Source organism: Dasypus novemcinctus, chromosome 4, assembly GCF_030445035.2.
Source record: "Dasypus novemcinctus isolate mDasNov1 chromosome 4, mDasNov1.1.hap2, whole genome shotgun sequence".
NCBI lineage: Eukaryota > Metazoa > Chordata > Mammalia > Cingulata > Dasypodidae > Dasypus > Dasypus novemcinctus.
Genome location: NC_080676.1, coordinates 118,146,089 through 118,218,177, shown reverse-complemented (window position 1 = coordinate 118,218,177; position 72,089 = coordinate 118,146,089). Strand labels below are relative to the sequence as shown.

Here is a 72,089-nt window from a genome sequence, read left to right as displayed (position 1 = left end):
TTAAGGATGGTGAGGTTTAAGGGGTTACATTGACCATGTGGGCAGTTAGCTGGGGCCATACCCTTGGTGAAGATGGCTGTTTATTTAGTTGTGTCTGTCTTCCAGGTGGCCCAGGTGACACAGGACCAGTAGGGGCAGCAGTATGCACCAATGTATTTGCACCAAAAGCCACCCCCCTACCCCCCACCCCCACTCCCCGCCTTGGGCTGCACTTTTCATTTCTGGAACACACATATATTTATTGTTATGAGTATATTTTTGCTCCTAGTTGAGCCCTCCACAATTGGTGTTCCATGGTATCCTGGAGTCTATAACTTGACATGCATCAAATAGGAGGGACACTTGTTGGTTCCGGCTAGTGACTGGGGTAGAGTTAACTAGCTCACCATTTTGATTTAAGCACTCATATTTCCCATTTACAGGAGACTGTTGGGAGTTTGGAGTCATAGCAGGTTATTTGGCTAGGTATGTTACAGACATTATAAGAGATACCCTGTAATTGACAGGTGGTTATATGGCCCTTGCAGGGATAATGGCTATGCTACATTAATGTGGTATTGACATGGGCTCCCATTCACACCTTTTGTATACATGGCTCACATTCTGTGGTGCCAACCTGGGACCAGGGGAGAGTCAGGGCTAGGAGTAGGGAAAATAACTGAAGGGGCATTATAACTGTGATTAAACTGGATTCCTATTCTTCAGCTGTGCATAGACCAGTCAGTTTCTGGGGTGTGACTGGAGTTTTGTTCTTTCACAAGATGAGTTTGGTTGAGTTGTGGGTATCTGAAATACAGGTCCAGGATTCTGGGGCAGCTTACTTGACCCAGCTATGGTGTATCCACGGGGTGATTTCAGCTACTTTAACTGCACTGGGGGTGGATAAAATGATAAGATAGGGTCCTCACTATTGAGTGGTTAGTGGAACTGACTTCCATTCTTTGACCCATCCTGCATCTCCCGGCTCATATGGGTGTATGGAGCTGCTTAAGCTAATGGGGTCCTTTCTTGGACCCAGTGATGCAGGTTTTGTAGGGTTTTCCCTAAGCTGATCATTTGCTGAGCTATTGATAAGTTTCCTCTTTCTCTGAGATCCCCTTCTATATTTCAGATTGGGGGGGGGGTCTCCCACAGAGGATTTCATAAGGGCTAGACTTAGCTTTTAGTTTGGGTTGGCCCAAACTTGGAGGAGAGCACTCAGAAGTATTTGCACCCATGTTAGCCCAGTTTCTTGGCAAATCCTGGCAATAAAAGTCTTTATTGTACAGTTCATTCTCTCTACTTGCCCTGAGCTTTGAGGGACGGCAAGTGGTGTGCAGTTTCCATTGGATGCACAGTGCTTTGGCAATCTTTTGCGTGATTTTGGAGATGAAGATGGGTTCATTGTGAGAGCCAATTGAGAGGGGTAGCCTATATCAAGGAATGATTTCCCCTAGGAGAACATTGGCTATTTCTTCAGCTTTTTCTGTTTGAGTAGGAAAGGCTTCCACCCAGTCAGAAAAGGTGCAGATAAGGACTAGGAGATATTTGTAGCCTCTGGATTATGGCATTTCAGGGAAATCAACTACTAGAGCTCTGAGAGGCATCCTGCCAAGTTTTTGGACTCCTGGAGCACATATGTTGTTTTTTGCACATGTCATGCACTACTGGTATATGGCATGGGTGATAGCAGCTAGACTTGGGATGTAGAAGAATCTTTCTAACAATTTTTTAAGATGGGTTTTTCCCAAGTGTGTATTCTCATGGTAGTTTTGAACTACAATTGTGGCTAATATTTGTGGCACAACTATTCTGTGATTGGGCAATGTCCACCACCCGTTTGCTCCTTGCATCCCACTCTCAGAGAGAATCCACTCTCTCTTGGCTTGAGTATGTGATTCAGATGTTGTGGGACAAGAGCAGGCAGTGTATATTGGAGTTTCTGATAATTAAGAAGTTGAGGAATGAGGGCAGTGGCCAGGTTTTTCAGATAGGGATCCTTCCCATGACACCCTTTTTGCTTTAGCATCTGCCCTCTGATTTCCTTGAGCAATGGGACTGTGGCTCGTCTGGTGTCCCTTGCAGTGCATTACAGCCACTTTGATAGGCTCCCAAACTGCTTCTAGTATTTCCAGAATCTGTTTGCCATATTTAATGTTCTTTCCTCCTGAGTTAATGAGCCCTTTTTTCTTTTTTTTTGTATAAAGCTCCATGCATGTGCAGGATAAGGAAGGTATATTTGGAGTCTGTGTAGATGTTAACCTTGGCTCCAGTCACAAGTTGTAGGGCTCAGGTGAGGTTAATGAGTTCAGCTTTCTGTGCTGATGTGTTATCCATGAGGCGCTGGGCCACTACTGGGGTCTTGGATGTTACTACAGCATATCCCGCTCACTGATTGCTGTTCTGCATAAAGCTATTCCCATCCGTGAATCCGTGAAGATCCATGTCAAAATCTGGCAGTGGCTGGCTTGGAGTTCTGGCCTGCTGGAATATACTTCTTGCAATATTTCCAGGCAGTTATGTGCCGGCACCCCTGGCTCCACGGGTAACAATGTGGCAAGATTTAGGGTTTTTATAAGTTCCAGTTGGATGGATGGATTTTCACATAATGTTTGATATTTAACCAGGTGGCTATTAGTTAGCCAGTGTGTTCCTTTGGCTTCTAAGATTGTGATTACTGCATGTGGGACCTGGACAATTATAGGCTGCCCAAGAGTTAATTTTATTGCTTCCAGTGTTAGCATTGCTGCAGTTGCTATAGCTTGCAGGCATGAGGGCCATCCCTGGGCTACAGTGTCCAGTTGTTTAGAGAGATAAGCTACAGGTTTTTGCCAGGAACCAAGGTATTGAGTGAGTACCCCTACTGTGATGCTTTGATGGTTATGAACATAGAGGTAGAATGGTTTACTGAGATCTGGAAGCCCGAGGCTTGGTGCTTCCATTAGAGTTTGTTTGAGAGCAGTGAAAGCATTTTCCTGTGGGCTTTCCCAGAGCAGGGCATCATGATCTCCTCCCCTTTGTGGCTTCATATAAAGGACCCCAAAATTGGGGACCCAATTGTGGCAGAATCCAGCTGCTCTGAGAAATTCTCACAGCTTCTGGCAGGTGTTGGGGTCAGGGAGACTACAGATTGCATTCTTTCTTTCAAATCCCAATTCACGCTGCCCCTGCACTATTTTATAACCTAGATATTTGACCTGAGATAGGCAGATTTGGACTTTTTTCTTAGACACTGGGTAGCATTTTTGCTGTAGATGCTTTAAAAGGGCATGGGTTCTGTCAGCACAGTCTTGGTAGGTGGGACTTCCAAGGATGAGGTGATCTACAAATTGGAGGAGGAAACAGTTATGGCTTTCTGGTTTAAAGGATTTGAGATCACTGGCCAGGGCCTGTCCAAAAAATAGTGGGCATGTTTTTAAATCTCTGAGGCAATCACTTCCACATTAGCTGCTGCTTTTTTCCTGTGTTTGGATTGTCCCACATAAAGGTGAAAAGTGGTTGGCTCCGGGGCACTACCTGAATGCAGAAAAAAGCATCCTTAAGATCTAAGCATGAAAAGTAGATTGCTGGTGAGTGTATCAAGCTGAGGAAAGTGTGGGGATTAGAAACTGCAAAATGGAGAGTTATTACTGTTGAATTAACTGCTCATAAATCCTGGACCAGGCAGTAATCCCCATCAGCCTTTTTAGCTGGGAAAAGCAGGGTATTCTCTGGTGACTGGCATGGCCTTAATATACCTTCATTCAGCAATCTCTGAATATGTAGCTGGACTTTCCTTGTGCTTCACGTGGAAATGGATATTGCTTTATGCTTGCTGGACTGGCCGTGGACTTTATTTCAATAATAATTGGAGGAATGTCATGTGCCATCCCCATTGGGTTGCCCTCTACCCATACTTTGGACACATATTCAAAGGGGAGCTGTGTGGCCATGGATTGGCCAGTTTCACTGAGGCAAAACAGTCTCCATTCCTCCTACTGAGGAAGGGTTAATGCTATTTTCAGAGGATTTTATGGTTCCAGTGTTAATGTGGATTGCCCCATAGCATTAAAGGTAATTTGAGCCTACAGTTTAGGCAGCAGGTCTGACCCAGGAGGGGCACTGGGCACTCTGAAAGAGAAAGGAATTCAAGAGTGACCTGCTTACCCCCAATGTTACAGGTCCTGGCTTGGAGGAAAGACCATTGGGTACTTTTGCCAGTTGCCCCTATGATAGTGGCTTGTCTTTTTGATAGAAACCCAACTGGCTTGGTCATTACAGAATATTGAGCCCCAGTGTTGACCAACATATGTATGGTGTGGCCTCCAGTTTGGACTCTGACCATAGGCTCCCTGAGGCTGAGAGAATAGGAGCGGGGTCTGTCCTAACAATCCCTATCAGAGTCGTCTATTCCTGCCAGTCCATTGACCTGTTTGCAGGTTATTTTCCTGAATTTTTACAAACCCAAGGTTTGGTTTGTGAACTCCATTACCTTTTCTGGCTAATGTTTTGGCTACAGTGATGGGATCGCATGGCCAGCTGGGACACTCTCGCTTCCAATGCCCGTCCTCCTTGCAGTACACACACTGATTTTGCCCTAGGGGTGGGCCCTTCCCCCTGGAAAACAGAGGTTTCCTAGTTTACTCTCCTTGACACAGGATTGGATTTTTCAACTATTGTCACTGCCAGAAGATCTGCCTTATTTTTCATCTTTTGATTTTCTTCCCTCCTTGTCTCTACATCATGGTTGACATAAAACTTAGTGGTTATTTTCATGAACTAAGAGATATTCATACCAGCAAAGCCATCCAACTTCTGTAGCTTTCTTCAGATGTCAGCCTGTGATTGGGCAATGAACACTGCATTCACCATTGTTTGACTCTTGGGAGCATCTGGGTTAAAAGGCATGTATACTTGGAACGCTTCACACAGTTTCATAGAATTGAGTCAGACTCTCATTAAGAGCATGCAGAAGCAGCAGACTTGGCCCAGTGGTTAGGGTGTCCATCTACCACATGGGAGGTCCGTGGTCCAAACCCCGGGCCTCCTTGACCCGTGTGGAGCTGGCCCATGGGCAGTGCTGATGCGCACAAGGAGTGCCATGGCAAGTAGGGGTGTCCCCACTTAGGGGAGCCCCACGCACAAGGAGTGCACCCCATAAGGAGAGTTGCCCAGCATGAAAGAAAGTACAGCCTGCCCAGGAATGGTGCCACACACATGGAGAACTGACACAACAAAGTGATGCAACAAAAAGAAATATAGATTCCTGTGCCGCTGACAACAACAGAAGTGGACAAAGAAGATGCAGCAAATAGACACAGAGAACAGACAACCGGGGTAGGGGGGAAAGGGGAGAGAAATAAATAATAAATAAATAAATCTTTAAAAAAAAAAGAGCATGTAGAATTTGGGTGGTTTTTGCCATGTTTACTGCTTTCTACCTCCCCACCCTGAATCTTTCAACTAAGGTCCTATGGAGCATTTCTAGTTGGTTGAGCCTATTTGCATTATTGGGGTCCCACTGGGGATCCTCATCTGGGAACTGTGGGCAGGCATATTGGTCACTGTCCAGAGTTCCCTGAGGTGGGTGCTCTCTAAGCCAGGTTAGAGTCCCTGCATAACATGCTTTCTTTCTTCAAAGTTTAGTAAATTCATTATAAGTTGCTTACAATCAGCCCAGTAGGTTTGTGGGTCTGTATGATGGAGGAAAAGGTCTGTCATGGCTTGAGGCATCTCTGAGAATGGTGGGGTGTGGCTTTTCCAGTTAAAGAGGTCCATTATAGTAAAGGGCTGGTAGATAAATATCCAGTTCTCCCCCTGAATCTGACCATCTACCTCATAATAAATTGGGACCCAAGCTTCACGGAGAGGTAATTGTAAGACTACCTTTCTCTCTGCTCTCTCTGCCTCCAGGTCTCCCCATGATCTGAGTTGTTTTTCAGGGGCTCCTTCATGACTGATAGTCAGTGCTGCATTGCCAGGGGCAACTGGCTGTGGAGGTGACTGGGTTGCATTTTTTGGTGCAAAAGGCGACAAAGTCAACTGCAGGGATGGTGCAGGTGCCCTCTCTGATGTGGATGACAATAAAAACATCTGCAGGAATAGTATAGGTACCCTCTCCCTCTCTGATGCAGATGGCCATAAAGGCAACTGTGGGGATTGTGTGGGCATCGCACATCCCAGCCCAGATGATTAGGGAGTGCTGCTTAGGGAAATTTGCTCATTCTCATTCCTCAGCACTGCTGCAGTAGGAGCAATCACAAGGCAGTGGGAGGTCATTTTCATTTGGTTCTTCTAAAATGGGTGGGTAGGCACTCGATTTGGATCACTTTCTCTGGACTCTGTGAACAGTGTTTGCTTGGTCTGGTCCCTGGGATGGCACGCCTCAGTTTTTGTAGTAGGCAAATCCTGGCTTCCTTATTCTTGCACTTCCCTAACTAGGGTGGACTTTAACTCACAGTGTTTTGCCAGACATCAATGTAGGGGAACTGGTCTGGGTGCCCTGCTTTCCCAGTTACTACATCATGGACTTTATAGATGATCCAGGGATATAAAGTGCCCACCTGGGGCCAGGCCACACTGAAAGTCGGCCATTCTAGTTCACAGGACATATTAAGCTTTCCTGTCTGGAACTCTATGCCATATACTTCTCCATGGAATGCACGGGGGAAGTTTTTCAGCATACAACCTAATGGGGTCCTACTTTGTGTGTTTTCCATGTGTCTACATTGTGTCAATGCTGCACAACACTCACTCAAGCCTTATGCTTTGTCCATCTCCACCCATGTTGCTCATGGGAGCTTACAGTGCCTCTTAGCCATAGCAGGTCAGTACAAACCCCCAATTTGGAAGAGGGTCCCTTTGCAGGGAGACCCCCCAGACTGCCCTTGATCATATGAGGTCACCATGGAACCATGGATTGGGAATCTGCACTCGCCCCACAGAAGTGATTTTCCACATCTCACTTAGTCTCCACAATCACACAGAAACAACCACCCCCTTTTCCTTTTCTCGGACTTAGAGAGAAGGCAGCTTTCTCCCATATTTTCAGGAGTTCTGGGGCCTCCTCCTTCAAGAGCTGATCAGGCTCCCCTCTTAATTTTAGAATTAGACTTTTCCTGTGCTCTACCCCCTGGGGGTCTTACCCATCTGGTGTGCGATGATCCTTGCTTCATTTTCAGGGTCTCTTAAACCTCCCAGTGCCCCCAGTTCCTCCAAGAGGGCTCTGGCAAAGTCCACAGACTCCTTCCGGACTAAAAGGGGAGTCCAGTTGTGTACAGGGCTGGGTTTCACCAGGACCCTCCCAGCCTCCTTGAAGACATCTGGAAGGGGCAAACAACTGTTGCCACCTCTGACCTTCTCAGCATAATCCCAGACAAGCCCCCAGAAAGGTAGTAGGAAATAGAAGTTGGGTGTGCATGGTATTGAAGGCCAGGATGTGAGAATTCTGAGAAGGAAGTTTTATTTTGACTGGCCAGACTCAGGCCGACTCTTGTCCTGATAAAAACCAAGCCCTGAATAGAATTTTTGGGTCCCTTTTATACAGAGAATATAAGAGTGGGGAGTCAAATGGTGCTTGTATGCAAAAGGACCTTTTGTTAGTTTCTTCAAGTGTTTTATCTGAGTTTCTGCAAGTGTTTTATCTGATTATTAGGTAGGTTATCTCTTCCAAGTAAGCTTGAATTAACACATACCTGCCACATTCCAGGTAAGCTTGACACATTTGGCTTGCATCCTCCCTGAATTTCCAAAGCTTATAGAGTTTATTCTTCTCAATTGGCTTTCTAGGCATATTTGGATATAAAATTAGTTTGAATTTATGCACAGACTATAATAATACCACATCATTTCCTTTCTTAAGATTGTTTTCCACACTCACATTTCCAGAAGATACTCTTTGGGAATAAGAAGCCCCTGCATATATTCATCAAGAGCTTTTTCTGATAAAATGTTTCTAAGGTTTGAGAGACCTATTCTCTAGTTAATTTGGGGCCATCTGTTCTCATTCAATGAGCAAAGTTAATAGGGTTCTGTCTAATAATATAGCGGTTAAGCTCTTATTAGGATACTTTACTATATAAGGGGATAAAAAGTTGAGAATACACAATAAGTAAGCTTTTTTTTTAAATTTATTCAAAAAAATTACTCTTCAAATAGTCTAATTTTTATATTTGTACTGGCAATCTAGTTTTTCAAAATCAGAAAAAAAAATCAATAAAATTACAGCAATGAACCAGGACATTTTGATCTCCTAGTACAAAATCAGTAATTTGGGATCCAATGATTAATGAGAGACCCTCTTGGATCAGAAAAAAGTATGAGTTTGTGAGGTCTGAAGGGAGGGGAAAAATGGGATATGAAGGATCATGTAATTGCTTTTCCCACTCTCACTCAAAGTTTTCATTCTCATTAATATGATGATGCACTCATACAAACATCCAAGTATCATGTGACTACAATTTCCCTATGTAGAGAAGCTATGGTTTCACAGAACAATCCTTCATAAAATACAGGATTCCTTTTACTACCCCACCATCACCATATTACATTGGTATGGAACATTTGTTACAATTGATGATAGCACATTCTTAAAATTGTACTAACTAAAGTCCATTTTTTAACATAGCACTCACTGTTTGTGTAGTGTATTTCCATGGAATTTTAATTTTTTTAAAAAATTATGTTACTATACACAATTTCACATTTCCTCTTTTAATCATATTCAGATATGTATTTCAGTGCTGTTAACTCATTCACAGTGTTGTGCTACCACAACCACCATCCATATCCAACATTTCCATCATTCTAAATAGGAACCCTGCACATTATAAGTCTTAACTTCCCATACCTTCTCCCCTTGTATCCTATATTCTAGATTCTGACTCTATGACTGCTTATTCTAATTGTTATATATCAGTGAGATCATACAAAATTTGTCCTTTTCTGTCTGGCTTATTTCACTCAAAATCAAATGTTCATCCATATTGTCACATGTATCAGAACTACATTCCTTTCAATGACTGAATAATATTCCATTGTATGTATATACTACACTTTATTAATCTATTCATCAGTTAATGGACATTTGGGTTTATTCCACCTTTTGGCAAATGTGAATAATGCTACTTCTGCATAATGAAGAATTACCTATACTTTATTATATATTTTTCATATTGCAAATATCTTTTTTATCTTTTCCTATATTTGTGATTTTTTAGTTACTATAATAAAAAATATCTATATTATTTATCCTGAAATATGTTCTTTATGTGTCTCACACTAAGATATTTAAAGGAACTTATTAAAGGGTGAATCTGAGAACAGTTTCCCAAATGTTGAATCATATCTTACACTTAAATTATATTGTATATATTAAAATTGGACATAGAATTGAATATACCCCCAATAATTAAGAAATACATGTTTTATTTAACACAGCTCAATCAGTTATCTATTACTGTGTAACAATTACTTTGAAATTTAATGACTAGAAATATGCAAAAATTATTTATTAATTCTCATGAGCCTACAGGTTGACTGGACAGTTCCATTAATCTGTGATAGCCTCTTTGATTTCAGCTGGACCTGAAAGCATATTTGTCAGCTACCTGGCAGGATGAGTCTAGCTGCCTAAAAATGATCTTGGGTAGAGGCTGCTCACAACCCCATCATGTAATTTTAAAGAATTCAGCTTCTTCAAAATGCAAGATGTCTTTTAACAAAATTATATCCCTTAATATTGAAAGAGCAGTAAAATGATATGTCTAAGAATTTGGGGGGAAATCCTTTGCTTAATTATTATTGCAAATTAATTATTATTGCAAATTAAATATAAAAGCCAATCATTATTTGCATTCCACACACACACACATTACAGGAATATTGTGTGATAGAACATGAAGTATCTCATGACCTCATACTTGGAACCTTGGGATCAAGAACCTAGTAGCCCTCAATTTTGCTTTAATGATGTATAAATGAATTAAACATCTAGATTATCTTTACTTAGGTAGTGTGCACAAAAGTTTTTGTTTAGCTAAATTAAGGAAGCAATCTTTCCAATATTTCAATTGGATTTCATCTTGTGTAGGTGAGCCAACAGTTTTATAAAGCTGATATAATTTATTTGTTTCAATAAACTTCATGAGCATTAACTTTTGAACTAGATGGATTTCCAAATTACTTAATTTGTTATCATCTTTAAGAACTTACATCACTAGATACGTATCCAGCAACAAATAATTTCTGAAAAAGTATGAAAAATTAATGGAAGGATAAATTCATATAGTATACAAAAGAAAGTAATCAATAAATAATATGCCAAAAAGTTTTAATTTATTTTAAAATAGTTTTCTAATTAGGAAAATAGCACATATTTTATATTTTAGAGATGGGGAAATGTAGAAAAATATAATTAATATAAAAAGCATTTGTAATTTTATTATGCAGAAATGAACTAAATTAACCATGGTAGGATAGCGTGTATATAGAGATAGGGAGAGTTGAAGGCTTTTTACTTAATTAATATAATGTAATGAAAATAACCTCTTTACATAATTTTAAGGCACCTAATTATTTATTTATTTATATTGGAGAAGTTGCAGTGTAGTTTTGCATAAAATAGAAAGAGACCAAAAGCAGTCATATGATATATGTTCCGTATCAGCTTTAATTTTTAGTTAAGCTGATGAACGATATTATAGTTTTAACTATGCAATCCTGTTCTCCTAACTCATAATAATGTAGTTGTGCATTTGTTACCTATTACTGAGAAACTCTTTAGTCACAAAGTAAATGACTGTTTTCCATTTTCTTAACTGATTCTACTAAATACCTCTTTTCCACTCCTTCCTGGCAAGATAGAGGAATTTACAAACAGAATGGAGACAAATAATCATGGTCACTAAATTATTAACTTTTGAAAGTAACTAGAGACTAATATCTGAAACTTATTTATTTCATTCTAAATGCTATGTTTTATTTTTATAACTGTGTAAACTTTAACTCAAAACTAACGACATTCATGTTCCCTTATCTTAACATGCATGGATTTTTGTCAAGCTTTAACAATCCCTTGACAGCTCGCTTTGTTTAACTTACTCATGTTAATTAAGTGATTTACAACTTTATGTATTATCCCAGTCAAATTTTGTTTAGTTTAACATTATCTTATGTAGACTGAACTACTTACAACTTTATGTGTTACCTATCCAGACTTTGTAAATTCCTGATGGATGTTAATTAAGCAATTTACAACCCAGTTTGTAACCTATAATCCTATGTTTACCCCAGCTAGCCTCTGGAACCTACACTTACATGCTTCCAATTAAACAAATCAATCAATCCCTTAACATTCCAACATTCCTCTCCCCACCTCCCTTTGTCTGAAAACAATAAAAACCTTATCCTTCTTTGTTCAGGGAAGCAAATTTGAGACTTTGTCTGTCTCTTAACCTCCACCAGTTTAATGCACTCTTTCTTTTGTGTTTGATCAAAACTTGGTGGGGATTCCAATACTCTGCCCTGGGCAAAAAAGCCCAGGGAGCTCACATGGGTCTCCTTCAAACTCATCCACCAAGTAGAGGGTTTCCATAGCCCTCCCCACACACACTCACACAATTCTTTCCTATTATTAACTTTCCATTAGTGTGGTAATTTTACTATTAACTATGATCCATAGTACATGTTAGAGTTCACTGTTGTATAATTCTATGTGTTTTTTTCTAAATTGTTCTAGTAGCATGTATACAATCTTAAAATGTCCCCCTTTAACCACATTTAAATTATATAAGTTAATGGAGTTAATTACATTCGCAATGCAGTGCTACAATAAAAAACCACCATCTATTACCACCCCATCCGTCTATCGCCCACTGCTCCCCACCCCTACCCCCAACTCCATCTAGGGAAGTCACAGACATCTGTTAAATATCTCAGACTTCACCTACCCCCACCTCTGTCTCTGAGAATGTCACAAACCTATGCTAATCATTAGCAGCTATCTTATGACTGGCCTTCTACTCCCCCACCTCCGTTTCTATTGTGTGCCACTCCACATCCTGGAGAAGAAATTAAAACGTACTGGTCCTCCTGAGGGCTACAGAGACACACAGATTCTATGGTCATGGCAGATGGCTCTGGGGTTCAGTGCCTTGTCAGTGGACCCTACTTTGGAATTCATGCTCCTGAATGTGATAGAGTTGAACTCAGATGTGACCTTTCTATACATGCCTCTTCTGTCACTTTCACTGATCCTATGATTGGCACTGGGGTTGGTGTATACTGAAGAGATTTGAATCTGTGAGCTGTCCATGTGCTAGCTGGGTCCGGAGCCTCAGCAGAGTTGCAACACTTACTCTCCGGTTATTGGACTTACCCAGGTCAGTTAACAGGGAGGTGAAGATGGTCAATCACCACACCAGGGAACCAAGAGTGCTTACAACTGCAAGAGAATTGCAACCATTAACCATGTGGGATCTAAGCCCCCTCTCAATTTAGAGGTGGAGTGGACATCATTATCCCAGGGTCCACAGAATGAAGGAATAAAATACAGATTAGAGTGGACTTACTGGTTTTCTACTATAGAACTATTGTGATTCTAGCAATGGAAGAAATTGTATCATTGATGGAGACAGTGGCCACAGTAGTTGCTGAGGGCAGGAAGAGGGAAGAAGAGATGTAATATGGGGACATTTTCGGGACTTGGAGTTGTCCTAAATGATTTTGCAGGGTCAGATGCTGTCCATTATATATCTTGCCATAAGCCACTGAATGGACTGGGAGAGAGTATAAACTACAATGTAAACTATAATCCATGCAGGGCAGTAGTGCTCCAAAATGTATTCACCAAATGCAATGAATGTGCCACAATGATGAAAGAGGTTATTGATGTGGGAGGAGTGGGGGGAGGGTAAAGGAGTGGCGGATATATGGAAACCTCTTATATTTTTTAATGTAACATTTTTATGATCTATGTATCTTTTAAAAATGACAATTAAGAAATAATGTTAAAGTAACTGTAATGAAAAGGCACAAGAAACCTTTAAATTGGGAATAAGCAGCCTTAGATGCTTATCGAAACAGGGATTCTGAGTCACAGGGGCCCCTCCCCTGAAATAGATTAAAAAACACATTCAGTATACATTTGTCTCTCTACTCTGGAGCAAAATGGGGTGTATGGATCCTATCTAGCCAGACCTGGAGCAATGGTTGGCCACCCCAGGATACTTGAAATCCATTAGGGAGGATCTTAAGACAATGGACCGATATTGATAGGACCAGGGAAAAAGGCTAAAAGAAAATGATTAAATATTACTGCTGTATCTGGACCAAAGAAAGTATTTTTCCCCCTGAAGTATTCTGGCCAAATTATGGGACAGATGAGGATTGGCTTTGTGCCAACCTTGTACTATATATTAATGGGAAAACACCCTTCTCCAAAGAAGAGTCTGACTATGTTGTGTGCTGGCTAAAGGGAAAGGGGGCCACTCTCTATCCTATGAAAGCTGAAAATCTAGACCCAAAGACTAAGCTTGCAGAAACTAAGGCTACAGAAACAAAAGCTGCAGAAGCTAAACCCTGGGACTGCCTATTGAATCTCCCTCCTCCTTATGTTCCCACTCTCCTCCTGGGAGAAGGGCCATTAGACTTGGAGGACCCAATAGAATCCATTCTAAACCCTGGGGAACCAGAGAATTAGGCAGGGCCAACAGCCTCACTAGTTACAGCGCACCAACAGTTGAGGAAAGAACTGGGACAGTGTAAGAAAGATATACAAAATTTTCCATTCCCCAGAGAACTTGAGGAGAAGAAAGTGAAAGAGGAAAACTCATCTGAGCCTTTGTATCCACTGAGAGAAGCATCAATGGAGCCAGGGGAGAATGACCATGTAAATGTCCCATTGACAAATGCTGAAGTAAGGAACTTCAAAAAGGAGATGAAATCACTAATGGAGGATCCAGTGGGGCTGGTTAAGCAATTAGATCAATTCCTAGGTCCTAGTTTATATATCTGGTCTGAACTTATGTCCATACTGAACTTTTGTCCATACTGAATATCCTCTTTACAGGAGAAGAAAGAGGAATGATGCAGAGGACAACTATGAAAGAGTGGGAAAGGGAGCTTGCACCTGAATGGGGGGGGGGGGAGGAGTAAGGGCAGCAGAACAGAAGTTTCCAAACACAGTCCCTAATTGGAATAATAACGACCTGGGGGACAGAGCACTAATGAAAGATCTTAGAGACATCTATACAGGGGATCAAATTGGCCATACCCAAATCTCCAAACTTAAATAAGGCCTTTGAGTAACTCAGGAGAAGGATGAGACTTCCTCTGCTTATCTGCAACTGTTGTAGAATTTGAGAGAGGTTCAATTATTTGAGTATAGATAGGCCAGGACTCAGGAATGATTTTGAGAGGGAAAAATGATTTATTGATGGCTGGCTGGACTTGGGAGCTTTCTGTTTCAATCCCGAGCCTGGAACAAGATTTTTGAGTCCCTTTTATACAGAGAGGAAAAGCCAAATGGTCCTTTGGTTTCAGTTCTCAAAAGGCTTGAATTAGCATATATATCTTCCACATCTTAGGTAAGCTTTTAGCATGGACCTTAGGTATTCTAGGTAAGCTTTTAGCATATTTTGTTTGCATTTCCCCTGAATACTTAAAGTTTATAGACCTTGCATTGTTAAACTGTTTCCTGGGACTGGAATCCTTGCCATGGGACTGCAGCCTTTTATCATCCCACACCTACAAGTCACAGATAGTTTAGGTTATCTCTGAAGAGACAAAGAGCCTCCCACCCATAGCCCACATCACAACAAGTGAGGGACCAAGTGAGGAAATATTCAAGGATGAACACTGATGATCTGTGGCTCAGGGAATGTTAAAAGTCATCTATGTGAAGGGATCTTGACCTAACATTCAGAAGAAGATTAAAAAAAATAGAAGGATGGATGGATAAGCCATTGGAAGATTTACTGAGAGTCCCAAAAAGTGTTTGTAAGGAGACAGGAGGAAAATCAGAAACAGAAAGCAAAAGTTAGGATAAGCACAGTTAACCAAATGGTTAAGAAAAGATTGGAGATGAGTCTGGGAGAGAACAAGCAGAGGAGAGATAAAGATGCAAAATGGGCTTATTTAGATAAAGGGGCAAGGAGAATGCAAGGCTCTGCAGGGTACTATCACTGTGGGAGACCTGGTCATTACAAAAGGGAATGCCTGAGTTTAAAGAAAGAGAGTCGAGTAATCTCTCTCATGAATTTTGAGGACTAGGGGGGTCTGAGGCTCCTCACCTGTAAAGCCCACCAGGAGCCTTCAGTAAATCTAAGGGTGGGCCCATATCAGGGAGAAATTACATTTTTAGTGGATACTGGGGCAGCCCAATCCTCTGTGATTTATCTTCCCAAAGCGACCAAACTCTTCAGCAGTTCCCTTACAGTCTCAGGGATAAAAGGAGAAAGAGTTGAGATCCACATTCTTTCTCCCACTGATATTTGTTGGGAGGACAATCAAATTGTAGGCCCTTTGTTGTACATCCCAGAAGCCAGGAGTAATTTGTTGGGGAGGGACTTAATAGTATTCATGGGTCTGGATTTGTAAGTAAGGGATGGGCAGTTAGAAGAAGTCTTAGCCATGCTCACTGAAGAAGATGAAAAAGATATCAGAGAAGTGTGGGCGAGAGAAGGGAATAGAGGGGGTTTGCAGGTACCCCCTATTAAAATCAAGTTGAAGAAGGAAGGGGAAATTATTTGTCAAAGACAATATCCCATTCCCCTTAAGGGAAGGCAGGGACTTCAACCTATCATCGATGGTCTCCTTCAGGATGAACTCTTGGAACCTTGCATATCTCCCTTCAATTCTTCTATCTTGCCCATTCAGAAATAGGACAGTAGTTGGAGGATGGTACAAGATCTAAGGGTTCAGATTCAACACCCAGTAGTGCCAAACCCATATACTCTCCTTAGTAAGATCCCCTGCCATCCTAAATGGTTTAGTGTAATAGATCTAAAGGATGTCTTTTGGGCCTGTCCTCTTGATCCAGAGAGTAGAGACCTGTTTTCTTTTGAGTGGGAGGATCCCTCCACAGGAAGAAAATAGCAATACAGGTGGACTGTTTTACCCTAAGGCTTCACAGAATCCCCCAACCTCTTTGGGCAGGAACTGGAAAAAGTATTGGAGAAATTTGCAGGCCTATCTGAAATTTCTCTTTTATAATATGTAGATGATATGCTAATATCAGATGAAGAAAGGCAGATAGTGGCCCAAACTACAAAAAGCTTATTGAATTTCCTGAGAGATCAAAGGTTAAGAGTGTCAGAAAGTAAAGTACAATTTGTAGAAAAGGAAATCAAATACCTGAGTCATCTCATCAGTGAAGAAAGGAGGAAGATAAATCCAGAAAGAATTCAGGCCATTACTGAATTACTTCTTCCCTAGACAAAAAAAGAACTAAGAAGATTTTTGGGATTGGTGGGAATTATAGATTATGGATAGATTCTTATGCATCCCAAACCAAAGGGTTATACCAAAAACTGTTGGAGGAGGGGCCTAAAAAATTAGAGTGGAAATAGGGGGAAGCAAAGACCTTAGAGGGGCTCAAATGGGCGTTGGTGCAAGTCCCTCTTCTAGCTCTTTCCTCCCTTGAAAAACCTTTCCATCTTTTTATTAAAATAGATAAGGGGACAGCCTTAGGAGTCCTAACCTAGATCTGGGGAGGCCAAAGGAAGCCCGTGGCCTTTCTTTCCAGAATCCTGAAACCTGTCTCCGGGGATGGTCAGGGTGTGTTCAGGCCGTGGCAGCAACTGCTCTCTTAGTAGAAGAAAGCAGGAAACTGACCTTTGGAGCGGCCTTAGTTGTTTTCACCCCTCATCAGATCAAGACTGTTTTGTCTCAAAATGCAGGAAGGTGGTTAATGAATTCCCAAATTCTGAAATATGAGGTGATTCTAATGGAAAAAGATGATTTAATACTAACAATTAATCATAGTCTGAACCCAGCCTCTTTCCTTTGGAAAAACTCCAATCAGGTAGAAACTCCTGAACATGATTGTTTAGACTTAATTGAATATCAAACCCGAGTCCAGCCTGACCTAGGGGACCTTCCCTTACATTCAGGGGGAAATTGCTCATACATGGGTCTTCTAGGGTCCTGGAAGGAAAAAGGCACAATGGCTATGGTGTTGTTGATGGGCTAACTTGTGAGGTGAAAGAAGCTGGCCGATTGCCCAATGATTGGTCAGCTCAAACTTGTGAACTGTATGCATTAAATCAAGCCCTTAAATTGTTAGAGGAAAAAGATGGCACAGTCTACATAAATTCTAAATATGCCTTTGATGTGATCCACATCTTTGGGAAAATTTTGGGAAGAAAGGGGATTGATCAATAGCAGAGGGAAGGAATTAGTCCATGTGGAATTGGTAAAACAAGTGTTAACCAGTCCGCTCTTACCATGAGAAATATCCATGGTACATATAAATGGGCATCAGAAATGTCATACTTTTGAAGCAAAAGGCAACAGATTGGCTGGTGAAAAGGCCAAAGAGGCTTCCCTCTGTTCCCTTCTGCAACTGATGGTCTTCATATCCTTCACTCCCAGAGAAACTGAAATCCCTGTATTCTCTGAAAAAGAAGTAAAAGAACTTAACAGTTGGGGATGACCTTAGATAGCCAAGGGAAGTGGCTCCTCCCAGATGGCCAGCAGATGTTGAATAAGCAAATAATGAGGGAAGTACTAGCAGTTTTGCACCAAGGGAGTCATTGATTAGTACAGGCCATGTGTGACCTGGTCCTCAAACATTTTGGGTGTGTGGACCTTTATAATATAGCCAATACCTGGGGTTGTATCTACCTTATCTGTCTCTTAGACTCTGTTCAGTTGTACATAGGGGTATTACTTCTGATAACCTCCAGACTCTTTTTTAGAGACTCACAGCCTTATAAATCTCATTTCTCTTTTCCATTTCCCCCTTACATTAGGTCAAACAGCTTCCCGAAGTCATGTTATTATATGTAGACTGGTATATTCTGCTGTTCCTGGAGGCGTTTTCGGGACATGGAGTTGTCCTGGATAGTGCTTCACGGACAATTACAGGACATTGTAGATCCCCCCAGGGCCCACTGGATGGAACGTGAGAGAGTCTGGGCTATGATGTGGACCATTGACTAAGGGGTGCAGTGATGCTCAGAGATGAACTTACCAGGTGCAAATGGATGTGTCATGATGATGGGAGAGAGTGTTGCTGTGGGGGGAGTGGGGGGCGGGGGCAGTGGGGTTGAATGGGACCTCATATTTTTTTTAATGTAATTAAAAATAATAATAATAAATAAATAATTAAAAAAAATATATATATATATAGCCAAACAAATAAGTGAACAATGCATAATCTGTCTGAGAGTTAATAAGAAAGTTTTAAGAAAGCAAATGCTAGGGGGGAGGGGGTCTGGCTTCAGACCATTCCAGAGCATTCAGGTTGATTATACTGAAATGTCACTTGTAGGTCAGCTAAAGAATGCTCTGGTCATTGCGGACGACCTGGCAGGGTGGGTAGAAGCATATCCTCTTCCTTCAACTACAGCATCAGGGACTTCAAAAATTATTCTTGAACAAATCGTTTCCTGATATGGGTTAATAGAAAATATAGATTCAAACAATGGTAGTCACTTTATGAGGGCACACGGCGGACAGCGGGCGGTGTCAAGGGCGGACGCACAGCGGTGCGAAGAATGCTGCGGAGACAGAGAGTGGTGGCAACGTGTCTGCTTTATTGAGGAAGACAAGCATTTATATAGGCTAGGGCGCTGGCAGTAGCAAGGCTAAGCCAAATAAGGCAATGTATGTGAGAGGAGGCCTCTAATTGGCTGGGGGACGGTTGGGGGTGAGGTACGAGGGTAAGGGGCGACGTGTGGGGTGCGGATTGGCTTAAGCTGAAGGCGACCTCCGATTGGTTGTTGGAGGCTGTTGCTAGGTAAAGGGGCAGAGGTGAGGTTATCATTCTGGCGGGGGGTATATGGGGGCTGGGGCAGAAGATAAGGGGAAGTTGTGGGTTGGGTTCTGGTGAGGGGTGGGAGAGGCAGGCCGATTACCCCAGGGCGGCCCCTATGGAGACCGGATGCTGGGTGGAGATAGAGGAGGCAGCCGTTATGGGCAAGAGTAGCAGGGGGGCGACAATCTACCTGCGCCAAGCACTCACCCAGCAGGAGACGAGGCCTCACCTCAACGTGCTGGGCCTGCCCAACGATGGTAGCATGCTTGTTACCTCAACTTTACACCAGAGTGTTGCAAAATATTATGCAGGTATAGGTGTCACATGGAATTTCCATACACCCTGGCACTTGTCATCCTCAGGGAAAGTAGAAAGATGAACCAAACCTTAAAAAAAAATCTCTAAATTGGTCTTGGAAACCAAATTACTATGGCTTAAATGTTTACCTATAGCTCTGTTAAGAATCTGAACTGCCTCTAGGATGGAACTGGGAATTTCTCCTTATGAAATGGTTTTTGGTCTGCCCTTCCCTGGGAAGCCTGGAAAACTCCCCTCCTTTGAGTCAAAGGATCTCTTTCTTCAAAATTATATACTGGCCCTGTCTTCTACTTTGTCATCCCTCAGACATCAGGGTTTGCTGGCTCAGACTCTACCTCTTGAATTTGCAGTCCACCAACACTGACCTGGCAGCTGGGTCTTAATCAAGTCATGGAGAGAGTCCAAACTCCAACTGACCTGGGAAGGACCTTATCAAGTCTTGCTGGCAACTGAAACAGCAGTCCAAATAACAGAAAAAGCCTGGACTCACTACACTAGAGTAAAAGTACCAGTATTTGAACTGAACAATAAGTAACCAAAAACTTCGTCCGAGTCTTGGAAAATAATTTCAGCCCCAGATCCCTTAAAGATGACACTGAGAAACAATAATGGGGGGAGGGGGGCAGGAGGGGATAGAGCTGTGTCTCATCCTAGTCAACAATGGTCCTAGTTCTACTGGAATACCAAAGGAGGAATTCAGACCTTAAGTTACAGGTGAAAATAATCTTACTAGCCATGATGTTTCAAATCAAAAAAGCAACTAGCCCCATAAAATCAGTTATAAATGTAACTGAAGATCTGGAGTCCCAGACTGTGCAGTTTGATGACTACCAAGTAATAGACTGTGGGGATTTAGAGTACCAGCAATGGCTGAGTGGGGAAAAGAAATACCTATGCCCAGAGCCATTGTGGAATGGTTATAGTCAAGCCACCCCCTTGCCTCTCCTAGGTATGGTAGACTACCCAGTATAAGGGATGGACCATGAATATGGGATGGGTTTCACCAAATTTGAGGCCATTAAAGGGTAAGATAAACTTTTATAAAGGTAATACCCTCCCAGGCTGCAAAAGTCTTCAGTGCAATCCAGTAGTAATAACTATTAAGAAGGCAGACAAATTAGAAACTAGGAGCAGCACCAGAGACCAAATAGTCAATAGATGTATATGGAATGAGAGCAGACATTATAGGTAAAGAGCCTCTGGGGAGGTTCCGTATCCAAGTCCTTCCTCCCCCTGTAGATATGACATCGACAATGCCCTCTCCAGCTAATACCACAGGAAAGCCAACCAAAAGCCAGTGGCCCAATTCAAAATTATCCCAAAGCAGTCAGGATACTTAAGGTGGAAGATGTAAAGCAAATGACAGAAATGGAGACAGGATATGGGGACAAAAATGCCTGGATAAAATGGATCAAATATACAGTCCAGAGTCTGAACAAAAGTAAATTTTACACTTGTGCAACAGGCCAACCCTCAGCTCATATTGTACCCTTTCCACTAGGTATGGAAAAGAATGAAAAGTAGTTTAAGTGCATGATACTCCTCTTTCAGAATGCTACTCCTGGTGAAAATTGTAGTATTTTGTCCTTTCTGTTCCCACAAGTCAAAACAGAAACATCAAGGCCATACCCACCTTCTGTCTAGGCCTAGGGAATCACTCTGCTTGTCTCTCTAGACAGGGGGAAAGACTCTGGAAACTGGGAACCATGGTCTCGTGTACATGAGTATGGAACGTGAGCAGTGATAGCACTGAAAGTTTTTCCAGTTTGGTCATACCTCGAGCAGACCTGTGGTGGCACTCTGGAAAGGGTGTTCTCTGACCAATACTGCCTGAGAAGTGGGGCAGAATATGTGCTCTGGTCCAATTGGCTATCCCATTCACCTTGGCATTTGAAAAAGTGAAAATAACATCCCAGGGAGGGAGAGAGAAAAGAAGTTTACTAGGTTCTTTTAACGAGCGGATCTATCTAGATAATATAGGAGTTTCCTGAGGAGTCCTAGATTAATTTAAGGCTAGAAATCAGGTAGCAGCTGGGTTTGAGTCATTCTTGTTCTGGTGGGTCACCATTAATAAAAATGTAGATTGGATTAATTACATTTATTATAATCAACAGAGATTTATTAATTACACCAGGAATGCAGTTAAGGGAATTGGATAACAATTAGATGCTACTAGCAGAACGGGATGGGAAAATAGAATGGCCTTAGATAGGATGCTAGCTGAGAAAGGGGGAGTCTGTGTTATGATTGGAGGTAGTTGCTGTACATTCATCCCCAATAACACTGCCCCTGACGGAACTATCACTAAAGCTTTACAAGGCCTAATAGCTCTATCTGAGGAATTAGCAGAGAATTCTGGCATTAGCAATTCACTCACAGGATGGCTTGAAAATTGGTTTGGAAAATGGAAAGGGGTTGCACTGTCCATCTTAACTTCCCTCATTATCTCAGCTGGGGTGCTTACCACAGTTGGAACTTGTGTAATTCCATGTACCTGAGGGCTAGTTCAGGGACTCATTGAAACTGCCCTTACCAGACAATTAAATGTCCATGCAGTATAGGCAAAACCATCTGTACCCCCTTAAAGAAGGAGATCTCTATGAAGAAAAGTGTGAGACAGCTCTTAGTAAATTTGAAGAACAGAAATGTGAAAACTGAAAAACATTTAAAAGAAAGAGGGACAATTGAAAGAAATGGAGATTAGTTTAGTTTTCACATATAGGAAGAAAATATTAATGTAACCTGGCAGCCTACTGCCTCAATCTCCCACTCCCAGGTTAAACAGGAACAAAAGAAACCAGCTTAAGCCAGTCCTATAGCCAGTAAAAAGTATGCACAAGAAAGAGCTAAGTCAATACCAATTCAGCACTAAATTCCATTCCTTATTTGGCAAAGGGAACGTGATGGGGGAAGCAATTAATCAAAAACTGGAAAACTTGCTCAGGAAAGTTAGACTTCTCAGATAGACTGTAACCGCTGAAGGATCCACATTATGGAGAAACAGAGGAAGGGTTTGCATGGTAATCTTAGGGGTATAAATTGTGTCATTTTGTTGTTGTTGTTCAGGGCTCCAGCCACGTTTTCTGATCATGCACCCCTTCTTGCAAGATTGAAAATATATTCTTTTCTTCTCCACAATCAGGTGAGCCTTATTTTCTTCCAGAAGATTTCTTTCTTACACTTCCCTATGACAAATCTCTAGAAGTAGAATGAATTGAATTCTATGCACATTTAAGACTTTTAGGAAACCAAATTGCTCTCCAAATAGTGTCAATAAACATATATTCCAATTAGTAATCCATCCTGGTGTGTTTTTCTTATCCCTCTATAAAACAGTGTCTTCTTTGTCTCTCTCTTCCTCTCTCTCCCTCTCTGGTGGTCCATCACTTTTTCCTCTCTTTCTCTCCTTCTACATTTTGATTTCTAAGAGAATCTTTGCTAATTTGAGAAACAAAGTAGAGTGTTGAATTATTTTCATTTACATTTCATGGATTAGTCGTGAGACTATTTTTTCCCCATATTTATTTGACATTTCTATTTCTTTGTGGCAAATTGTGTGCTTACAGATGTTATCATTTTTATGTTGGGTTTTCAAGTTTTGATTGCAAGAAATTTTTCTATAATAAAAAAATAGCAATCTATCTAAAACTGACTTATCCTATTTATCTTCTGATATCTTATTTTTTGAATTTTTAGCCTAAAAGATGAAAGTGTCTGCTTGCCCAGAGTTCAGAGAAGTAACTGCAACTTTGCTTCCTTTTGGACAGAGATAGTTTAAAAATGAGGTGCATGAAAATACTAAGTAATTTTTATTGACATTTGTCATGAAATCAAGGGAATAGCAAAGTCTATAGAGTTGAAATATTAAATAAAGGGTGAAATGATTAAAAGGGAAGCTTCAAATTAAGACATTAGTGGGTCACTGAACATAAGGATTCAGCCTGTCTATTCTGGCATCTTTAATCTTCTTGCTGATTAACTATCATATGTAGCAACTTTGTAGACAGCCATTATCATAAAACTTTCAGAAACAGACTCAAGGAGAAAGTGTATCATAACTATTTCTTCTCTCCAAAATCCGTTTGAAACCAATAGCTACTCTTCAACTTTCCTCATCTCTCTAAACACCCCACATATCGTGCAAGTCATAGAGTATCTTAAATTGGTAAACTATCTCATTTTATTTTATATTTCCACAGAGATGACCTAAACCCAGAGTTTCTTTATGAAAAACTATGCTTGAATAAGTTCTGCCAGAATGCAGAATCAGGAAGAAAATAGATGTGGGGGATCACATTTATATCAAAGTCAAACTCATTAGAAATAAAACGTAACTTGCTATTTACACAGCGGAAAAAGTCCCTCCTATATAATCTCTTAAATAGCAAATTTTTTGTGTGAGAAGGTTAGTTTATTTCTCACATTCTTTGTATGAACTTAAAGAGAAAAGGGAAATATTTATATGCAGAAATTTTAGTTTCCCCATATAATAATGAGGCAAATTTTCAGTTTCATAATTAATATGATCATAGGTTGTTCATGTTTTGCAATATACTGGAGAACAAAATAAAAGGGAAACGTGTGGAAGATAATCTTTAATTGTTGATTTTTTCATATCTCACCAAAAATACACTATTTAAATAACTAGAAAGAGGGGTATTATTAACACTTGAGAAAAATAAGAATAATCATAAATTAAAGTCAAATCATAAATGATTTTTGAAATTTCTTTATTTTCTCCTTCCACACTGATGAAGAAATGTAGATTCTCTTCTATGTAGAATAAAACAGAAATCCTTTCATTTTATAATGTTCACATTTCCAAAAAATTGATATTGATGTCTTTTATTCAAAGTAGAATGAATTAAGCATTGCTGCACTTATTTACATTTTTACAGTCAAATTCACACACAGAAATTACAAATTGCATAGGGCTTTTCAATAAACAATGACTATTCATTTGTAAATAATAATTTTAATTGTTATTTTCTGCAAGATTATGGGGAATCAGCAAGATCCAAAGTTATTTTAAGCAAGAATGAATATACTATAATTTCAATAAGATGTTGAATAATGATAAAAGAACAAAGCTCACTGAGTTATTTGGCTTGAAAGTCAATCATGCAGACACAGGAACAATTTATAGACTTGAGTGTGCACACACCAAATGCCCAAGACAAAATGCAATTTTTTGACTCATTGTGAAATTTTCAACAAAAAAAATATTGTTTTTAATGGAGGAAAAGTGCAAAATGAAAAGAGGAAATATAATCCCAAACAAATAAACTTGAAATGGAAATATATATATATATATCCATAATAAATAGAGCCTGTTAAGCTGATTTCCAGTCTGACTAAGGCTGATAATTAATATAAATGTAATGGTAACGTAAAGCTTTTAAAACTGTTTGGGGTATGTGATAGAATGTTCTTCCTGGGACTATAAAGGGTGTACATTAGACAGGATCATTGTGGAAAATGTCTCAATAGTGTGCTCTTATTCCCAAAGTTGGTCATACCTCATTACTACCAATTCTAAAATCTAGAATAGCAGAGACAAATTTCTTGTGGTATTGGGAGTGAGACAGTAGTGTGCAACTGTGGGTCACAATTTGGGATTTTGCAAAAGTCTGAGTTTCAGTTACCTTATTGTAAAATAACAGGCTAATGTAATTTTCATTTAAGTATTGTTTAGAAAATGTGAACAAATTTGTGGAAACATTTTTTAAAATAGTAATGTTTCATCCTACATCTGATAATAAAAGTTTACTGTTTGAACTCCACCTCTTATTGGAAAATTATATAAGAGAGATCTGTTTGCAAGAGGCTTTTATTAAATCTGTGGAAACAAGGAAAAATGATTAGAAGGGCCACATAATTTAGGGTCCAAACCAGGACACTATTGAGAATTAAAAGTGTATTAAAATTACATATATTTAAAATAATTATATATTGATGGATAAATTAATTTTATTAAGCTGATGGAATCACAAAATAGCTCGTTAAAGCTTACTTTCAAATACAGTATCATTAAATACTTAGTCTTCTCCATCTCTAGTATAAATTCATGATATATTTTAGATTAATAAAATTTTTAAACAATTTTATTTAGATACAGTTTATATTTCATAAATTCATTTAAGTGTATAGTTCATTGAATTATCGTATAGTTACAAAATTGCACAACTATCCCCAGAGTCTAACTTTAGAACACTTAAAAAAATCTCATACCTATTTTCAGTAACTATCCATTTATATCTAGATAACCATCAATTAATTTCTATCTCTATAGGTTTGTCTTTTCTGGACATTTCATATATATGGAAAAATATAATGTGGTTTTTTGTCTCTGGCTTCTCTCATCAAGCATAATGCCTCTGAGTCCCATTCATGTATAATATGTATTAGTGTGAAGAGCAAATTTTAATGACATTTTCAAACATTTTTCAGAAAACACCAGCAATATTCTTAAAAGTTGCATTTTAAAGTTAATAAGTTAATAAATTTGCATCTTGATAAATTCAATGGGCTTTTCTCTGCAGCCCATAATACTTTTAATTGAAGCTCTCAGACAAATACTGATACGAGAAAAAAATTGATCGTATCACACATTGTCTATGAGCTTTAAAAATTTTTCCCAGATTTTGATGCTAGGAGAGCAAAGGCCATCAAATTTTCATTTCGTTCTGCTACGTAAGACAAATTTTCCCAAATAAAAATGGGAACCCCAAAACATTTTTTTCCAGAAGTGAAGATTTTATGAAAAGTAATTATAGAATTCCAAAATTAATATTTTACACTTTTAAGTTTCCTTTGTTTATTTTTCACCTCCTCCGTTACTTCTTAGGGATAAATTTCAAAGTATACTTGTTTTCAAATTGTATTTCAACAATTGTGACTTTCTAAAGCTTTAAAAGCTAATTACTGGGGGTTCCTTCATTAATATAATAATTTATTTCCAATTAACTTAAAATAAAGTGAAACTTTTTTAAAAATTATGACACTTTATTGTCATAAAAGTTGGATTTCTGAAGCTGGTGAAGATCAGGCAGCATTTCCATGTGAAATTTTACAACTTTTGCAAGGGTGTTCGTTTATTTAATTCTACATGCAGAAACTGGAACATGGTAAAAGAAAAAATGGAAAATAGCTAGGACCAAAAAAAAGATGTAATCTGGTTGTAGCATTCAGATGTGGGTTTGAACTAAATTCACTAGTCATGGGGAAAGCAAAGAAAGACAGCTGTCCTACAAAATCAACAGGTTGTCAGAGACAGACTAAGAACACTCACTTCTATTTAGTGGGGAAAGTCAAACAAAAGCAAATGAAACAAAAGCGAAATAAATGCTTAACTTGTTTCCCATACTTAGAGACAGAGGCTGTAAACCCATGAGTGTCAACAAACTATTAGGATCCACTGCTTGATGTCTGTCCTTTGTTCATTTTCTTCGGTGCTGAACGCACACTGTTGTTCTCAATGATACGGACAATGGTCTCAGCTACATCCCTGTGCCTGGGCTGGTGTCAGGCTTTTCTAAGCCATCTGAATTTATTTATGTTCTTTATATACTAATAGGCTCACATTTTTCTTTTACCCTAACAGGTACTTTTGTATTACTGACTCTGGTGGTTAAAACTGATTTTTCTCCCTCATTCCTTGTTCCTCTTGAAATGAACTCCTAAACAAGAGTCTTCCTGATGGATTATTTGGTATTTGGATATCTTTCATCATTTTGTTGTCCTGCATGTAAAATTTTATTAGAAGATTTTACTGCTTGCTCTATTTTTCTATGGTAGTCCTGGAGTCCCCAAATATTTCTTACTCCAACACAGGATGGTCAATTCAGAGACACTGTGACTCAAATCAGGTTTAAAATGCAAGTTCATTTCCCCCATACCATTACCATAGCAACCTTTTCGCCTCCAGCTCAATCATGTCACAGACAGCAAAGCTCTTCTTGGTGTAACTGCTCAGGAGTCAAGTCAACCACCTGGTTTCTAGAATGCCTTTCTCAAGAGAGGATTAACCCACTCGTGGTTTCCATTAGAAAACGTCTTTTATGCCATATCTGAAAGCACAGTCTTGTTCTGTGACCTCACGGCCCCAGCCTGTCCCAGGTTTAGATTGGCAAGTCCATAGGTCCACAGGCTGAGATGTGCCCGCGGCTCTCATTCAGTTGCTGGAGGACTCCACAAGCCACAACATCAGATACAGGACCTAATGAAATGGCATTTGCTGCTGGACCAATATCTTCCACAATCCTAAACATTAGATCTGCATTAGGTGCTTTCTTTGGATGTTCATAAGGAGTCTTTCGCTCACGATTGGTGTTTACGTGAGCCGAGTGCTGTGCGAGTGTCTGCTACATTTCTTGCTCTTGCTGTTCATTGATATTGAGCTTTTTCATTCCCATTCCTTCTTCTTATTCCACCTGTCGCTGGTTCCAGTGATTTGCAGCAAGTTGGGAGGACATGGGTACATTAAGGATCTTAAACTGCTATTTGTTGCCTTGCTTGTTGGCATGTCAAATGGCATAGGGAGTCTTCCTCATCATTATTTGCGCTCTTCCTTAAAAGAAATCACTATTCTTAGTCTGACTTCTAATGCAAAGCTTTCCCTTCTTTTTAAAAAAAATATATGAATATTATAATTCTGGGTATATTATTTTATCTAGCATCTTTTAATCAGCCTAATATTCTTGCAAACAGTTTTATGTTGCTGTGGGAAAGGGTTAAGTTTAATTTTCACAAAGGGAAGCGGGAGCTGGCTCTGCTGTTAGAGGAGGAGGGAGGGTAGGGGTTCCCGCAGCTTTGGTGCACCAAGAATTTGAAAAGTGGTGCTGAAATGAGGGAGGGCGAATGGTGAGTACTGGGGGTGGGGCCAGCAGTGAAAGCAGTGCCAAACTTGAAAAGTAAGCCAGGGGTGAAAGCGGTGCTGAGCCTGCGCAGCCGGTGGGAGTGTAGGGAACACTGGAGAGGGGAATCAGAGCGGGAACCAAGGAAGTTAATTAGATCTCTTGGATAGGCTGTAACCCCTAAAGTACCCAATCAGTGGGGAGCAGGGGAGGGACTCTCCTGTTAGATTTAGGTTATAAATATCACTGTTTCTTGTTGTTTAGCATGGAGGCAATTTTACCCAGGTCCAGTGCCCCTTCTTGCAAGATCCTTAATAAAATTCTTTTCTCCTCCACAATCAGGTAAGTTTTTGTTTTCTTATAGGTGCTGCTTTCTTTCTAACATTGTTATGCAGCTTTCCTATATATTAATGTACCGCAATTTATGTATGCATTCTGCTGTGACGGCCATTTGCATTATCTTCAGATTTGGCTCCCATAAATATAGCTGCTATAAACATTCTGATACATATCTTCTGGTACACTTGGACATAAATTTCTGTTGTAGTGGAATGAAATTGCTGTGTCATAGCACGTGCATGTGTGTACCTTAAATGGATAATTCCAAATTCCTTAGCAAACCCTGTGTTTCAACTTACATTTCCTCCTCTAGTACATGAGAGACCCTTATGAACTATATATTTGCCAAAACTTTATATTGACAAATTGTTACATTTTCGACATCTAGATATGTATGTAATGATATCTCATTGAGGTTTTAAATTGCATTTCTCTGATTACTAAAAAAGATAAAGTTTCATTTATTTACTTTCCCTTTAGATATCTTTTTTAGTTAAGTTCATTCACCAGTTTTCTATTGCTTGTCTATCTCTTCTTCACTGATAATTGAGACCTTTATATATTTGAGTAAAACCTTTGTTGCTTAAAAGTGTTTCCAGTTCTCCTACTTTTTAGCTTGCCTTTTACTATATTAATAGTGTGTTTTGAGAAAAAAATAGTTCACAAATCTAATATGTCTAATTTGTCAGTCTTTTTCCTCACAATTTAGTTCTTTGTACTCTTCTTAAGGAATCATTTCTTAATCTTATATAATTGAGATATTTTAATATTATCTAGATATAAAAATTTAAGTACTATAAATATAAATATGGGTTTATCTTGAAGAATGAGATATATATTCCATCAGGAATTTATTTGTATATATTTGTGAATTAGGGAATTAGTTTCACTTTTTTTCTATTTAGACAGTTGACTTAATTTTATTTATTGAAAACACTATCTTTTTCCCACTGCTTTGTACCAGCACATATATATGGCTCTGTTTCCAGGCCATCTGATTTCTTCCATCAATCTATTTGCTTTTCCTAAATCCAATACCTTATGATTTTAATTATTGTGCTTTATAATGTCTTGATATCTGATAGATGAAGGATGCATAATTTGTTCTTCTTCAAGATATTCTTACATAATTTGTACCTTTTCCATAGTCAATATATTTTAAATTAAGTTTGTTATTTTCAAAGAGAAGTTTAAATTTAGATTGGGATTGGGTTAGACTGATATCCTTCCAGTATTACATTTTCTAATCCATGAAGAAACTATATTCTTTATTTATTTAATTTTCTTTAATTTCTCAAAATAATGTTTCGTAGTGTTTTATATAGGTTTCTTGGACATTTCTTCTTAAAAATATTCATTCATGTGTTTTAATTCTGATGCTATTGTAAGTGATATATTTTATAGAATTTTATTTTCTAAATGTGGGTTGCTGATATATAGGAATACAACTGCTTTGTTTTCAGAATCTTTGCTTAAAATCATTTATTAAACTTAATATAATTTTCAATTAACTTTTTGCATACATAATGAAGTTGTCCTTGCATAGTAAGGAATAGTTCTTTATTTTGAATCATGGGATTTTTTTTACTTGACTTATTTCTCTATTAAGAATTGCCTTTTCAATGCTGAATAGAAGTTGTGGTAATAGCTATCTTTGTCTCATTAAAACATAGAGAAAAACCTTTCAAAATTTCTCCCTTTAATTGATGCTTGCTCTTGTGTATTTGTAGCTCTCCTTTAAGTGGTTAAGACAAGTCCCCTTGTAGTTGTAGTATGTTAAGAATTTTGATCATAAATTGATGTTAAAAAAGAATTTTTGTACATATAGAGATTACCATAGTTTTGGAATGTGAAAACAGTCCTCATGGGACATTTTCATGATGGGTGGAGATTCAAACAATAACCAGAAGAGTATCAAATTTCCATCCTGTAGAGCTCTGCCACTTTCTCTAATGAACAGCACAAATCTCCTGAGTACAGGGGCAGTGGCTAGTGAAGGAGGATGGACCATTGATGGGTTTTTGATACTGATGACTGTATTTATGAACCTTTACTTTTGAAAATGAAACAGCCTAGTATTTAAGGGTGTCTGAGAGTTGAGGGCCTCCTTGTTGCTCAAATGTGGCCTCTCTCTAAGCCAAACTGATCATATAAGTGCATTACCTTCCTCCCAGTGAGAGACATGACTCCCGGGATGAGTCTTCCTGGCACCAAGGGATTACTGCTAAGCACCAACTAGCAATGCAACTGGGAAAAGACTGATCAAAAGGGGGAAAGGATAAAGACAAATGGATTTATATGACTAAGAGACTTCAAAGTGTGTTGAGAGGTCATTCCAGAGGGTACGCTTATGAATGTCTCAGCAGGATCTCATTGACTGCCACAGTAACTATTGCCTCAAATAGCAGGTTTCTTGAGGACTCTGGAGACATCAAGACACTATAAGCAGGTCTGACAGCTCAGGATTTTGGTACACTGCCAGCGGGCCCTACTTTGGAATTAATTCCCAGTGTAACAGAGTTGGACTCAGTTGTGGATTCCCTGCACAGGGCTCTTCTGCCCCATCTATTTGAACTGTAGTTAGTACTAGAGTATATAGGTATATATCCAAGAAACTTAAATCTTTGGACTCTTCATGTGCCAGTTGGGCAACACCTATTCTCCAGTTCATTGGACTCACCCAGGACAACTAACAAGGAGATAATGATGGACAACAAACATCCCAAGGAACAGAGTCTACAACTGCAAGCAAGATAGTCCCATCCATATGCCCCAGGGGATCTAAGCCCCCTATCAGTTAGAGGCATAATGGTCATCACCATCCCAGAATCCTCAGGATTGGGGAATGAATGATGGGCTAGAATAGACTTCCTATTATTGTACTATAGACTAGCAATGGAAGAATTTTTATCATTGATGTGAAGGCAGTGACCACAGGAGGTTCTGAGGAGAAGGAGAGGGAAAAACAGAAGTAATTTGGAGGCATTTTTAGGACTTGGGTATTGTCCTGAATGACATTTAAATGACAAATACAGGCCATCATATCTGGTCATAACTTACAAAATTGTGCAGGAGAAAGTGTAAACTACAATGAAAACTATAATCCACACTTAGTGGCAATGCTCCAAAATGTGTTCATCAATTGTAACAAATGTACCATTCTAATGAAGGATGTTGTTAATGTGAGAAAGAGTGGAAGAGGTAGGGAGCAAAACATGTGGGAATCCCCTATATTTTTAATGTAACTTAAGTGTCTTTAAAAAATAAAAATAATATAATAAAACAAATAGTCTCTCAACCAGCAAGATGTCAGCAGAGTAAGGAACTCCTAGAGTCAGCTCCTGCTACAGGGCAGTTAGTAAACACCCAGAGTTATCTGAAGGACCCATTTGGGGGTTCCAGGAGACCAGAAGAACATTATGCAATATCCTTGTAGGAATGGAAAGAGGAGTGTACCCATCTGCAGAGAAGATCATAAGTAGAGTGCTCCACACTGTGGAGGACAATGATCATCTTACTTGGCAGCACAAGCTGCCTTAAGAGCTATTCTGTGGCTGGAATTGGAAGCTCCATTTCCCAAAAGTGGGGGATGGAGAGATGTTTGAACACCAGTCTCAGTTACTGTTTAGTAAATTAGGCTGGCTAAAGTATAACCCTAAGAAAAACTTAAGTTTGAATCTGCCCAAGTCAGAAAGAGGCTGGTAGCCACCGTTTAGACTCCACCCCCAGCATGTGGGGAAGCCAGGCTGACCGAAAATCACAGTGGCAGCAGGAACCAGTTTCTTTCATCCAGATCAGCCTGTAGCCCTAGCTTAGGCTTCATCCCAAAATCTACCAGGGAGGAAGCTGATGGGCCCTGCACCAGCCTATCCAGGTAACTGCAAGTACATTTGAATGTCACAGACTGAATAATTAGAAGTCTACTGGGGCAACTGCAGTCAACTTGGACCTGCATTGTATAGATTGCTGCCTACACCTCTTTCTCCATCCCCACCTGGGCAGGGTATGAAGCTTCATCAGTCTCTCTGGGCATCAACAGTCTAGGCCTGAATGACTTGCATTATTCCACATAGCTGTGATTCTGTTCATAACTCTGACAAAGAAAAAAGTTGGGAGAAGCTTCATTGGTCCCTGGGGCAGTGAGGGCAACTTGAGCCTCCACAGCCTACAACACCACCTACATCCTTGGCTCCTACTGCACAACCAGCAAGGGAGAAAGAGCAGGAAGTCCTAAACTAAAGAGAAAAACTGCACCCAGAATAAATAGTATAGTAAGCCAGATATCAAGACACCAGCAAAAAATTACAATCCACACCACCAAACAGGAAATATGGTCCAGTTAAAGGAACAAGATAAGCCTTCAGATGACATAAAGGAATTGAGACAACTAATCATAGATGTTCAAACACATCTCCTTAATAAATTCAATGAGATGGCTAAAGAGATTAAGGATATTAAGAAGATAATGGATGAAAAAAAGAAGAATTTGAAAGCATATATAGAAAAATAGCAGGTCTTATGGGAAGGAAAAGCACAATAAATGAAACTGAAAAAAATCATGGGAATCATATCATAGCATATTTGAGGAGGCAGAAGAAATGATTGGTGAGCTTGAAGAAATGGCCTCTGAAAGTGAACATACAAAAGAAGAGATGAAGGAAAGAATGGAAAAAATTGAACAAGGTCTCAGGGAACTAAATGACAGCAAAAGACATGCAAACATACATGTCATGGGTGTCCCAGAAGCAGAAGATAAGGGAAAAGGGGCAGATGAAATATTTGAAGGAATAATGGTAGAAAATTTCCCAACCCTATTGAAGGACAGAGATAGCCATGTCCAAGAAGCATAGTGAACTCCCACCCAAAAAAATCCAAATAGAACAACTCTGAGACACATATCAATCAGAATGTCAAATGCCAGAGACAGAGAGAATTCTGAGAACAGCAAGGAAAAAGCAAAGCATAACATATAAGGGATATCCAATAAGATTAAATGCTGATTTCTTGCCAGAAACCATGGAGGCAGTAAGACAGTGGTATGATATATTTAAGATACTGCAAGAGAAAAAATTCTAGCCAAAAGTCCTATATCCAGCAAGGTTGTCTTTCACAAATAAGGGTGAGTTTAGAATATTCACAGATAAACATAAACTGAGAGAATTTCTAACCAAGAGAATGGATTTTCAGGAAATATTAAAGGATGTGCTAGAGCCTGAAAAGAAAAGACAGGAGAGAAAAGCCTGGCAGAAAGTCTAGAAATGAAGATTATCTCAATAAATGTAACTAAAAGTGTCAAAAGAGTGGTGACAATAAAATATGACAGATACAACCCAAATATTCAGGAATAAACTTTAGTACTGATGTAAAGTACTTGTAGTCAGAAAACTACAACTCAGTGTAAAAATAAATTTAAAAAGAGCCTAAATAATTGGAAGAATTCCATGCTCATGGATTGGAAGACTAAATATCATTAAGATGTTAATTTTACTCAAATTGATATACAGATTCAATGCTATCATGATAAAAATTCCACCAGCATTTTAAAAATACATTGTAAACACAATTATCAAATTTATTTGTAAAGATAAGGGGTCCCAAATAGCCAGAAACATCTTAACAAGGAAAAGTGAACTTGGAGAACTCTCATATCCAGACTTCAAATCATATTACCTAGCTACAGTGGTAAAAACAGCATGATTAAGACAGACACAATAAACCAATGAAACCAAACTGATGGATCAGAAACAGACCCTCACATATATAGTCAAGTGATTTTTGACTAGCCTGTCAAACCCTCCCAGCTCAGACAGAACAAATGGTGCTGAGAGAACTGGATATCCATAGTCAAAAGAAGGAAAGAGGATCCCTATCCTACACTTTATCCAAAAATTAACTCAAAATGCATCAAAACCCTAGATATAAAAGCAAGAACCATAAAGCTTCTAGAAGAAAATGTAGGAAAATGGTGGTAGAAGGTGGATTCTTAAAGGAGATAAGAGGAGGACTGAGATGGACTACTGTTTAATGTATGTAGAAGTTTTAAGTAGCTTTACCATATAAGTGTGGAAATGTATAGAGTGAATGGTAACACATAGTGAGTAACAGCTAGTTTATAAATGGGTATGTGGCTGAAAATGGTAGTCTAGTTATGTAAAGGCCGATTGACCGAATGTTAGAGAATAATCTAGGAATTGAATAGCACAGTAAACCCAGAGGTGGATGAGAATTGTGGTTGATGGCACAGATACAAGAGTGTCCTTTTTTAGCTAGAGCAAATGTACATCACAATTGTGGGAATGTGGGAAAGCATGGGAAAAACACAACTGGAGTGACCTATGGACTGTGGTTAACAGTAATAATGTAATATTCTTGCATCTATACCAAAGATGTACTGTGTTGATAATGGGGCAGTATGGACAATGTGTGCCAAATGTACACTATGGGCATGGTAACAATCAGATAATATAATCTGTAATAAATGTTCTACTACATTGTGGTGTGTTGATAGAGGGGTGTTGTTTAGGAATTCTGTGCATGTGCATGATTATTTTGTAAGTTTACAACTTCTGTCATAAAAATATATTTAAAAAATAATTTTATTTTTTGGGTTGGGGAAAAATACACCAAGTGTAAGATAAGGACTATAATTGTTAGTAAGATTTTGACAATATTCTTTCATAATTTGTAACAAATATCTTATGACAATGCAAGGTATTGGTGGAGGCTGATATATGGGACTCCTGTATGATGTTATGCATGTGTGCTTTGTAAATTCACAACTTTTACTATATACTTATTGTTTATATATGTTCATATGTAAATGATATAAAAGGTAATAATAATAATAGGGTGGGTTTGGAGGGAAATACTTTAGTTAGTAGTTATTTTGACGATGCTCTTTAACCATTAGTAAAAATTGTTTAACATCAATGCAAGGTATTGGTGGTAGGCTGAGGGATGAGAGTCCTATATGTTACATAACTTTATTTGTAAGCTCACAACTATTATTATACACGTATTGTTTATGTATGCTTATGTATGACTGATCTGCCTCGATAAATTTTTAAAAATTTAAAAAACAACACAAATAATCTTGTATTTCTGGATATATCAAGTTTGTATGTACTTCTAATATTTGCTAATAATTTTCTTTTCTTATAATGACCTCAGGTATTAGTATCAAAGAAATTCTGGTTTAATAAAATGAGTTGTGCAGTAGTTTTATAGAAAAGTTATCAGTTTGGCATCATTTTTTCTATTAGTGTTTATAAAATTCAGTGACGTTTTCTAAGGGTGGACTCCAATTTCATTGGTATCCTAGCCATAAATGTGTCCAAGTTTCTGTTCAGGTTCTTTGCTCTAGAAGCCTCTACTGGAATGGCTGGAGAGCTAATTATAGTGAAATTTGTAATTTTTCTAGAAATGTATTTCTACAAGTGTGTTTCTCCTTCAGCAGCAGCATCACCTGGGAACTAATTAGAAATACAACATTCTGTGGTAGAGGTCAGTGACCTGTGTTTTAACAAATGCTCAAAGCAATTTTGATGTGCACCAAAATTTGAGAACTCTTAGGAGAAAGTGACATCAAATGTCCAGCTTTGTTATCTTTTTCTGCATTCTTCCTTATCTCAGCAGCTCTCCAACTGTATCAAAGGAATGATCCTTTTTTCAAGTGTTCTAGTTGATCACAGAGAGAAGTTGATTCCAAAATATTCATTCCTCATGTTTGCAATATAATAATATTTATCAAAATTCTAATCTTGCAAACGAATCTTGACCCAGAAAATTCACTTATAGAAATGTTTTTAAGGAAAAAACATAAATACAAAGTTCTTAAAGGCTGGTTGTAGAATGGTGTTCATAAGGATGTAATTTGCACACAAAATGATGTTCACACCAGTATTATCTATAATAGCAAAACTCTGCAAATGATTTTTCAGTCTGTTGATAATCAATTAACTTATTGTATATTTTAATGATAAGAATATTATGCATTTAATAACATTATGTATTTATGTTTTTTCTAATGGTAGCATAATTGCTTAACTGAACAAAACAATTACATATATTTGAAACAATTTTAATTTTAGGATGTGCATATATAGATAAGCATGAAAATTCTTTCGTGTTATACTAAAGTTCTTAAAAATTTTTCCTCTGGATTGTGGGATGGTGGTGATTGTTACTTCATTTAATTAAAATTTATGTCATTTATGGAATGCAGAATGATCATTTAGAAAATCAATAAAACTTTTTCAATTTTTGAAAGCTGTAATTGAAAAATGTGTCATTTTAAAAACAAGTTACTCTTTTCCAGTACAGTGTTAGAAGATAATTAGAACAATCATGGGGAAGTTACAGCATAACAAAGTTTGGCTCAGTGTAAGAAAGTACTTTCTAGTAATTACAAGCATTCAAAAATTGAATGGATAACCTTGTGATATCATGAGTTTCTTATTCCTTTCTTATTCCTTTAAATGCTTAAAGTCTTTGAATTTTAGTCAGTGATTCTAAAGAATATAGAAAGAATCGCATCCTTTTTTTTTTTTTGGTGGAAATATTAAACTCCTAAATTTCCTAGTTTCAATAGTGAAGATATAGACAGTGTTTTGTCACTTGAGCAAATTTTTATAAAATATGCACAATAAGTGAAATCAAAAATAGATTTGATAAAATATGATAGAAATAGTCAACCAAAGATCACTATGCCTAGTTCTTTTATTCCCCACAAGGAAAACCATTCTAAAAAGCAACCACCATCAATGAACAAATATAACATGAACCTTTTGTTTAGTTGTTATAAATACATGCTACCAAAGAAAAACATCAGAGATGATTCTGCTTTGAAAATGTTGAGATGACAAATTTTATAAATAGCAATGTGATGCTCTCTCAGAGGACACATACTAAAATTGGAAATATGGAGACAATTAGAAAATTAGCAAGCTCTCTCTGTAAAGAATGAAGCCTAAATCCCCTGTGTTCCCTTTTTCTTCTATATTTGTTTTGCATTATTTACATAAAACTGTGGTAATTCTAAAACATAGAAAAATCCCAATAAATATTTTAAATGTTTCATATATTAATGAAAAAAATGAATGGTGGTTAATGGAGGATGAACCAGTTCATTTTCATCTATATCTTCTGGGATAAACATCCATGCACTTGACATAAATTTGGTAATCTCCTCTAATATTGAATGCTGATGAATAAATACATAAAAACTTCCACAAAATTCTGTTTGGAAATTGTAGTGCAGGGGTAGTCAAAGCATTTAGAACACAATTCCAGTCTTTTGAAAAATAGATAACTTTCAGTAGATCTGAGAAGAAAAATAAACAAAAATTGTTTTGATAATCTAAAAAACAATTTGGAAAAGAAAAAGAGAAGTATTAACATTGATTCTGAAAAAACATTGTAAAATTGGTTTAACTTTCAGTTCACCACCTTTAGATTACATTGATTCGGTTTCATGCCTATCTAATTACAAACTTAATTCAAATATATATAAGTAGAAATCGAAAAATAAAAATTTAAACTCTTTGCCACAATGAAAAAATTAGAAAACTATCTCCATAATACAATGTATACATTTTATTTGAATCTCAACTATGGGAACTTATTGTAACATAATAGTACTATTAAACACCTTTCCCTCAGTTATATTTACCTTGAGAGGGGAGTTCAATATCAGCGAGTATAACCCAACCTGACACATTCTACTTGAAAATAATTTTCCATACTGTTTTAGAAAGAGCTTTTATTGGTAGATATCTTTAAGAAACAATACATTTGTCATATACTAACAGTGGCTGAAAACTTTACTATGTAACTTAGTTTGATGACCACAAGTACTCAGTAACTAAGGGTTGTGTGTATGTGTGTGTTTGTATGTGTTTTTGTATGTTTGTATGTGCATGTTTGTGTACATATATGTGCTTTGTGTATTTTGAGAGATAAATCAGCATCTTAGTGACACAGGATGGGGAAGACTTTGACTTTGTTCCCTCAGTCTCCTGTCCAAGATTTCCTTCTGACTTGGGTTTTTCCTTTGCATTTCTTTTGGAATCCACTGTGATTCTTTCCAGATGCAAGTATCCCTGAGAACACTTTTCAAATTCTAACATTTCTGGTCTGGAAAGGGATCTCTTTCTCTAGCCTCTCCCCCAGCCCTCTGCAATGGGTCTTTGGACATTCCTGCACTCTTCTCTTGAAGCATCAATTCTCACCGAAAACAGAAATTAAATCTAATATTATGGTTATTTCTTTTCTTAAGACTGGTTATCTTTTTTTTCTCCTAGTCATAATAATGGAAGCACAAGAAAATATCCAATGTAGTATGTGTATATGCCTCAGGAGCAAACTTCAGTTCTCTAAAAAACCAAAAGAATGATAGCAACATCTTTACACATACATATTCTTTGATGGGGAGTTTATCAAAAGCAGACCTCAAATTGTTAATATGTCATAGATCAAATTTGTAAGTCAAGGTTGGCCTGAAAAAATAGAATTGAAAAGCTAATATCAGAGTGAATATCTGTTTGTAAGTACTATTTTTAAAATAATAATAATAATAATAATTTGGTTATGTACACAAAGAAGCACTTAACACACATGCAGTACATGACATTGTAATGTAAATTATATTTCTTACTCTAGTGAGAGTCAAAAAGTTTGAAAGCCATGACTTAAATGTATTTTCTAGTGCTGAGCTGTCCAATATGGTTGCTACTGGCCACATGGGGGTATCCAATTTAAATTTAACTTCATTGAAATTACACAAAAATTAAAAAAATAAGTTCCTCCGTGACATTAGCCATATTTCAATTGCTCAGTAGTCACATGTGACTACCATATTGGACATGGCAGATATAGAACATTTCCACATTACTGAAGGTTCTATGGTCAGTCCTTCTCTAGAGAGAGTCTAATGTAATATTTATATTTTCCATATTTAAAATCTATACAGAAGAAAATAATGAAGCTTTTAGTGGGTTTTTCTTTTGCTATTATTGTTTTAAACGATAGTATTTAGCTCCTTATATTGAGTAGTGTTAATCAATTTAAAAAATTCATTGTTTTCTTTAAATATAGCAAGGCCCACAACAGCAGTAAAGAATGATTAAAAGCAGGTCAAACTGCTCAGATTCAAATTCACTTTCTACCTGTGTAATTTTTTTAAAAAAATAGATTTGTATGAAAACTGGTAGTTTCCTTTATACTTTAAGAGACAGACAATCTTAGCAGTGAGTAAAGTATAAACCTTACATTAGACCTGGTTTCAAATTCCAGCTGCACCATTTACTTACCATGCAACAAGGGGCTACTTAAACTCTCTGTCACTTTTCTCAATTAGGAAACTGAAAAAATAATTTATGTTCCTTGTAGGGCTAATGTGATATGAATTGAGATACTGCTAGCACAGTGTCTAGGGTATAGTGAGCTTATCAAATATAAACCCTTATATTATTTGAATAATAGTAGCTACCTTCTTTGTATATCCAATTAAACATCTGAAGGTATGGCTTTCTTGTTGGATCCAAACTGTAATTTTGTATCTGCCTTAGTTTAGTTTTGGGTGATTTTGAAGAAATTATTTACATCTCTGGTCCTTAGTTCCACCAGAAAATAAAGCAAGTAGACTGGCTACATCCTAAGAGCCTTTCTATGCCTATGGGTTATAATCTCACCTAGATAGTCAGGGCCATTGAAAGATAGAATGTGACATTATTTTCATGTGGGAAGCTCAATATCATTAGGTATATTTAAATTTTTGAATGTATCAAAACACAAGTTACTGACCAGTAAACCTCCTAAGTCTGGTGAAATGCTTTGTATGACTTGAAAAATGCATGCTGTACTTCAGCATATTTCAAGTTTTTTCCTCTTAAAAAGTTCTGATAATTGCTTTTATGCTTACATTACATAGACTCTGGTAGAAAGGGATTTTATGTAATCACTTTAGAAGGAGAAATTCAGCACTTATTATTCAGTTAGAAATGATATTGAGAAAAGCTTATATGTATGTTATTGTTGCCTCTTTGGTGGTCTACTGTAAGTAGCACCCTCCTAACAAATTTAAGAATTCGAACAAAAGTTAAAGATGGAGTCCAAAATATAATCTTTATTTCTGATAGCAGTAATTTAGAGTATATGACTTGGTTTCAGAGACAGGTTTATTTGTTAAATAAACCCATTAGGTTACAGGCAAGTAAAAGCAGTACCAGGTAAAATTTAAGAGGAAAGAATAAACCAGAACAGTGAACTCAAGCTCCTAATATCCAGAAAATCTCCCAAGTGAAAGAGAAAGCTGCTCTTGTCATTCTTGCCCAGGTTTTTTTTTTTGAGAATTTACCTGTAGAACCATTTAATCTACTTCCAGGGGCAGAGAGGTTAAAAGGCTGAGAGAAAGAAAAGAGTGCTTTAAAAACAATTCTTTCTCATGTCAACCAAGTTCAGCAATACTTTCACAAATAATTCCTCATTCAGCAAAATTGAGGTGGATGATTTAGATTTCACTATTTTGTTGTTCAATTGAATAGAGAGGCTTAGCAAACTTATGAAGACTGTGTGATAAGATTAATTTCAGAGTGAAATAAAGAGTGAGATTTTTTTTTCTTCAGGTTTCAATATCTCACAAGGCCCTCTATGTGTATGTTTTGGAGGAACTTGCAAAATATCATTGAAATGTGTGCATATTCTCCATTTTTCCAAATGATTTTTTTCCTCACTGACTGACTGGCTGATTAAATTCTAATGATATAATCACAATCTATAGAAGTGCTTTCCTTTTTTACACTGTAAAAAACAAAATCAAACTATATGCCACATATCATTTGTTTTGAGAAACCGGCCTCATTCTTATGGGATAGACTTCACAGACAGTCTTATCATTTTGAGTTTGTCCTGGGTTGCCTTGCTTTCCTTTGCAGAATTACCAGCAGAAAATATGATGGTTAGATATCTACTAGCTAAAACTGGGCGAGATCTCCAAGGCTAAACTAAGGCTGCAATTAGTCTTACAGTTTATTCTCCTTTCTAAATGATAGGTAGTTTAAAAACTTTTCAGTATTATTGAGCTTAATCTCTTCTTTGGGAAATAGAGTAATTATAGTCCTGGACACACAACAGGGAAGGAGCAAATAGATATAATCCACATTTCACCTAATCTACTGTCTGTAGAGGGAAATCACTGAAGTATATTAAAAACTATATACATGTTTCAGTTCAGAAAAAAAATTGAAAGGAAATTTTTGGAATTATACTACCAAATGATGAGAACAAGACCTCCAAGTTCAGAACACAAAATAATATTAAATAAAACATAAAGATAAAATATGTTGTTTTAAACAGATGTACTGGAGGGAAAATAACGAATTTCCCTTTTGGAATATCCCAACTGGAGGTTAAAAACATAGGGAGCCAGAGGGATGAAGGAGTCCTGAGTCAAATTTACCCAGACAACATCTGCCAAAGCTTAGTGGCTTAGAACATGACATTAGTAGGACACGCTACTATGTGAGAACTGAAACCCAAATCCCAGATGTATGGTAACTGGAAGTTCAGGTTAGAAATCTCCCCTAACCACTGCACACACAAATCCATACATATACACACATACATTTCACATACACATAAAGTCAGAACTTCCTGATGCCCTCAGTGAATAAACTTGCATAAAACTAAAAAGCAATAAGATGCTTAATTTCCAGTCTTGGTCTTGGGTTTTGGTGGATCAAAAAAATATATGAACTTTCTTTTTTATCAATAATTATACTATGGGTTTTACAAATATTGTATTGCATCTAGAATCTGTAAACTCTTTCTACAGAATTTTGCTATGGCATAATTATAAGCAAATCACAGATGTACACAGTTATTATATATAAAACAGACTAAAATATTGAATGTATAAATCAAATTTTTAGAAAATTTTGTCTGATTAAAATACTTGCTTGTGTGATAGAATTGCTACTAATGCATTGCCCAAAATTATTAATTAGAAGACATCTCAAGGGTATTTGGAAATAATAAATCTATTCATATTGATTTCCTGGGCTAGGAAGTTTAAACTAGAATAAAAGTCTACTTGATATCATTAATTTGGGGGATTCTAATGTATTGAGTGCTATAACTCTTGAATAACAGAGTAGTTCATTCTGTTTTTGTGCTTAGAGATTATGATTTATGCATGTCCTTGTGCTGAGTAGCACTAAGCATTGCTCCTTCATTAGCAGTTCCCACTGAAAGTTATGTTTATATTCAAAAATTCTGCCCTGGGATGGATCATATTGTGTGTGAAATAATTGCAGGGCAAAAGTGGAGAGCCACTGCTTAAAATGTATTAGAAACTATCTGCTTGATGTGCCTTCCAGTTTCCATCGTGTGATTCTGTCTAATTATCCCTGGGGATCTGCTAGGCTCTCTGACTATTAAGCAGATAATTATTTTAACACTGGGAAATATTTTTTAAGCTGGATAGTTATTTTGAGACTGCTGCTACAAGGAACATATTTCCTGTTAAATTTATTTAATGGTTTCAGGTCACTTCAATATTATTTGTTAACTTGGTCAATCAATTGATGGACTTCAGAACTACCCTATTTTCTGAAAATGGCTGAAGATAGAAAGGAAAATTACTGTCCTCCTGAATGCTGAGGTTGTTACTTCCAATAGATTATACTTAGGAGTCAAATTACAATTTTAGATCCATCAATTTCTGGGACAGATCTTCTCAAAATTCCTGGTTAACCTCATTAGAGACAGGCAGAGAGATGAAAACAAAGTTTGATCCAATTTAGATATCTGATAATTGTATGTACATAAAAGCTCTTTTTGGGATGTCTGCCCAAGCTTCTGTAAACTTTTTCCGAACACTGCTATTTAGTGGTCTTGACAAGTTAGAGTACTAGTGGCTGCTTTTAATATCTATCTACTCTAACAGTTAAAAATTTTGTAAAGATTTTGAGTTTAATCTTTTTGCACCAAATTGAGGACCTTGGAGGTATTTGAATTAAAAGTGGAAGACAAATTGTTCTAAATAATTGTTTTTGAGGAAAGAGAACTTCTCACAATACAATTGTTCGTGGATACACCAGCTATTTGAAAACTTTATAGTAGCTTACTTAAGGTGGTGGGGAGTAGAAGAACAGCTCAGGAGTAAGTGTATTTATTGAAGATAAAGATTAAGACAATGAACACTTCAGAAGCTGCCAGATTAAATGTATATGCTCAAGAATTCGTATGGATAAGAATATGGATAGTAAGTTTTTATATTATTCTATTTTACTTATATTCTGCCTTGTCATAAAAAGTGGATTTATGTTGGTTTACTGAAATACAAATAACACAGTAAGATTTTATTTTTTGTTATTGCTGAGAAAGAAAACAGGTTAAAGACAAAATCAAAGTCTGAAAAAAAATTAGATACAGACAGGGCACACAAAATCAATGATTATTCATATAAAATTGCAGACATAAGTCATTGTACACTTCCTAGATTTTAGCACAAATTTATCCTTGAACTTGTTAGCAGACAGTGAGTATAAGGATCACATTTACAGGAGTCCAAGAGTTTGAAAGGTAAAAACAAATCAATTTCAAATAAATAAAATTATTATTGACTGTGACAAATGTGTGTAAAGAAGAATAGTATAATGTTATGACAAATACCTTAACATCATTGACTGTAAATGTAATGATAAGTTTTAAAGGCCTGTGTTTCTATAAAGACATCCACCATGAAATAAAATTAGGTAAATACATAGTGGTGGGGGATATGCAATGATGTGGTCCATCTATAAAGTATTTCTATTTCTCATTTTGTATTCTCTGGCTTGTAGTATCCTTTCTCCCCTCCCCAGAGCACATTGGAGCCAGTCAGCCCCACCCACCTTTGTGGATCCCTGGACCCACTTTATCTGGGAAATAATGAATTGGAAATGTCCTCTCCGGGGGGATCCTATTGTCAGAGTTTGTATTCCAGACAGGGGCAGCTGGAGACCAAAAAATTAATGCAGAAAAACTATAAGGGCAATACAAAGAGAAAAGATCAAGATTCCTGGAGAAAAAACAAAAGAAAGGAAGCTTTCTCCTGGAGGTGAAATAATCCCACAAAAAAATGCAATTTTAAAAATTGAACTGCATGTCTAGGCAAAAAATCAGATGAAGGAGAGAGGATTAAATTTTGTCAGTTAACATGGGTTACTAAAATGTCAAGAATAATTTGAACCAAGCATCAAAGGAAAGCCTAAACATGAAGGCAAACAACAAAACCCCAAGGCTAGAGAAAGAAATTGGTATTCAGAATAAACTCATCAAGATATTCAGATGCTTAGACATCAGTAAAATATTACAAGCTATACAATGAAAGAAGAAGATAGAACCCAGTCAAGGGAAAACACTAAAACCTCAGAAGAGACACAGAATTTGGAACAACTAATGAAAGATATTCAAACAAATCTCTTAAATCAACTTAAGGAGATATAGGAAAATAAGGGTAAAAGATATTAAAAAGACACTGAGTGATCATAAAGAAGAATTTGAGAGTGTGAAAATGAACGTAAGAGAAATTATGGGAATGAAAAACACAATACAAGAGATTAAGATATGCTTAAGACATAAAACAGTAGGTTTGAATAGGCAGAAGAAATAATTAGTGACCTAGAAGACAGAACAGTCAAAAGCACACTATAAGAACAGATAGAGAAAAGAATGGGAAAAAAATGAGCAGGGACTTATGAATTTGAATGACAGCATGAAGCACACAAATGTATGTATCATGGGTGTCACAGAAGAAGAAGAAAAGGGAAAGGGGCAAAAAGGATATTTGAGGAAATCATAGCTAAAAATTTCCCAACTCTTATGAAAGACATAAATATGTCTTTATTTCATGCTAAGAAGCAAAACATACTCCAAACAGAATAAATCCTAATAAACCTACTATAAGCCACATGGTATTCAGAACTTAAAATGCCAAAGATAAAGAGAGTTCTAGGAAAGCAGCAAGAGAAAAGCAATTTTTCACAAACAAGGGATCTACTATAAGACTGAGCACTGAATTTTCATTAGAAACTATGGAGGCAAGAAGGTAGTGGCATGATATATCTAAGGTACTGAAAGATAAAAACTACCAGATGAAAAGTCTTTATCTGACAAAACTGTCCTTCAAAAATGAAGGACATGTGATGGTTGAGCCCTGAATCTCAGCAGAGTTGCAACACCTACTCTCAAGTTCATTGGACTCACCCAGAACAGCTAAAAAGGAGATGATGATGGACAATGACTATTCCAAGGAACAGGGATTGTTGCAACTGCAAGCAAGATAGTTCCTTCCATGTGCCCCATGGGACCTAAAACACTCTCAATTAGACTGGGCATCACTATCCTAAAATCCTCAAGATTGGGGAAGAAACAATGGACTAAAGTAGACTTATTATTATTCTATTGTAGACTTATTATTATAGGAGTAGAACAACTTTTATCATTGATATAAAGGCAGTGGCCCCCAGAGGTTCTGAGTGGAGGGAAAGGGAAGAGTAGATGTAACATGGGGGTATGTTTGGATGTTGGAATTGTCCTTCTTGACATTGCAATGATGGATACAAGCCATTATACATTTTGTCATAACCTATAAAATGGTGCAGGACAAAGTGTAAACTATAATGTAAACTATACTCCATGGTTAGCAGCAATGCTTCAATATGTGTTCATCAATTGTAACAAATGTACCACACTAATGAGAGATGTTGTTAATGTGGGAAAATGTGGGAGAGGGAGGTGATGGGAGTATATGGAAATCTATATTTTTAATGTAACATTTATGTAATCTTAAGTTTATTTAAAAATAAAATTAAAAATGAGGGACAATTTAACATTTATATTCACAGAAAAACAGAAACTGTATTAAGATACCTGCCCTGCAAGAAATGCTAAAGGAAGTTTTGTAGGTTGAAAGTAAAAAACAGGAGCGAGAACCTTGGAGTACAGCAAGGAAATGAAGATCCTTACTGATAAGTAAGGGTAACTAAAAGTGTAAAGAGAGTAACAGACAAGCAAAAAGATATGACATATAAAAACCAAATGATAAAGTATTTGAAGTAAGTAATGCCTTTATTCAACAGTAATAACGTTGAATATTAATGAATTAAACTCCCTGATTAAAAGACACAGATTGGAAAAATGATAAAATGGATAAAAAAATATGAGCCAACTATATGTTGTTTAAAAGACACCTTATACTCAAAGAAAAACTAGGTTGAAACTGAAATGTTGGAAAAAGATATTTCATGTAAACTGTAACAAAAATAAGCTGGGGTAGCTATACTAATGTTGGACAAAATAGACTTTAAATGTAAAACTGTTATAAGATGAAGAAGGACACCATATATTAATAAAAAGGACAATTCACCAAAATGAAATAAAAATTATAAATATTTATGTACCTAACCATGGTGCCCCCAAAATGTATGACTCAAACACGGGAAAACCTGAAAGGAGAAACTGACATCTCTGTAGTAATACTTGGAGACTTCAATACATCACTCTCATCAACACCACTCTCATCAATAGATAGAACATATAGACAGAGATTCAGTAAGGAAACAGAGAACTTGAAGAACATGGTAAATGAACTAGACCTAACATATTCAGAATGTTGCACCCCAAAGTAGCAAGATATACATTCTTCTCAAGTGAACAGGGACCATTCTCTGGGTAGACTAAATATTGAATCATAGAATAAGTCTCAATAAATTTTAAAAAGATTATATTTATACAAAGCACTTTCTCTGACCATCATGGAATGAAGCTGGAAATCAACAGCCAGCAAAGAACTGGAAAATTCACAAATATTTGGAGGTTAAACAAAACACTCTTAAACAATCAGGGGGTCAAAGAAGAAATTGCAAGAGAAATTAATAAATATCTCTGTACAAATGAAAATGAGAACACTATATCAAAACTTATGGGATGCAGCAAAGGCAGTCCTGAGAGGGAGATTTAAAGACCTAAATGCTTGCATTAAAAAGAAGAAATAGCTAAAATAAAAAAACCTTACTATACACCTGGAGGAACTAGAAAAAGAATACAGTCTAATACCAAAGCAAACAGAAAGAAAGAAATAAAAAAGAAAAGAGGAGAAATAAAAGAAATTCAGAATAAAAAAGCAGAGATAATGAACCAAATATTACATCTTTGAGAAGATATTAAAACTGACAAACTCTTGGCTAGACTGACAAAGAAAAAAGAAAAGAAAATGTAAATAAATATAATCAGAAATGAAAGTAGAGGCATTACTACTGACCACACAGAAATAAAAAGGATCATAGGGAGATACTATGAACAACTGTATGCCAGCAATTAGACAACTTAGATGAAATTGAGAAATCCCTAGAAAGACGAGAATAACCTCCACTGGCTCTACAAGAGATAGAAGGCCTCAAAAGACCAATTACAAGTAAAGAGATTGACTCAGTCATCAAAAATCTCCCAAATAAGATAAGCCAAGGAACAGATGGCTTCACAGGTAAATTCTATGAACCATTCCAAGAAGAATCAATACCAAATCTGGTCAAACTTTTCCAAATTTGAAAAGGAGTGAGTACTGCCTAACATTCTGTGAGGCTAGTTTCACCCAAATACCAAAGCTAGATAAATATACTAAAAGAAAAGAAAATTATGGACCAATTTCTCTTATGATTATAGATGCAAAAATCTTCAAGAAAATACTTGAAAATCAAATCCAACAGTACATTAAAAGACTATACACCATGATCATTTGGGTTTTATCCCAGGTATGCAAGGGTGGTTCAACACAAGAAAATTAATATAATATAGCATATCATATCAATAAAATGAAGAGTAAAAGGCACATGATAATCTCATTTGATGCAGAAGAGGGGTTTGACAAAAGCCAGCATCCTTTCTTGATGAAAACGTTTCGAATAATAGGAATAGAAGCTCCCTATGTCAACATGATAAAAAGCATTTATGAAAAACTTACAAGTTACATCATCATACTTAATGGTGAAAGATTGAAAGCTTTACCTTACAATTTAGAACAAGAGAAGAATGCCCACTGACACCACTGTTTTTCGATATTGTGCTAGAAGGTCTAGTCAGAGCAGCTGGGCAAAAAAATAAAATAAAAGGTATCAAAAATGAGAAGGGAAATTAAAACTTTTTACTATTTTCAGATGACATGCTCTTATATATAAAAATACCCCAAAATTCTACAACAAAACTTTGAGAGTTCATAAACAAATTCAGCAAAGTCTCAAGACGTAAGATCAAGTTGCAAAAATAAGTAGTGTTTCTATACATTAATAATCAGCAATCTGAGAAGGATCAAGAAAAAATTCCATTTGCAATAGCTATTGTAAATATCTAGGAACAAATTTAACCAAGGAGGTAAAGGACTTGTACACAGAAAACTACAAAGCATTAGAAGAAATCAAGGAAGATCTAAATAAATGGAAGGAGTTTCCATGTTCAAGGATTGGAAGACTAAATATATTTAAGATGTCAATTCTGCCCAAATTGATTTACAGATTGAAAGCAATCCCAATCAGAATTCCAACAGTCTATTTGCAGAAATGGAAAACCCAATTATCTGATGGGAAATGTGCCCCAAATAGCCAATCACATCTTAAAAAGGGACAACAAAGTTGGAGACTTCACACTGTCTAACTTTAAAGCATATTATTACTAAGCTACAACAGTCAAAACAACATGGTATTGGCATAAGTAAACATATTGACCAAAGGAATTGAATTTTCTATTTCAGAAATAGACTCCCATAGTCAATTGATTTTTGACAAGGCTGCCAAGTCAGCTCAACAGGGGACAAATTGTCTCTTCAACAAATGGTGATGGGAAAACTGGATATCTATATGCAAAAGAATGAAAGTGGAACCCTCTCTTTCCATACAAAAATTAAACTCAAAGTGAATCAAAGAACTAAATATATGAGCCAGAACTCTAAAGCTCCTAGAAGAAAATGTAGGGAAACATATTCAAGATCTTGTGGTAGACAATAATTTCTTATACGTTATACCCAAAAAATAAGCAATAAAAAAATATGTAGATAAATGGATCCTCTTTAAAATTAAAAGCTTTTGTGCATCAAAGTACTTTGTCAAGAAAGTGAAAAGACAGTCTACCCAATGGGAGAAAGTATTTGGAAACCACATATCTGAGAAGGGTTTTAATATCCAGAATATATAAAGAAATCCTAGAACTCAACAATAAAAAGACAACTCAACTAAACACTGGACAAAGAACTTGAATAAACATTTCTGCAAAGCATATGAAAAGATGCTCAACATCACTAGCTATTAGGGAAATGCAAATCAAAACCACAGTAAGGAATCAATTCACACCTAATAGTATGGTCACTGTTAAAAATTTGAAAAAAAACACAGTAAGTGTTGGAGAAGATGTGGAGAAAGATGAACACTCATTCATGTATAATGGTGCTGCTGCTGTGGAAGAAACCGGCAGTTCCTTAGGAAGTCAAGTGCAGAGTTAACACATGATCTGACAGTCTCACTGCTAGTTCAGAAGAACTGAAACCAGCATCATGAACAGACATTTTTGCACTGATGTTCATGGAGGTATTATTCACAATTGCCAGAAGGTGGAAGCAACCCAAGTAACCCAAGTCTATTAACCCAAGTAACCCAAGTCTATTAACCAAAGAATGCATAAACAAAATGTGGTATATCATTCTGCTGCAAAAAGAAAGGATGCCCTGATGCAAGTGACAGAATGGATGAACTTTGTGGGCATTATATATAAAATAAGCCAGACACAAAAAGGGAAATATTGTATGATTTCACTGCTCTCATCTAATAATAATAGGCAAACTTCTAGAGTTAGAATCTAGATTAGATTACTAGGAGCTAGACTGGGTTTAGAGAATGGGGAGTTGATGCTTAATTTGTATGGAATTTCTATTTAAGCTGATGGTAAAGGTTTGGAAATGGATGTGATGATGGCAGCACATTATTGCCAGTGTAATCAGCAGCACTGAACTGTATAGGTAAGTGTGGTTAAAAGAAGATACTTAAGGATATACATATTACCAGAATAAAAATTAAAAGCGAAAACACAGGTCTGCACAACACAGTGAACCCTACTGTGGACAATTGACTATAGTTAATAGTACATGTTTAAGTGTTTGTTTTCACAAATTAAAGCAAATACACAATATTAATTCAAGGTGGTAATTATGGGGTGGTATATGGGGAAAAATGCATCTAATGCAAATAATGAGCATAGAATTATTTTAATTCTTTCATCAGTTGTAACAATGGTAAATACTATTGAATATGCTAATAGATTTCTATTTTAAAAAGTGTTACTATCAATAATAACAAATGTTCCATACTAATGCAAGGTGTTGGTGGTGGGTGGAGTAGGTTAATCCTGCATTCCTGCATTTTATCCAGGATTATTTTGCCAACTGACAACTTATCTAATAAAAATAATACTTGTAAAATATGGTATACTCTGTAAATTCAGATAGATATTAGAAACTATCTTTTTCAAATATATTAAAAAATTATTGAATAAGACAACTTTCTGAAGAGATTTACTTATCAATAAATCAGTTGGCGGTATTCAGCTCAAATAATGACTGTAATTCTTCTGACAATGCTACTTCTAGTTCAAGAAAACTATGCCATTTTGTATGCATAGAGAAGATGGCATATTTTCCTCTCTTCCAGGCAGAGGTATCTGCATTCTATTTATTCAAAATGATACCAAAGTATCAATGGATGCATCAAGAGAAAATTCTTCCAATTCTGAGTAAAAATTACATTGAAGTCATTTAAGAGTTCATCAGGAACTATTTCTTGGGCACATTATTGTGCAGCTTTTTAAAAATTAATCTAAGTTTCACAGGGCATATTGCTAGAAATCAGTCATAAAGGGGCTTGCAAACATTGGGCTTTCATTTAGCAAGCTGGGAAACAATCCCCAAAGGTGGCAATCAGTACCAAACCTGCCATGACTTTGACAACGCATGCCTTGAGTGATCAAGCCCTAGTATATTCTCTCATTATCAAGTCTGAAGAACAGAGAGTATTTTCACATAGATACAGCATACTTAAGTTTCTTGGCACATTAACAATGCATAGTCAGAGTTAAACCTGATAAGATCCTTGGTGGCCACTTCTGCGTTTTGATTCCTATGGCAATTTTAACTGTCAGGTCTCAGCTGTGGCCAATTGAATCTGATTCTGAGTTAAATAGAAAAAACTTAAATCACTTTGATTTAAGTTTTACAAACAGTATGAGTAGATCTCAGAGTATCTGGAAGTCTTGAGAACCAGGTACAGAAAAAGAGTAGGGAAAATGGATGTCAGGTTGGAGCCGGGACCTTAGACAAAGTCACGCCATGGAAAGGAACAGACCTGTGCTACTGAACCCTGGAAGATGTGGCCTCTGCAGATGTAACAAACTCCCTTTAGAAGCACTGCTGCTGTTGCCCCAGAAATCATCATGTGTCTGCACCACAGCCACCATTGACCATCAGAAATCATTCTCTGCTGTCCCTATTTCTTAGTGTCCTTCTATCACTAAATGTCAATTCAAAAGCTGCAGAGACTGTTTCTAATGTAAGAATCTAAGTTGTTTGTCTTCACCCTGGCTGCAAAAGACGAAAAACAAGGACAGAATATTTTCAATTTCAGGTAGGACATGAGCTCTCCTTCTCACCAAACACACCTAATATTTAATGATTGTTTCTTCTGCATTACACACTGTTGGGTGAATTTAGTCTTATAACATAGAGAATTCATTAAGCTAGGAGAGATTCATACATCTAAAGCAAATATGCAGAGAAGGGTGAAATAGTCACTCTGTTCATGTTCCAGAAAACATTCTAAATAGTGTTGTAGATAGAGAGGGAATAGTTTGGGATTAATTGATATTGTTGTTTACCTAGAATAGAAATAAGAGTAAAATCCTCACAAGCTAGATATGGTATGTTAAAATTCAGCAGCAGTCCAGTACATTCATTTTATAAATGATTTTCTGAAGAATTTTCCATTTGGTTCATGTACCTGTGAATGTGGCACATGTATAATAAGTTCTTTCTTCTTCACTCACTTCAAATAAAGAAGAGTGGATCTGCTCCCAGTCCTGGCATTCAAGGCCCCAAAGAGCAGTGACAGTTACTGAATTGCAGTTTGAACTGCGTACCAGAGGATCAACATTGAAAAGTAAGCATCTTTCAATGTCCCCTCTTCCAAAAAATCCATGCTGTGAAACTAAAATCTTTTATAAGGGGTTATATTATTTCAAGCATTTTGTCTGTTTGCCAAATTCTCACTCCATTTTCTGAAGAGGATAGATGAGAGAGAGACAGAGAGAGACAGAGAGGGACAGAGAGACAGAGAGAGAGAGAGGGAGAGTGGGAGATAGGGAGGGAGAGGGAGGGAGAGAGAGGGAGAGAGGAAGAAGAAAAAGAAGGAGGAGGAGGAAGAAGAGGATGAGGAGGAGAAGAAGGGGTAGGAAGAAGAGGAAGGGAGGAAGAAGAGGAAGGGAGTAAGGGAAGAAAAGAAGAATGTAAGGAGATGAGGAAAAGAAAGAGGAATGAGAGGATATAAGGAGAAGGAGGAGGGAAAGGTTAAGGGAGAAGAGGACACAAGAGAAGATCTGATTTTTAGAAGTGTGAATATAAGCACTAAAACAAATTACAAAAAGATGATCTTGATTTCTCCTGGTTTGCTGTTGTTTTTCACCTGAACAGATACATATGCCCCATCTGCAAAATTAGAAACAAAATCTTTCTATATTATACAGTGTCCATGCACTCTGGCAGTCTTTGCTTCTTTATGACATTCGCTCTTGACATACAAAAATCAATTCCAGCTCTCTAAACCTACTTGATGAGGTTCACTATTACTATCTAAATTGCAGAATCTTCTCAGAAACTTTCAGTCCTGTATCTTAATCAGATTTAACCACTACGTATTCTGGGAAACGCTCTTTCTGTGCATAATCTCCTAGTGGCCCAGCATCCATCTCTGACTGGCCTTTTAAATCTCCTAGGCAACCGTCTTCTCTGACCACCCCTTTCTGTTCCTTAGATGTTATGTTTAGGGTTTTCTCCTCTGTTCTCATCTGATTTAATTTTCTTAAGTGACTTCATCCATTTACTCATGTATCAAGTATTATTCACATGTGAATCCCAAATCTCCAGCCCGCTTCTCACTTCTGAGCTTCAGTCTTCTATGGACAACTGCCTACTTAATGGGCTTTTATAACTATATGTACCATTGCAAACACAGCATGATGAAAACTAAAATGAACTTCCCATATATTTTCTCCCTAAAACTGGTCCTTTCTTAATAATGCCTGATTAAATGATATGTATCATTGTGACAACAACTGCATAAACAAAACTAGGGAATTATTTTCTTTTATTAAGAGACAGAAAGACAATGGAATGTAAAATGCTTAATAATTCAGAGTTTAAAATTTTATTATGAACGCAGAATGTATGGTGTAACTAAATGCATTTTTAAAACATTATCTATTTTGTAAAGCTTTGTTATTATTCCACAAGGCTGTAAATTCCATTAAATGTGGAAACAGATCAGCTTCTTACCACTGCATTCCAATTCTTAGCAGTGTGTGTTTTAATAGATATTTGTGGGGTGGCGATAAGATTATAATCATGATGATAAAAGTGATGATAATAGCATTGAAGGTGATTTGAGTTGAAATTGCCTACCATATTCTCTTCTCATATTGAGTGCTCAATAAATTTTATTAGATAAAAGTAATTTTTCACACTATTATAAATCATAAGGCAGGGTGATAGCTAGACCAAGGTTGGTGCTGGAGATTACAAATTCTGTGGATATCTTTGATAGACATGTGTGGACACAGAAGAGTATAAAAGTAGTTGTTGATACTATACAGGCATGTTTTTCAAGAGGTAGTAGGGAGGGTGGAGAAGTAAGGTTCTTCTATTATCTGCATTCCTGGAATTGGAAGACCAACAGGACAACCAAAGATGATCTTCATTCTTTTATTCCAGTCCTAGTCTACTCAGTGACACCAGGAATAGTTTCAAGGAGCTAGTGCAGGAGACTGTATGTGTGTGACTGTGTGCTGGAAAGAATGGTAAGGACAGTATCAGAATCTCAGAAAAATAGTGAATGGAGAGATCGCAGATGTCACTCAGTTCACAGGTGTACAGGTGATTGGGCTTTCCCACCGATTGTGGAGACAGATTGTATAAGAGAAGGAAAGCCCCAAATATTTCTAGCAGACTCAGGCCAGGCTGGTGATATTTAAAATGATATATATTGTACCATAAAAGCTACCTCCAGATTTTTTCAGTCTACTCTGCTAAGAGGACAGATTATTTACCAAGAATTAGCAGGGTAGAGTTAGTTTTTAACTAAAAATAGTATGAAAGTTGTTTGAGAAAAGTCCATTGTGGAGAGTAAAAGAAAGTCAGTAAGATGCAAAGTAGTAATAAATTTCAAGAGAGATTTTCCCTAGTATTAATGGAAAAACATATTTTTATGATTGTTTTCAGATTAGAGGAGAGATACTACAGTCCTCTTTTCTCAGATGAAGAATTAAGGCACAGAGAGGTTATGCTCCTACCCCGAGATCACACAGTTTATAAATTGTGGTGCAGTGAGGTCTCCCCAACTGGTAAATTCTTGAGCTTTCTACTTCAATATTGCCAACCTTTGTGTCATACAAAGAAGTCACTAAGTGTTTATATGCTGTTTAATTTCAGGGCTGAGTTTTGTTTCTTTATCAATTTATATCTCTTATAATAGTAAAATCCCTGGTTGGAAAGAAAACTCTAGATGAACTCTCATTCATTGTTCATGGACATGCAAAATGACACAGCCCTTTTAGAAGACTCTTTGGCAGTTTCTTATAAGCATATTCTTACCATAAGATACACAACAATCACACTTGTAAATATTTACCTAGGTGATTTCAAAACTATGTCATTCAAAACCCTACATGCAAATATTTATAGAAGGTTATTCATAATTATCTGAAACTGATCCAAAACTGAAAGCAACCCAGATGCCCTTTGTTAAGTGAACAGATATACCAACTATGGTACATCCATACAATGGTATGCTATTGGTGATAAAAATGAATGAGTTATGAATACACACAAAGACACAGGCAAATCTTAGATAGACATTTCTAAGTTAAAGAAATCATTCTGAAAAGGCTACATACTTTGAAATTCTGGAAAAGGCAAAATAATATGGAATGTAAACAGATCAGAGATCACAGGGGTTCAGGAGAAGAGGGGAGGGGTGAATAGTTTTAAAAAATCATGGGGTATTTTAGGGTGACGAAAATGTTCTGTATGGATACATAAGACCATGCATTTGTAAAAAGTCATAGAACTTTAGAACATGAAAAGTGATTCTTAATGTATGCAAATTTTAAAAATGGTTTAGAAGTTTAGAGATCCCAGGATGAAATGCAGAATGTGATAAAATGGCCTAACTATATTATAAATACATGGAACAGTCTCACTAAATGGAATGGGAGATAAAGATGATAGCTTAATAAATTTGGAAATGATTGAAATCTATAGGACTAAAGGCAAAAGGACCTACATGTAAAAACTGTTCTCTATGTAGGTTGTTTCCCTCAGGAAAACTAGTTAACAATTCTGAAACCACTATACATATGTACTGGAAATGAACAATTAAGTAAATGAATGCTGAATGGTGGGAGCCATGTTTCTCACTATTAGAATGAGAGGTTACAGATAGAGTAAAGGGAAGAGACTAGAATGATCTATCTGATAGTGGACTAGAGTTGGAGAAGCAATATAAATGCATGATTAGCTTAATATAGATTGGATGATTACATAAATAAATAATTATGCGTGTGTGTATGTATGTGAGTTATCTGCATATATATTCTCTTGCTCTCTCTGCTGGGAGGACCTAGAAGCAAGGACACCCCAGTAGCATCAAGCACACATAGCACCCAGTTCTTGGTTTCCAATACCATGTTCCAATAAAAGTAACCAAGGATGCCTGTGTAAATGTTGATTTTAGGACTGGAACTGGAAATATACAAGATGATCCTGGAGCATCTTGTAGTGCCAGAAAGTAAGGAAGTACTCTAACAAAAACACAATGATTTATGTATTTCAATGGGACCATAAACATCAACTGAAAAAATTTCCAATGACCAAAGCTGGAACAATTTGAGCAACAAAATAAAATAGCATTGAATTAGTACCCAAAGTATAAAATAAATACCCACATGCAGAATAATTCCAATTAACTTACTTTACCCTCAAGGAGATGGGACATAATTCCACCTAACATATGGACTGTACACAATGACTTCTATCCAAAAAGTTCCATATGGAAAAGTGGAAAAAAGTGCAACTTTCCAGTGGAGAAAAACTTCAAACATTATTTCAGTTAGGTGATCAAGTTTAACATCAATGGTGATAAATTATATTGTTAGTATGTGCCTTTGATATGATGAATTGTGCATGATACTCTACTTCTGTTGTTTTCTCCCCAGTCCAAAACCCTAGTCTAATGATAAGAAACACATCAGACAAATCCCTACTGAGGAACATTCTACAAACACCAGGCAAGCTCTCCTCAAACCTGTCAAGATCATCAAGTACAAGGAAAGTCTAAGAAACTGTCAACCCAAGAAAAGACTTGGTATTCTGGTAAAGGACCCTAGAACAACAACAAAAAAGACAGTACATAAAAGTATGGACTTTACTTTAAAATGATACATCATATTGGTCAAGAGTTGTGGCAAATGTTCAGTCCTAATGTAAAATAATAGGAGAAACTGTATGTGGTTGTATGGAATGCTCTGTTTATATTCAGAATTTTTCTGTAAATCTAGAACTATTCTAAAATTAAAGGTTTATTAAAAAAACTCCAAGTTGTTTCAAAAGTTGAAGTCAAACTTTGTCAGTGAAAGATCATTTCCAACCATCAAAAGAAAGTTTAAACTTAATAAATGTGCAATAATCTTCAAAGTAGACCATTGTTTGTCAAGAGATTTAAATGTCCTTTAAAACCCTAAGATGTGTGTAATATAGTTTGCCAGGCTGCTATGAAAAATACCACAAACTAGTTGACTTAACAACAGGAATTCTTGTTCTTGATTTGGAAGGCTAGCTTTCCAAAATCAAGTCATCAGCAAGACAATTCTTTCTCCCAAAATTCTATAGTGTTCTGGTGCTAGTTTGCCACATTCACTGTGGTTCCCTGGCTAGCAACTCTTCCAGTTTCTGGTCACTTCTGGCTTCTGGATTCTCCCTGTGGCTATCTCTGAGTCAGACTTCTGGGTTCTTCTTTTTTAAGGACTCCAGTAATTTGTATTAGAACCCACTCTGATTCAATTGGCCACATGTTAAATAAAAATAATATCTTCAAATGGTCCTATTTACACATGACTCCACACTCCCAGAAATGTGGATTAAGGTTAAAAACATGCCTTTCATTGAGTACATAACTCAACCTATCACAGTGTGTGAGGTTAAATGTAAAAAACAATGTAAAAAAAAAAAGTAAAAAAAAAGCATACAAAAGCATAGCTTTCCTTTAATTGAATTTCAGGGCTATTTGGCTTGATTCCACCATACACTAGATTAAAAATTTTCTGTAGATTCACAATATTTAAAATTATAAATGTAAGTCAGTAGGAAAATTTAAATTTTGTTTATATATTCTCCGTAATCAAACATGATTTTTATGGGGTAGAAAACATATATGAGCTTAACCTTAATCCATGATATGAAATGGTTGAGAGATATCAGGCCTGCATTTAGCCTGTTATTATGCTGGCCTTCCAGAAGGATTAATACAGTTAAGTAATAAAAAATTGGGTTTATGTATCGATGAATAAATTAGAGTTTCAGTGATTGTACATTTTCTAAGAAGCTTTAACTCTGAGAATAAGGAAACCAAAAACTAAAGTTTATGTATGTATCAACAGATAACAGCCTTCTCTTTCATGAGTAATATAAAGAAAGACACTCCATTAAACAAACGTATTGCCCTCTTTGCTACCTCCATCTGCCCCTTAACCTATATTATTACTTGCATCAATCTTGACTCACACAAAATCACTTAAGTCCTCTCTGAGCTATGCTCTCTGACTTAACATTGTACACTTTCTTCACATAGCATATTTGCTGCCCATAAGTAATTTGGATAGAAAACTCTTCTAGCAAAAGGCCTATTAAATTTCACTATTACTTCTATTCATTAAGCAGAGCAATAAAAGAACAGAAAAAATAAAAACAACAAAACCCAGTAACAAAACAAAACTGAATAACTCTTCGCAGCAATAACAAAACTGCATGGCTTATATTTTGTAGATCCATTGTTCATTGATCAAAGGAAATTTGATTTTGAAAACTGTGGAAAAATTCTAGTTTGAACAATGGCATAATTTTGCATTATAAGTTATTTTATATATATAGCTGTGTATGTGTGAATAGGTGTGACATTTTTTTCTCCTAAAACTCACATAGAAGACTAACTTTCTGTTCCAGTAGCCTTGGCCATTCTTTTTTCACTTGGAGATTGGAGCCAGCCCATTCCTCCACATGTTAGACAATGGAAGCTCTCATTCCATAGAGTCATCTAATTCAAGAGTTCAGGGGTGAGTACATCCTAAAATAGCCCTGAGAAAAAGATTGTCTAAAAGCATGACCTGAGTGAAACCCTTAGAAAAATACTTATCATGGTATTAGTTAAATTGGGGTTTCTTTTACAGTTTAACTAGGTGTTGAAAGAGATGAACAGAATTACGGAGAATGGGCCAGATGGCATATTTGAAACCCAGTGGGATAAACCAGATGGAATGCTGCTATTTTGCCCATTTATCTATGAATAGAAAATAGGTAGAAGGATGATTTGGAAACCTGTTGATAATATTTTTGTTCACAAAGGTTTCCTGTTGTGTTAGTGGACAGTATGTATATATGTTTGCCTGTGTTTGATGTAGTTATGTTTAGATTAAAATACACAAAGTGAGTTTTAAAGTATATTTAAACAGGAAAGGTGAGAGGAAGACAGATTGTCATCATTGTTATAGGTTCCTAATTATGGAAAAGTTAAAGATTTTTTTCTAATATTAAATGAGTATGAGGGGGAAAAGCAAGTTGTTAAATTTTTTTAGCTAATTAGCACTTGTAAATATATACTGTAGACTACTCTTTATGTGAGTTGTGACTGTGTGTTTGGTTTTGTGTGTAAGAGAAAATGGAAAATAAAAATTGATTTAGAAGAAATTTAGATAACTTAATTTTGTGAAGTTAAGATTAGGTGGGTTACTGTGACTTTTCTACCCAAAGGATTCTTTGTGTATTCAAGAACATTAACCCTTTCAGTTTGCACTGTGGAGGGCAGTGACTTTTGGAGTTTTATGTTTGTTTGGGTTTTCTTTGAATGGGAACAGATTTTGTTTGTTTTTCCTTGATTCAAATAACAAATACATTTACATAGTGAGCAAGTATACACAAACAGAAAACAGATACAAAAATATCATCAAATAATGCATACCCTTCTTATAAATCATGGAATAAAAATATATTTTTTCTATTCAAATTACAGTTTAAATGCTGAATGTGACCCATTAAATTACATTAAATTAATCTCATGATTCATTAATAGGTTGCAAATGTGAAAGCACTGAAATAGTAAGTCTGATAAATTAAAGTGCTTTTGCAAAAATGCTCATCCTTAATTCTCAGCATCTTACCTGTCGTTTTGGACATTTCTATTATCACAGTCAAAACTCTTAAAATAATCTTTTCCCAGATATAAAAGGCCATAATAATTATGCACTAGTTTCACTCCTCCAGTTTATTTTGTTGCTCCCTATTCATTTAAGATCTTTCCCTTAAACCTGTGATACTTGTTAAAAAGCAGGCAAATGGTAAATTGCAGCAAATGAACTGCAAGAAATGCTGTTTCTTCTAATAAAGTATCATCATCTTGCATCATGTAAAAACAAGTAAGAATAATGGGAAACAAGTTTGGGTAGTGGTGGTCTTTCTATAATTTGTCATCCATTTGTTTTCCTGAAGTTTTAAGCTTAAGGTGGATAAAAGAGTCAGATAGGCAGAGCATAGATTCCGGCACTGAACCCCCAAAGACCCAGGTACCCAGGGCGAATATGATTTACACTAGGTCCCTCTGCCTCCTCTTTGTGTTCCAGCATTTTAAAAGTTCCGTTCCTTCCTCTTCCCCCATTTATCATTGTACTTTTGCCTTAACCTTGAGATCAGCAATCCCAGCTGGTACAGCTCCATAGCTTGAAGCAACAGGCAACTTTTTCTTTCAAGTTAGGAACTTTTGGTACTACTTTTTTGATGAAAATATTTCGCTGCTGGAAACTGCTCAAACTTCCCCATAAGACTTAGTCTGTGGTCCTGGATTTCCCGTGGCCTTTCCCGCCCTCACGGAGCCTTTGAATAGATTGCTTTATTCAATTATCTGTAGCGTTCCTTCAAACGTTCCTGTGAAGGTGTGCGTGTGCTTGCGCCGCATGAAAACGCTCTGAGCACAGCTTGACTGAACGCAGCTGAAGGTAACCTAGAATCAGGGATAAATAATGATCTAGGAATTTAAAAAATTATGGAGATAAAGCAATAAAAATTTAGTTCGACAATTTAAAAGACTAATTGCAGTCTTTTATGATCTTTGCTTACTATTTATACCTAGTTACCTTGTGGTACAAAACGGATTGTGCATTACAGTTAGCATGTGCTGTATGCACTTTGCTGTTTCATTTGATTACCCCTTTAAACTTTATGCATGTTCATAATGCTATCATAGTTTTTTGCTCATTTAGCATCTGCTCATAATTTAAGAAATACTGAGAAACTGCTCTGTGTTTAGGAATTAAGGGGCGACTTGACACTAAAAAGGAGTCTAGATACCTGAGTTTGGACATGACTCTGCCAAGGGAGAGTTGTGTCACCTTTGCACAAACCATTTAACATCTTGGGGCCTCACTTTCTTTAAATGAAAACTAAGTCATGATCAAAATGCCTTCTTAGGGAGGAAGACAGTGTGAGAGAGCCAGAGAGTGAGAGAACAAGGGAGACAAGTTGAGAGACAGGGAGACATTTAAGAGATTTACTTTAGCCTCTGTAGTTTAGAAAGATAAATAAAAGAGGGGTTAAGCAAGCAAGGCTACAGACCATTTTCAGACGCTGTCAAAACAAATCTTTGCTAATAATTTGGTTGAAATTTCCCTTAATTGTTCAGAGCTTATGTAAGTAAACCAGTTTAGACATTACACAATTAAATTCCAATCTTGCAAATTCAAAGTGAATAGAGTGGAGAAGAGAACTAAATAATTACAGTTTCTTTTTTTTTATTTTACTTATCTTTATTTTGTTGCTGTTGGTTTCTTTAGAATTGTTATTATAGTTTTAGTGTAGAAAACTAACAGATTATTCAAGATATCTGGTTTGTCTTGAATTCTTTGGAACAACATGATATATTCTATTCCACTTCAACTCTATAATTTTCTATGGAGAAAAAAGGAGCTATCCCAAGTACAAATTATACAGTAAAACAATTATGATAAATTATTGAAAAGTAAGAAAATGAAACATTAAGTACATAAAAAATTCTAAGAAGATGGGTTAAAGATTCTAAGAAGATGATATTTAAAGTGTCTTGTGACCATTTACTTGAATCAAGAAGAAAAATCAATAAACAATCACACAAAAAGAACATTTTAGTCTTCTAGACTACTTTTTAGGTGATAATTTAGATCACTACCAAACACACTTGCAATATGTTTCAAAATGGCTTGACGTATTTAGACCAGTTACATTTTTAAATGTCACTAATGAAAATTACTCAATTTATTTAAGGTCTGTTTTAAATCACAATTTCCATTTTCATGGCTCAGAGCCCTTAAGAAGTTTTGCCACTGATGTCAGAAGAGGTTAATTGTATTCTCATACATTGATATTATTAAAGTATTTAATATTCAAAGACCTGGAAATCATTTACTTTTCAAAATATTTTTTCCTTGCAACTTAACACATATTTCCTTTGCCATTATAAATCAGAATTTTCTATAGTTCAAAATGTTATTAACAGTTTGTGTTCATCTTGTTTTTTAAACCTTATATTTAACAGGTTGTACTTATTTTTTTAAACCTTAAGTTTCTTATTTTCCTATCAAGAATATTCATGCTTTGTGGCTAAAAATAGTTTGATTATTCCCTTTAATGTTAGTGTTTCTTGAGTATTGGTTTTATAGAATTTGAAATATTTTTTGGTTGTGTAATTTTCCATGACAACATTATCATTTTCCTCTTTGCCTTTCTTAGCCTGAAAAAAAAACAGGCAAATATCTCTTGCTCTTAATACTTACTTTAGAAATTAACAGAGATGCTAAATAATCTTAACACTTTGTTTGAAAATAAGGTAAATCAACTGCCCAAATTAAGATTTGGAAGATTCTGAAATTTAAGTTGATGGCCAACAGATCAGGTTGGATATTAAATTTCTCTTCTAAAAAAAAAATGTCACAAACTACAGGTGAAGGGGAGTTGTGTTACTTTGCCATTGCAAACAGATGATCTGGTCCTCTACTTTTAGACGCTAATAAAAAAATTAGAGAAAAGACAATAAAGGAAAGATTTTATACACTAAATGACATGTGAAACATGGTCTCTTAGAGAGAGGGAAAGGATTCAGAAACAGGGAACAGACACTGTCAAATCTATGTACACGTATAAAATTTAGCCATTGAGTGCAGATCATCATATCAAATACTTTGAAGAGATATATATATTTTTTAAATACAAAAAGATAAGGCCCCTTAGGGAATTTTTAAGCTCACTGCTCGGATAGAGTATAAATGTGTAATGTACTATTGGACAACCTCGATGTAAGCATATGGAAAATACATTCCCTGAAAAATACAAATATCTGCTAAAATTAATGGATTAAGAAACTCATATGGGTTGAGAATCAAAATATTTAAGTAGTTAATGTGAGTTTATATTAGGTAAACTTTATAGAATGGTGATACTGAGCAGGACAGAATAGATTTTGAAAGCTTTTAAAAAAACATTGTTTACAAAAGTTCTTTCCTTGGAAAGCTCACAGGAACAATTTTACATGGAGAGTTATCTTGCCATTGTCTGAGTAGTATCAAAAATACATGAGGAACTTTATGCTGAGTGACATGACACATCAGAACTTATTACTGGATTTGAGAGTGATTTAGGATTAGGAAGGATATTGTAAAACAAGAAGTTATACACATAGTCATTAGTTAAATAGAGCTTTAGTGTGATAGAAACCACATAGCAAGATATACTGCATATTTTAACTACATTTAAAACTGGAAACCAAAATATTGATAGAATATATACCAGAATAAATGATTGAACGAGAGTGCTTCATTATGGCATGCATAGTTCCCTCTGAAGAAATGTTTCAGGAAATTGTATTCGCCACAAATCTGAATTTTCTTTTATCTAACAATGGGATTCCTTTTCATATGCTTGTTCAACAATTTTTTTAAAACCACCAAACCCAGGCTGAGAGGTTTAACAGCTCTTTTAGGGAGATGATGCTCTTACAATGAGATCCTCTTACATATAAGGGAAGTGGGAAATTCAGCCAGACAGAAATATTATTTAGTTTAGTGAGGTGAGAACTGGACTAATTCCAAGGTTTTCAGTGTGTCCTAGGTTTTCAGGCTCCTCTTAAGTTGTTGTTACAATCAATTTGATGTGTAAATCTCTTTTCATAATTTTAGGCATAATTCAAATTGTTAAAATGAGAAAGAAATTATTTAAAAAAGTAAAATATAAAATAGTTAAATATCACAGGGAAGTATATGATATTTTAGTGTGTTTGCTGGTAAACCATTTCTAAATAAGTAAGTCTAGTTTGCCAAGGCTGATATAATGAACACCACAGACTAGTTGGCTTACACCACAGGAATATCTTCTCTCACAGTTTTAGGGGATAGAAGTCCAAAACCAAGGTGTCCAAAAACCATTCTTCCCCTAAAGTGTAGTATTCTGTCACAGGGTCACTTGTCTCTTTTAGTCTCCTCTTCCTCCTACTGTGCTCTATTTCCTCTGGTTATAAATTTTCTAGTCCTATTGGATTAAGACCCATTTTGATTCAGTTTGACTTCTGCTTAACTAATAACATCTTCAAATATCCCCATTACAGATAGGTTAACACCCACTCCCTGATTCAGTTTGGCCTCTCCTTCACTAATAACAGCATCAAGGATACTATTTACAACTGGATTCACATCAAGAGGACTGGAGGTTAGGAGCTGAACATGGGTTTTTATAGGACATGATTCAAACCATAACAATAGATAAACTGCATGATTTCTATTGTTTGCCAAATTTGGTGGTGTGTAGTTTCACTCTAGTTGATATCATGGTACTAATAGTGTAACAACAGACTCACAAAATTCTTGAATACTTAGCAATTGGCACTCATGAGCCTGTAGTGCAAGCGCCAGCTCCTCATTAACATGTAGTATCTTGCTAAACATGGAAGACAGCATCTTTATTTGTATAAGATTTCTAAATTGAAACAAGCACTATTAAGATCAAATATGCTTTTTTATTGCTTCCTGAGTTTAGTCAATAAATGTCTAAAGGTATAGTTTTCACTTGAGAGTTCTTAATAAAATGATCATTTTGCAGATAATCAGTTATTGTGTTTCTCTTCATAGCCTCATCCACAGCCTCAATGATTCCTAAGATAGAAAGTACAAAATCTATTTCAACCTTTGTCACATGACAATTTTTTGATTTATGAATGGACCTTTAACTGGCTATGTCCTTAAACAGTGGAATGAAAATAAGGCATTCTCACTTAATATTCACATAATCCTTCTAAATGAAAAATAAGATTTCCACTTTCTAGGTGACGAAAGTGAAGCTTAGAGGGACCAAATAGTTCAGGTACTTTTCATCCTTTTATCCTTTTATTTTAATTATTCTAATTAATTATAAATTGATTTTTGTTCACATCAACATGGTGGAATGGATAATAGACAAGTGTCTCTCATTAATCCCATTAAACTATATAGCTGAGCTCAATAGAAAAATATCCATTAATATGGAAAAGAGTGAGCTAAAGTCAGAGCAGGAATCTGACAAATTGATGTTACATTAATACAGCTAATATTGGGCCAGCTTTGACTGCCCATGAAATAACAAAATATGCTTGGGCCTGCAAAAACAAAGGAAGTAAGTTCACATTCCACCTATCTAAGGATGTGATAAAGAAGCTTGCACGTGCCTAAAACTTTGAGTACAGAAAATGATAAGTCTCTTATTTAAAAAAATATAAAATCTATGATCCTGCCTTTAATTACATTCCAGCAATGAATCCAATTTATTACCCATGTTTCTTTTCTCTGTCAAAAATTTAATAACCAAGTTATGGACATGTGAAAACCCTAAGGTACCAGACAAAACATAAGAACGCACTCTGTAAAACAATTCACCATTTAGGGTGCATAAATACCATGGGGAAAATTGAAAGTCCCTAATGAAGATGAACTAACAATAAAAAGTATTAAAATCAACCTGGGAATGATGCTTCTGAAGTAAATGTCAGCTGACACAGAATAGAATTTTAAAATCTAAGTAGTTAAAATTGTAGACTCTGTGAGAAACAATAAAAGAAGTATATTTAATTAAATAAATATTAAAAAGAAACACAACCAAATTAAAATAATACATGGTGGCATATAATAAATGGAGTTTTCTAAATAAACAAAAGTTCTAGCAATGAATGTGTATAGCAATAAAAATGAAACACTGACGAGAATAGACATAGCTAAAGGGAGAATTAAGTATGGAATATAGATGAGAAAATTATCCAGAAATAAGCATAGAATATCTTCTATGTGTCAAACTCCAAGCTTAATATTAAAAGTACACTTAACCCTACGAAATGGTCATAATTTAAAAGAAATTTTCTAGTTAAAAATTTTAAGCCAAAATAATAATTAATGACAACTTTGCTGACTCTAAATTCATCCTAAGATGTGACTTCTAATCACTCAAAATTCTTCCTATAATACAATACCGTATAAGAAGACTCAAATATTCTTTTATGTATCCATATTTAAATTTCTTGATTTGGAGGAATTTTTCTTTTGAACACAAGAATATATGGCATATGATTTGTGGTGTTTATAAGACAAGGACAGCCTTGATTGTTAATATTAACTTTCTGCTTTTGTTTGGGGTATTAAATGTGACATTCTAAATAAAGTATTGGATTAGGGTCTGTCATATTCAGAATTCAATAATGCAGTAACTATTTTCATTTTCTTAACAAAATCAAAATTATCTTGCAAAAAGTAGATTTGCTAAGTTTACTACGAAGTTTCCAATAAAATAAAATTATCCCATATTGGAATTTCCTGATGGTTGTGTATTCATAGTCCTGGAGTTCGGCATACCCAGCCCTAAATCTATAGTGCATAGTAATATTTTTGGAATGCAGCTATTGCCTCTTTCTTATTTCAAAATCTTTCATTTCAACAACTCAGTGTCTTACTAACATATCCCTCTATACAATTTCCCATCTTCAAATTTAGAGGTACTGTACATATTCAATAAAAATAATTGCTACCTCCTTTTGGTATCATGAAAAAAAGATAATATTAAAATCCCCATTTTAGTAATTTTCTGTTTTTGCATAACAAATTGCTACCAATTCAGTGGATTAGAACACACAGCAAGTGGACACAGAGAGCAGACAACCTGGGGGGAGGGGGGGAAGGAGAGAGGAATACATAAAATAAATCTTAAAAAAAAATACATATTTGTCAAACCACAATTCTGGAGGCAAGGCAGAGCATTAATGGGTTCTCTGCTGTGCCGGAAGGTGAAAATCAATGTGTTGGGCAGGTTACATCATTACCGGGAGTTTAGGTCCTCTTGCGAGCTCTTGTGTTTGTGGCACAATTCACTTCCTTGTGATTCTAACACTGAGTGGCCCTTTTCCTTTTAGCTCCTAAAAGCTACCTCGTAAATTCCTTGCTGTGTGGCTCTACATCTTCAAAGCCAGGGGCTGAGATTTCCCTTCTTGATTTTAATCTTTCACATCTGGAAGAAACTCTTTCATTTTAAAAGTTTGCCTGATTTGATTAAGCTCTTCAGATTATCTTATTTTTAAAATCACCTGATCTAGGATCTTAGTTACATATGAAAAATCCCTTCACAAAAATTGCTAGATTAGTTTTTTTCTTTTTAAGATTTATTTATTTATTTCTCTCCCCTTTTCCCCCTCCCCCCACCCGGGTTGTCTGTTCCCTGTGTCTATTTGCTGTGTCTTCTTTGGCTGCTTCTGTTGTTGTCAGCAGCACGGGAATCTGTGTTTCTTTTCGTTGCGTCATCTTTTTGTGTTAGCTCTCTTTCGCGCGGGCGGCTCTCCTTACAGGGTGCACTCCTTGTGTGTGGTGCTCCCCTAGGCGGGGGACACCCCTGCATGGCACGGCACTCTTTGCGTGCATCAGCACTGCGCATGGGCCAGCTCCACATGGGTCAAGGAGGCCCAGGGTTTGAACCGCGGACCTCCCAAGTGGTAGACGGACGCCCTAACCACTGGGCCAAGTCTGCCACCTCTAGATTAGTTTTTGACTGAATAGGGAGAAAGTTTGTATACATCAAGGGGTGAAAATTATGGATCTATCTTACAATTCTTCCTACCACAATTTAAAAAATTAAGATGAGTGAAAAGTTACATTAAAAAGTCATACAGTTGGTCTAAACCAAGGGCAGTGTATTAGTCAGGCAAAGGGATGCTGATGCAAGATACCAGATATTTGTTGACTTTTATAAAGGGTATTTATTTGGGGCAGAAGCTTATAGCTACCAGGTCCTAAAGAGTCCAGCTCAAAGTACCATCATAAGAAGTACTTTCTCACCCAAAGTCATTTGCCACATGTTGAGCAAGATGGTGGTGATATCTGTGAGGGTACAGCTTTCCTTTTCCTTTTAAGGCTGTATAGTCCCAGCTTCTTCCAACCTCAGCCCTAGGCTGGCATAATCTCTTCCATGCTCATTTCTCTCCAGACTCAGCTGCTCTGCTCTCTCCATGAGGCTAGGTGTAAACTATCAGGTGAACAGATCTAGGTGTAAACTATCAGGTGAACAGCTCTCCTCTCTTCCAGGATCTCTGCCATGTCTAATGGAGCCTTCTTCTTCCTCAAGTATCTGCTTCTCTCTGTTCTTCTACTGTGTATTTACTTCCTGGGGCTCCAGCATCAAAACACCAACTCTCTCCTTTGCTATGTTGTTTATTCTGTGAGCCCCCCTCACCAAGAAGGTGGGGACAAGATGTCCTACTGATATGGCCCAATCACAGCCCTAATCATAATTTAATCAAGCAAAAGTGAAACCTCTGAAGTTAATACTATCTAATACACCCAGAGGAACAGACCAGGTTACAAACATAATCCAATGTTTATTTTTGGAATTCATAAATAATATCAAACTGCTGCAGTGTTCAACCTTATAAAATTTCATTCAGGGGATCTCCCTGGAACACACTCTTCTAATTTTCCTAAGTTATTTAAGGAAATTATTTGACCACATATTTTTTCCTCTTTATCATTTTTCCCTGTTTTATTTCCTCTATATACCAAGTACTTTTTCATTTATTCCTTTATTAATTAGTTTTTCAACATATATGTATTGGTTGCCTACTCTGCTATAATATTGTAGTATATAACCATGAACAGAATGGCCCTTATTGAAGAGTATATATATAATATTGGGAAGGGAAATAAACCAGCAAAATGGCAATTAATATGGACTATGAAGTAAAATAAACCAGAGCAAAGAATAGAGCTGGTGGAGCTATTTCAGACAGTGTATCAGGAAAAGCCTGCTTGATAAAATACCATTTGAATAGAAACCTAAAGGAATTAAGCTGTGAATAAGGTCAATATCTGGAGGAAGACTCTCCTAGGCAGTGGAACAGCAAATACGAAGGCCTTGGGTGAAAATTGCTTGATAAGTGAGAGGAGATTATATTAGAAAGATACTGGGAGGGGGTTGACCAGAAAATGGAAGACATTATAGTCCATGGTAAATACTTTGAATTTTACTTTGAGTAAAATAGAAAGTTTTTTGGATGATTTTAATTAATTACGTAAGATGCCCTATCTTTAAATTTAAAGGCTCACTCCATCTGCCTTCAGTAGTATAAAAGGTGAACTTGAAGCAGAGAAATTGGAAGTTATTATAACAACATAGGAAAAATATGATGATTAATTAGATTAGGATGTCTAAGTAATGGTGAAAAGAGGTAGTTTCAGTTTGGATTTGTGGGTAAATTGAATGTGACATATGTCAAAGAGAAAAGTTAAGAATGATGACTAGGTTTTTGACCTGTGCTCATATTAGAATAGAGCTTCCAACCATGCACTAAAAAACTCAGAAATGAATAGATTTGGCAGCAAGGCATGTGAAAAACTAAAAACTTGAACATGTAAACTTTGAGGTTCTTAAAACCAGTTTGGTATATTGAGTCTAATGTTTAGGGAAGAGGATAGAGTTGAATTGGGGCTATAAATTTGAGAGTCAGAAAAAATATTTAAAGCCAAGGGACTAGTTTAGATTACAGAGAAAGTAAACATAACCAAAGAATATCAGGATCCATGAATTGATTCTTGGTTTGCTCCAGCATATAGAGGTTAAAAGAATAAGGAACATTGCAGCAAAGTGGACTGAGAGATATATACTCTAGATGCAGAGAGTATATCAGAGGTTAAGTGAATAAAGTGTTTCAAGAAGAAAGGAATGAAAAACTGTTTCAAATGTTGCTGAGAGATGGATTAAAATCAGTCCTGAGAAAATTACAATTTAATATGACATGTGGATGTGATTTATAACCTTGTCAGTGACAATTTCAGTGGGGTAGTTGGGATGAAATGGATTAATTTTAAATGGGAAATCAGGAATTGGAGACAATGAGAATAGAAAAAAATTTTTTGAAGAGTTTTACTGTAAGTAGAGTTGAGAAATGAGATATGTAATTGGAGATTATAGCTTGTGTGGAATGTAGAATAGAGCAAGCTCTTATTTCCCCATGATTAGCAGGTTGATATGTTGATGAGCTTGAGATAATGAAAGGAACAAATGAAGATATTAGGAAAAAACTTCATAACTGAAGTCCTTGGGTGAAGAGTGGATTTGATCCATTGCAACGGACTGTTTGATCATCAATGAGCATGCAGGCATTGCACAAAGAGGGAAGACAGAGTGTATGGGTTGGTAGATTGGTTCAAGAGCATGTGGAATTATAATGAGATCCTAGAGAGAGCTGCAGTTATTAGTTAGAACACAGGCTCATGAATGACCATGGGAATGAATAGCTGGGTTTGGTTTCCAAATAATGTAGCTGAAAGTAAGGGAGTTTAAAACCTGAGGGACTGGGTTATAATCAAGGTTTTTCTCTAAGTTTTTTTGATAAGATTTATAAACAAGTATGATAGAATGTAGTATCAAGCTTCGAAAAACTAAGGGGAGTAACCTAGAAGTCTGTAGCTAATTGCAACAAGTGGGGGTAGCAGGGTGTATACTCTAACGGTCTGAGCTTCATTGGAGCTGAGTGTTAGTGGTATTAATAGAGAAGAATAGGGAAATGGACTTTGGCCCAGTGGTTAGGGCGTCCATCTACCATATGGGAGGTCCGCGGTTCAAACCCCGGGCCTCCTTGAGCCGTGTGGAGCTGGCCATGCGCAGTGCTGATGCGCGCAAGGAGTGCCGTGCCACGCAAGGGTGTCCCCCGCGTGGGGGAGCCCCACGCGCAAAAAGTGCGCCCGTGAGGAAAGCCGCCCAGCGTGAAAAGAAAGAGCAGCCTGCCCAGGAATGGCGCCGCCCACACTTCCCGTGCCACTGACGACAACAGAAGTGGACAAAGAAACAAGACGCAGCAAATAGACACCAAGAACAGACAACCAGGGGAGGGGGGGAAATTAAATAAATAAATAAATCTTTAAAAAAAAAAATAGAGAAGAATAAGTAATGGTCTGGAGTGGAATGACATGAAAGAAGAATGCCTCACACATCTTCAGGCCCAATGGCTAGACTCCAATTGTTAGTGACAAAGTAGCCAGCACATAAAAGGACTGCATAGGGGGCAGTGTCCTCCCAGGAGGGTTGGGTTTCAGGTAGATCAAACTATGGAACTTTTAGAAATAAGGTTGGATATATGGGGTTTAGGTGATGAAATTCTGAGTACTCCAGAGGGAAGAGAGAAGAGTACTGGGGTTTTGGAGAGAATCCAGGTGAAATAGGATATTGGGAATATTGAGCTTCCTGTGGGAACCAACCTAATTAAAGAGAAAGGGTTCTGTGGTGTTAGAGCTGATGAACAATTATGCAGATTTTGTGAGTGTCCATGTGTGGAGGTGTGTTAGTGGGAAAAGCCTCAGAGGAACTCAGGGCTTTAAGAGATCCCACCTCTGGAATTCTGATGGGAGATATCACTATGGCTGCACCTTTTGGGGATGGTAGAAGGATAATAATATGGGAAAAAATCACCCAGATTCAATTCAATTGCTCTCTCTCTCTCTCTTTTGCTTTCTTA

General features: G+C 36.7%; 1 long non-coding RNA gene across 1 annotated transcript; it reads left to right on the top strand.

Moving 5' to 3' along the window:
• Positions 1-22,234: 22,234 nt before the first annotated feature.
• On the top strand, positions 22,235-57,411 carry LOC131278377 (uncharacterized). Its single transcript, XR_009185694.1, has 4 exons — positions 22,235-22,397; positions 28,375-28,452; positions 52,578-52,679; positions 57,007-57,411. It is a non-coding gene; the product is annotated as an uncharacterized lncRNA (long non-coding RNA).
• The last annotated feature ends 14,678 nt before the right edge of the window (positions 57,412-72,089 follow it).